The sequence below is a fragment of the Bos taurus genome, chromosome 17 (genome assembly GCF_002263795.3).
Source record: "Bos taurus isolate L1 Dominette 01449 registration number 42190680 breed Hereford chromosome 17, ARS-UCD2.0, whole genome shotgun sequence".
Lineage (NCBI taxonomy): Eukaryota > Metazoa > Chordata > Mammalia > Artiodactyla > Bovidae > Bos > Bos taurus.
The window spans coordinates 37,669,632-37,741,720 of NC_037344.1; positions in this window are offsets into that span (position 1 = coordinate 37,669,632).

Genomic DNA, 72,089 nt, shown 5'->3' on the forward strand with positions numbered 1-72,089 from the left:
TCTCCCCCCACCCCCCACCCGCCCAGTCACATAGTTATAAACCTCTACACTGGGCTTTTGCCATTCTGTGGAGTTTTCTTTTTTTTTTTTTTTTTTCCAGTTTTTTTTTTTTCTTCTTCTCTTTTTTCTTTGTTTAATTTTAATTTTTAAAAATCTATTTTATTGTTTCTACATTTATTCCTACTGTTCTTTTCCACTTGCAGTTCATCCTTAATGTATGTAAATCTTCTTTATCTACCTCTATCTAACTTTGCATATCAATTCTTTTTTTCCTTTCCTCTCAGCATATTTATTAGTTTTGCTTTCATTGCTTTATTCCTCACATGGCACCTTGCTTTAGTTTTGTTTTCATTTGTGCTTTAGTTAGTTTTGTTCTTAAATGGTAAATATAATTTTTGATTTCCTTTGTTTGACAGGTCAATTTACTCTACTTTATTTTTGTTGGACTGTTTTATTTTATATAAAATAAAATATATTTTGATTATTTTTTGCCTGATTTTTTAACTGCCATTTGTCTAGGGTTCAACTTTGGTTTTTCATTTTTGGGTATTTGTTTTAATCTCACTTAATGCCATAACACGGAGAAGGAACTGGCGACCCACTCCGATGTTCTTGCCTGGAAAATCCCATGGACGGAGGAGCCTGGTAGGCTGTGGTCCATAGGGTTGCTAGGGGTCGGACACGACTGAGCCACTTCACTTTCACTTTTCACTTTCATGCATTGGAGAAGGAAATGGCAACCCACTCCAGTGTTCTTGCCTTGAGAGTCCCAGGGATGGGGGAGCCTGGTGGGCGGCCGTCTATGGGGTCGCACAGAGTTGGACATGACTGAAGTGACTCAGCAGCAATGCCATAACAAACCACTTGTGGAATCTTCATTCCTCATCAGAGATCAAACCCTGAGCCTTTGGATTGGGAACACTGACTCCAAGACCTTAGACTACCAGAGAACTAACTCTAGGGAGTATCAAACAGTGAGAACTCACACAAAGAAATCCACTTGAATACAAGACCAGGAAACACCCAACTACCAGCAGCATCTTGTGCAGGACACCTCATCTAAACAACAAACAAAACAAAAGTACAAACCCAATCATTAGCAGACAGGATTACCATCTCATTCAGCCTTGCTCATCAGAGGAAAAACAAATACCACCACCACCAACAACAATAAACCAACTCAGAACAAATCTCGCCCTACACTAAGCTTATACAAACCACTGGACCAACCTTAGGAGGGCAGAAACCAAAAAAAAAAGAATTCAGCCTTGAAGCCTGGGAAAAGGAAACCTCAAACACAATAAGTTTAAAAAAAAAAAAAAATAATGAAAGGCCAAGAAATACTACACAAATGAAGGAACAAACTAGAAACTCAGGAGTCCAAATAAATGAAAAGGAAATAGGCAAACTACCTGAAAAATAATTCAGAATAATGATAGCAAATATGATCAAAAACCTTGAAAACAGAGTGGAGAAAATGCAAAAATCAATTAACAAAGACCTAGAAGAATTAAAGAAAAACATACAGAAACAAACAACACAATTACTGAAGTTAAAAATACTCTAGAAGGGACCAATAACAGAATATCTGAAGCAGAAGAATGAATCAGTGAACTGGAAGACAAAATGGTAGAAATAACTTCTGAAGAGCAAAATAAAGTAAAAAGAATGAAAAGAACTGAGGATAGTCTCAGAGACCTCTGCACCAACATTCGATTTATAGCAGTCCCAGAAGCAGAAGAGAAAAAGAAAGGGTATAAGAAAATTTTTTAAGAGACTATATTTGAAAATGTCACCAACATGGAAAAGGAAATAGTCAATCAAGCCCAAGAGACACAGAGAGTCCCATACAGGATAAATGCAAGGAGAAGCCAAGTATGCGAAGACACATACTAATCAAACTAACAAGATTAAACACAAAGAATATTAAAACCAGCAAGGGAAAGGCAACATGTAACATACAGGGTAAACCCCATACATTTAACAGTTGATCTTTCAGCAGAAACTCTGCAGGCCAGAAGGGAATGGCAAGATATATTTAACATACTGAAGGGGAAAAATCTACAACCAAGATTATTGTACCCAGCAAGGATCTCATTCAAAACTGATGGATAAATAAAAAGCTTTTCAAACAGGCAAAAGTTAAGAGAATTCAGTACCAACAAACCAACTTTACAACAAATGTTAAAGAGACTTATATAATCAAGAAATACAAGAGAAGAAAAAAAATCTACAAAATCAACCCCAAATAAGTAAGAAAATGGCAATAACAACATATATATCAATAATTACTTTAAATGTAAATGGATTAAATGTTCCAACCAAAAGACATAGACTGGCTGAATGGATAAAAAGAAAAAAGAAAAAAAGACCCACATATATGCTGTCTATGGAGGAGGAAATGATAACCCACTTCAGTATTCTTACCTGGAGAATCCCAGGGATGGAGGAGCCTGGTGGGCTGCCGTCTATGGGATCGCACAGAGTAGGACACAACTGAAGTGACTTAGCAGCAGCAGCATATATGCTGTCTACAATAAACATGCTTCAGACCTTTAGACACATATAGACTGAATGTGAAAGTGTGGAAAAATATATTCCATGCAAAGGGGAAGCAAAAGAAAGCTAGTATTGCAATCTTCATATCAGACAAAATAGACCTTAAAATAAAGAAGATTATAAGAGATAAAGAAGAACACTGCCTAATGATCAAGGGATCAATTCCAGAGGAAGATATAGCAATCAGAAATATCTATGCACTCAACATAGGAGCACAATACATAAGACAAACATTACCAGACATAAAAGGAGAAATTTACAGTAACACAATATTAGTAGGAGACATTAACCCTGCAGTCACACCAATGGACAAATCATGAAACCAGAAAATTAATAAGGAAACACAAGTCCTAAACAATAATTAGATGCGATGGATCTCATTGATATCTTCAATGAGATAATTTGGACATTCCATCCAAATGCAGAAGAATACACCTTCTCCTCAAGTGCACATGGAACATTCTCCAGGACAGACCATGTCTTGGGTCACAAATCAAACCTCAGTAAACTTAAGAAAATTTAAAATTGTATCAAGCATCTTCTCTGACCAAAACATTATGAGACTATATATCAATTACAAGAAAAAAAAAAAAAACTGTAAGTTCACAAACTCCACAAACACACTGAGATTAAACAAAACATTTTTAATAATGGAGAAGTTAAGAAATTAAAGGGTAAATTAAATTAAAAGGGAATTAAAATTAAAAAGAAATTAAAAGGGAAATCAAAATATTTCTAGAAAAAAATGGCAATGAAAACACGACAACTCAAAACCTATGGTATGTAGCAAAAGCAGTTCTAAGACGAAAGTTTATAGCAATACAATCCTACTTCAAGAAACAAGAAAAAAAAAGATAGACAACCCAACTTTACACCTAAAACAACTGAAAAATGAAGAAGAAGAAGAACAAAAATTAGTAGAAGGAAAGAAATCATAAAGATCTGAACAGAAATAACTGAAAAAGAAATGAAAGCAACAATAGTAAATATTAATAAAACTAAAAGCTGATTCTTTGACAAGATAAACAAAATTGACAAACCTTTAGACAGACTCAACGAGAAAAAAAGAGAAAAATCAAATCAACAAAACTAGAAATGAAAAAGGATAGGTTACAACAGACAATTAAGACATACAAGATTATAAGCGACTATTATGAACAACTATATGGCAATAAAATGGATAGCCTGGAAGAAAAGGACAGTCTCTTAGAAAAGTTTAGTCTTGGAAGACTAGAAATTAAGAAATAGAAATTAAGTGCAAACCAATTACAAACACTGAAATTGAAGCTGTGATTAAAAAAATCTTCTAAAAAAAGAACAAAAGCCCCAAGACCAGATGGCTTCACAGGAGAATTCTAAAGAACATTTAGGGAAGAGCTAATGCCTATCCTAAAACTCTTTCAAGAAATTGCAGAGGAAGGAACACTTCCAAACTCATTCTGCGAGTCCACTGTCACTCTGATACAAAAACCAGAAAAAGACAACGCACAAAAAAAGGAAACTACAGGCAATATCACTGATGAACATAGATGCAAAAATCCTCAACACAATTTTAGCAAACAGAATTCAGCAACATGTGAAAAAGCTCATACACCATGATCAAGTTGGGTTTATTCCAGGGATGCAAGGATTCTTCAGTATATACAAATCAATCAATGTGATATACTATATCAACAAACTGATAGATAAAAACCATATGATAATCTCAATAGATGCAGAAGAAGCCTTTGACAAAATTCAGCACTCGTTTATCATTAAAACATTTCAAAAAATGGGCATGGGAGGAACCTACTCAACATAGTAAAGACTATGTATGATAAGCCTACAACAAACATTACTCTCAATGGTGAAAAACTGAAAGCATTCCCCCTAAGATGAGGAACGAGACAAGGGTGTCCATTTTCACCACTCTTATTCAACATAGTTCTGGAAGTCCTATCTACATCAATCAGAGAAGAAAAAGAAATAAAAGGAATCCATATTGGAAAAGAAGAAGTAAACTCTCACTGTGTGCAGATGACATGATATTGTACATAGAAAACCCTGAAGATAGTATCAGAAAATTACTAGAGCTAATCAGTGAATTTGGCAAAGTTGAAGGATACAAAATTAATACACAGAAATCTCCTGCATTTCTAGATACTAAAAATGGAAAATCAGAAATAGAAATTAAGGATTCAATCCCATTCACCATTGCAACAAAAAGAATTAAATATCTAGGAATAAATTTACCTAAGGAGACAAAAGAACTGTACACAGAAAATTATCACACTAACAAACCAAAAAGATAACATTAGCAGATGGAGAGATATTCCATGTTCCTGGGTAGGAAGAATCGATATTGTGAAAATAACTATACTACCAAACACAATCTACAGTTTCAATGCAACCCCTATAAATTACCAATGGCATTTTTCACAAAACAAGAACAAAAAATTTCACAACTCGTATAGAAACAAGAAAGACTCCAAATAGCCAAAGCACTCTTAAGAACAAATAATGGAGCTGGAGGAATCAATCTTCCTGACTTCAGATTACAATACAGTTATCAGTTATAACTGATAATTATAATCTGTATTCAGATTGTAATACAATTATAATACAGTTATCAGGACAGTATGGTACTGGCACAAACAGAAATATAGACCAATGGAACAAGATAGAAAGCCCAGAAATAAACCCATATGCCTAAGGTTACCTTATTTTTGACAAAGGAGGCAAGAATATAAAATTGGGCAAAGACAGCCTCTACAATAAATGGTGCTGGGAAAATAGGACACCTTCAAGTAAAAGAATGAAATTAAAACACTTCCTAACACCATACACAAAAATAAACTCAAAATTAATTAAAGACCTAAGTGTAAGATCAGAAATTATAAAACTCTTAGAGGAAAACATAGGCAGAACACTCGATGACATAAATCAAAGATAATCTATGACCCACCTCCTAGAATAACAGAAATAAAAATGAAAGTAAACAAATGGGACCTGATTAAACTTAAAAGCTTTTTCATGGCAAAGGAAACTATAAGCAAGGTGAAAAGACAACCTTCAGAATGGGAAAAAATAATAGCAAAGGAAACTGACAAAGGATTAATTTCCAAAATATACAAGCAGCTCATACAACTCAATACCAGAAAAACAACCCAAACAAAAAGCAGGAAAAAGACCTAAACAGACATTTCTCCAAAGAAGACATACAGAAGGCAAACAAACACATGAAAAGATGCTCAACATCGTTCACTATTAGAGAAATGCAAATCAAAACTACACTGAGATATCACATCACACCAGTCAGAATGGCCATCATCAAAAAGTCTACAGACAATAAATGCTGGAGAGAGTGTGGAGAAAATGGAAAGTTCTTGCACTGTTGGTGGGAATGTAAGTTGATTCAGCCACTACAGAAGAGGGTATGGAAATACCATACAAAATTAAGAATAAAACCACCATATGACCCAGCAATCCCATTCCTAGGCATATACTGTGAGGAAACCAAAATTAAGAAAGATGCATGTATCCCATTTTTCACTGCAGCACTATTTACACATGGAAACAACCTAGATGTCCACCAACAGATGAATCTATAAAGAACATCTAGTATATATACATGATGGAATATTCAGTTCAGTTCAGTTGCTCAGTCGTGTCCGACTCTTTGCGACCCCATGAATCCCAGCACACCAGGCCTCCCTGTCCATCATCAACTCCTGGAGTTCACTCAGACTCACGTCCATCGAGTCAGTGATGCCATCCACCCATCTCATCCTCCGTCATCCCCTTCTCCTCCTGCCCCCAATCCCTCCCAGCATCAGAGTCTTTTCCAATGAGTCAACTCTTCACATGAGGTGGCCAAAGTACTGGACACTCAGCTTTAGCATCATTCCTTCCAAAGATATCCCAGGGCTGATCTCCTTCAGAATGGACTGGTTGGATCTCTTTGCAGTCCAAGGGACTCTCAAGAGTCTTCTCCAACACCACAGTTCGAAAGCATCAATTCTTCGTTGCTCAGCTTTCTTCACAGTCCAACTCTCACATCCATACATGACAACAGGGGAAAACATAGCCTTGACTAGATGGACCTTTTTCGGCAAAGTAATGTCTCTGCTTTTCAATATGCTATCTGGGTTGGTCATAACTTTCCTTCCAAGGAGTAAGTGTCTTTTTATTTCATGGCTGCAGTCACTATCAGCAGTGATTTTGGAGCCCCTAAAAATACAGTCTGACACTGTTTCCACTATTTCCGAACTATTTCCCATGAAATGATGGGACCAGATGCCATGATCTTCGTTTTCTGAATGTTGAGCTTTAAGCCAAATTTTTCACTCTCCACTTTCACTTTCATCAAGAGGCTTTTTATTCCTCTTCACTTTCTGCCGTAAGGGTGGTGTCATCTGCATATCTGAGATTATTGAGATTTCTCCCAGCAATCTTAATTCCAGCTTGTGCTTCTTCCAGTCCAGCGTTTCTCATGATGTAATCTGCATATAAGTTAAATAAGCAGGGTGACAATATACAGCCTTGACGTACTCCTTTTCCTATTTGGAACCAGTCTGTTGTTCCATGTCCAGTTCTAACTGTTGCTTCCTGACCTGCATAGAGGTTTCCAAGAGACAGGTCAGGTGGTCTATTATTCCCATATCTTTCAGAATTTTCCACAGTTTATTGTGATCCACACAGTCAAAGGCTTTGGCATAGTCAATAAAGCAGAAATAGATGCTTTTCTGGTACTCTCTTGCTTTTTCCATGATCCAGAGGATGTTGGCAATTTGATCTCTGGTTCCTCTGCCTTTTCTAAAACCAGCTTGAACATCTGAAAGTTCACAATTCATGTAGTGCTGAAGCCTGGCTTGGAGAATTTTGAGAATTACTTGACTAGCATGTGAGATGAGTGCAATTGTGCAGCAGTTTGAGCATTCTTTGGCATTGCCTTTCTCTGGGATTGGAATGAAAACTGACCTTTTCCAGTCCTGTGGCCACTGCTGAGTTTTCCAAATGTGCTGGCATATTGAGTGCAGCACTTTCACAGCATCATCTTTCAGGATTTGAAATAGCTCAAATGGAATGCCATCACCTCCACTAGCTTTGTTTGTAGTGATGCTTTCTAAGGCCCACGTGACTTTACATTCCAGGATGTCTGGCTCTAGGTGATTGATCATACCATTGGGATTATCTTGGTCGTGAAGATCTTTTTTGTACAGTTCTTCTGTGTATCCTTGCCACCTCTTCTTAATATCTTCTGCTTCTGTTAGGTCCATACCATTCCCGCCCTTTATCGAGCCCATCTTTGCATGAAATGTCCCCTTGGTATCTCTAATTCTCTTAAAGAGATCTCTAGTTTTTCCCATTCTGTTATTTTCCTCTATTTCCTTGCATTGATCGCTGAGGAAGGCTTTCTTATCTCTTCTTGCTATTCTTTGGAACTCTGCGTTCAGATGCTTATATCCTTCCTTTTCTCCTTTGCTTTTGGCTTCTCTTCTTTTCACAGCTATTTGTAAGGCCTCCTCAGACAACCATTTTGCTTTTTTGCATTTTTTTTCCATGGGGATATTCTTGATCCCTGTCTCCTATACAATGTCATGAACCTCAGTCCATAGTTCATCAGGCACTCTATCTATCAGATCTAGTCCCTTAAATATATTTCTCACTTCCACTGTATAATCATAAGGGATTTGATTGAAGTCATACCTGAATCGTCTAGTGGTTTTCCCTACTTTCTTCAATTTAAGTCTGAATTTGGCAATTAGGAGTTCATGATCTGAGCCACAGTCAGCTCCTGGTCTTGTTTTTGCTGACTGTATACAGCTTCTCCATCTTTTGCTGCAAAGAATATAATAATCAATCTGATTTCAATGTTGACCATCTGGTGATGTCCATGTGTAGAGTCTTCTCTTGTATTGTTGGAAGAGGGTGTTTGCTATGACCAATGCGTTTTCTTGGCAAAACTCTATTAGCCTCTGCCCTGCTTCATTCCATATTATAAGCCACATTTGTCTGTTACTCCAGGTGTTTCTTGACTTCCTACTTTTTCATTTCAGCCCCCTATAATGCAAAGGACATCTTTTTTGGGTGTTAGTTCTAAAAGGTCTTGTAGGTCTTCATAGAACGGTTCAACTTCAACTTCTTCAGAATTGCTGGTTGGGGCATAAACTTGGATTACTGTGATATTGAATGGTTTTCCTTGGAAACAGAGATCATTCTTTCATTTTTGAGATTGCATCCAAGTACTGCATTTTGGACTCTTTTGTTGACCATGATGGCTACTCCATTTCTTTTAATGGATTCCTGTCCACAGTAGTAGATATAATTGTCATCTGAGTTAAATTCACCCATTCCAGTCCATTTTCGTTTGCTGATTCCTAGAATGTCGACGTTCATTCTTGCCATCTTCTGTTTTACCACTTCCAATTTGCTTAAATTCATGGACCTAACATTCCAGGTTTCTATGCAATATTTGCTTCTATCACCAGTCACATCCACAGCTGGGTATTGTTTTTGCTTTGGCTCCATCCCTTCATTCTTTCTGTACTTATTTCTGCACTGATCTCCAGTAGCATCTTGGGTACCTACCGACCTGGGGAGTTCCCCTTTCTGTATCCTATCATTTTGCCTTTTCATACTGCCATGGGGTTCTCAAGGCAAGAATACTGAAGTGGTTTGACTTTCCTTTCTTCAGTGGACCACATTCTGTCAGACCTCTCCACCATGACCTTCCCATCTTGGGTGGCCCATACGGCATGGATTAGTTTCACTGAGTTAGACAAGACTGTGGTCCATGTGATCAGATTGGCTAGTTTTCTGTGATTATGGTTTCAGTGTGTCTGTCCTCTGATGTCCTCTCACAACACCTACCATCTTACTTGGGTCCCTCTTACCTTGAACGTGGGGTATCTCTTCATGGCTGCTCCAGCAAAGCGCAGCCACTGCCCCTTACCTCACATGAGGGGTATCTCCTCAAGGCCACCCCTCCTGACCCTGAAGGTGGAGTAGCTCCTCTCGGTTCTCCTGAGCCTGCACAACTGCAGAAACATTCCAGGAAAGTAAAAATATCATTCCCCTCTCTGGAATGCAATTTACTCTCTTATGCTCCAGAGTAAAGATAAGCTTCTCTATCCCCGCCACCCCCCACCCCCCGCATATATAAAAAAAAAAACAAAAAAAACAGCAGTCCTATATAAAACTAGGGGGAGTCCTACTGTGGGGGGTCCTCATTTAAGTGCGTCCCATGGCATGTGTGGTGGCATCTAGACCTCACAAAGTTACACTTGTGAGAACTGATATGCGAGAAATTAATGTAGAATATTACTATGAAAAAGTGAAAGTCAAAGTGTTAGTCAGTCAGTCGTGTCTGACTCTGTGTCTTGATAGACTGTAGCCCACCAGGTTCCTCTGTTCATTGGATTTCCCACGCAAGAACATGGAAGTGAGTAGCCATTTCTTTCTCCCAGGGATCTTCCCAACCCAATGATTGAACGTGGGAAAGCTGAGCGCCGAAGAATTGATGCTTTTGAACTGTGGTGTTGGAGAAGACTCTTGAGAGTCCCTTGGACTGCAAGGAGATCCAACCAGTCCATTCTAAAGGAGATCAGTCCTGGGTGTTCTTTGGAAGGAATGATGCTAAAGCTGAAACTCCAGTACTTTGCCCACCTCATGCAAAGAATTGACTCATTGGAAAAGATTCTGATGCTGGGAGGGATTGGGGACAGGAGGAGAAGGGGATGACAGGATGAGATGGCTGGATGGCATCACAGACTCAATGGACCTGAGTTTGAGTGAACTCCGGGAGTTGGTGATGGACAGGGAGGCCTGGTATGCTGCAATTCATGGGGTCGCAAAGAGTCGGACACGACTGAGTGACTGAATTGAACTGAACTCATGCACTGCAGGCAGATTCTTTGCCATATAAGCTACTATGAGAAACCCAGATGGCTCAGCAGGTAAAGAATCAGCCTGCAGTGTAGAAGACACAAGAGACCTGTGTTTGATTCCTGGGTGGTGAAGATTCCCTGGAGGAGGAAATGGCAACCTACTCCAGTATTCTTGCCTGAAAAAGTGCCATGGACAGAGGAGCCTGACAGGCTACAGTCCAAAGAGTCAGAGAGTCTGACACAATTGAGCAACTATAGGCTTTCCCTGGTGGCTCTGGTGGCTCAGATGGTAAAGGACCTGCCTGCAGTGCAGGAGACCTGGGTTTGATCTCTGGGTTTGGAAGATCCTTTGGAGAAGGAAATGGTTACCTACTCCCGTATTCTTGCCTGGGGAATTCCATGGACAGAGGGGCCTGGCAGGCTACAGTCCATGGGGTCGCAAAGAGTCAGAAATGACTGAGTGACAAACACTTTCACTATCACTTTCACATATATACAATTGAATATTACTCCAGCCATAAAAATGAACAAAATACTGTCATTTGAAGCAACATGGGTGGATCTAGAGACTGTCATACAGAGTGAAGTAACTCAAACTGAAAAAGAAAAATATCATATAATATTTGTTATTTGTAGAATCTAGAAAAAATTTACAGATGAGCTTATTGGCAAAGCAGAAATAGAGTTACAAATGTAAAGAATAAACTTGTGGTTACAATGAAGGGTGGGGGTATTGGATGAATTAGGAGGTTGGGATTGACATATATACACTACTATATTAAAGTAGATAATGAGAACCTACTGTTTAGCACTGGAAACTCTACTCAGTGATCTGTGATGACTAAATGGGAAGGAAATCTAAAAAAAAGTGGATATATGTGTACATATAACTGATTCACCTTACTGTACAACAGAAACTAACACAACATTGTAAAGCAACTATATGCTCCAATATTTTTTTAGTGAAAAAAAGGTAAATAAAATTATATATGGTCTATTATCTATTGTATCCAGTGTTTTACAAATTTAAAATAATTTAAAGCTTGGATAAATTCTCTAGTATTTGAAAGACTAGAGCTACTGAAAGACATTAGCAGAAATTTTTATTTAGTTGCTAAGTCGTGTACTACTCTTTTGCCATCCCCATGGACTGTAGTCTGCCTGTCTCCTCTGTCCATGAGATTTCCTAGGCAAGAATACTGGAGTGGGTTGCCATTTCTTTCTCCATGGGATCTTCCCAACTCAGAGACTGAACCCATGTCTCCTGCATTGGCAGGCAGATTCTTCACCATCGAACCACCTGGGAAGCTCTAATAGAACTTCAGTCAGTCAGTCAGTTCAGTCACTCAGTCGTGTCCGACTCTTTGCAACCCCATGATTTGTAGCACACCAGGCCTCCCTGTCCATCACCAACTCCCAGAGTTCACTCAAACTCAGGTACATCGAGTCGGTGATGCCATCCAGCCATCTCATCCTCTGTCATCCCCTTCTCCTCCTGTCCCCAATCCCAGCATCAGTCTTTTTCAATGAGTCAATTCTTTGCATGAGGTAGGCAAAGTACTGGAGTTTCAGCTTTAGCATCATTCCTTCCAAAGAACACCCAGGACTGATCTCCTTTAGAATGGACTGGTTGGATCTCCTTGAAGTCCAAGGGACTCACAAGAGTCTTCTCCAACACCACAGTTCAAAAGCATCAATTCTTTGGTGCTCAGCTTTCTTCACAGTCCAACTCTCATGTCCATACATGACTACCAGAAAAACCATAACCTTGACTAGATGGACCTTTGTTGGCAAAGTAATGTTTCTGCTTTTGAATACGGTATCTAGGTTGGTCATAACTTTCCTTCCAAGGAGTAAGCATCTTTTAATTTCATGGCTGCAGTCACCATCTGCAGTGATTTTGGAGCCCCCCAAAATAAAGTTCAACACTGTTTCCACTGTTTCCCCATCTATTTCCCATGAAGTGATGGGACCAGATGCCATGATCTTAGTTTTCTGAATGTTGAGCTTCAAGCTAACATTTTCACTCTCCTCTTTCATTTTCATCAAGAGGCTTTTTAGTTCCTCTTCACTGTCTGCCATAAGGGTGATGTCATCTGCATATCTGAGGTTATTGATATTTCTCCCAGCAATCTTGATTCTAGCTTGTGCTTCTTCCAGTCCAACATTTCTCATGAGGTACTCTAAATATAAGTTAAATAAGCAGGGTGACAATATACAGCCTTGATGTACTCCTTTTCCTATTTGGAACCAGTCTGTTGTTAATAGAACTTAGGCACCCTTAATTTACAGAGTCTAATATCCAGCAACTATAAATATATATATATATATATATATATATATATATATATATATATATATGTATATGTATATATATGTATATGTATATATATATATATATTTGATGCCTATAGCCATCAAAATGTAAAATAATTTTGTTAATAATTTATTTTTGAAATAATTCTGTAAAGATGAACTCATTAACTCATCTAACCCTAACCCTAACCCTAATTTGCTATTGGCAATGAATTATATGATGGATGAGGAATGTTGCCTGTGATTCCAGTAAACAACAAATTCTGTCCACCAGCAGGCCATCAGCCACTGTAACTTCCCCCTGACACTGCCCCTGAGGGAAATCAGGGATGGAAACAGCACATGAAGTATTATGTTTTTCAAATAATAACTGCATACAATTAAGGTTCATATGTAAGGAATAATTTCAGTGAGCCCAAACACTTGCTTCTTCCCATATATAGAAAGGCAGTAAAATCATTAACTTGAAATGTCTGGATTGTGTGTGTGTGTGTGTGTGTGTGTGTGTGTGTGTGATTAGTAGTAATCTTTGATGCTGGACTTCATGGGTTTCCTTGTTGTTTTATTATTTTCTTTTCCCCCCAAATTCTCATATTTTCTGGTTCCTTCATTACCTCCTCAGAGCAGTTCCTTCAAACTGAGAGGCTGCCTCTGGGGCTATAGTCCTCAGCAAGATTCCCCCAACTCCCACCAAAAAAAAAAAAAACTTGCAGCTTTTGGGTTGTGGCTTTTTCTTCAGTCCTGCATAATTTCCACAGTAATTATGATGGAATGTCAGAACTGGAGAAGTTTTGCAAAGTGAGAAAATGGGAACAAAGTTATTTTAAAATGCAATATATTTTATAAAAGTATTTTTCTGAATAGAAGACTTAGTTTGATACAATGTCATTGCATTTTGTATCATTTCAGTGAATATGCATTACCCAGTAAATTCCAGGCTTTTGTTAATATATTTGTAGAGTGGAAACCCTGACAGCTGTCCATGTTTTTGTATTTTTCTTTACTGTAATGCAGGTGCCTGACTGCAGTTTCAGTTTCTGTGGCATCCACTTCAAAGACTGCTATCTCAAACACATTGTCACCTACAGAACAGATAAAGAGCCAGGCCACTTTCTCCCACTGAGATTACTTTCTTTTAGTGATATTTGTTGATTTAAAAAACCTCCACGTTAGACTACCTATTTTCTTTTTCTCCTCTCTCAATACTTTAAATTGCCATGCTTATGTCTTAAATTCACCAATAAGAAAAGACCATTAAATTCTGCCCTCACTTTATCTAAATAAAAGCAGAATCCACTTTGTGTTATCTTGCTCTCTCACCATACCAGTTACCTCACTACTTGACCCAGATGTGCTGTATAGTTTCTAGATCAAAAAGTAATAAGCTTGTTTTATTATTATTTTTTCCTTCAAAGTTTCCTAGTAGTTATTGCTGAAGGGGGTCTTGCAATGATAATAATAACCACAAGGGTTGGTCTAACCATAGTTGTGGTTAGCTCAGTTCATTTTAGTCGCTCAGTCGTATCCAACTCTTTGCTACCCCATGGACCACAGCGTACCAGGCTTCCCTGCCCATCACCAAATCCCAGAGTTTACCAAAACTCATATCCACTGAGTCTGTGATGCCATCCAACCATCTCATCCTCTGTCATTGCCTTCTCTGCCTCTTTCAGTCTTTCCCAGCATCAGAGTCTTTTCAAATGAGTCAGCTCTTCTCATCAGTGGCCAAAGTATTGGAGTTTCAGCTTCAACACCAGTCCTTCCAATGAACACCCAGGACTGATCTCCTTTCGGATGGACTGGTTGGACCTCCTTGCAGCCCAAGGGACTCTCAAGAGACTTCTCCAACACAGTTCAAAAGCATCAATTCTTTGGTGCTCAGCTTTCTTTATAGTCCAACTCACATCCATACATGACTACTGGAAAAAAACCTAGCCTTGACTAGGTGGACCTTTGTTGGCAAAGTAATGTGTCTGCTTTTTAATATGCTCTATAGGTTGGTCATAACTTTCCTTCCAAGGTGTATGCGTCTTTTAACTTCATGGCTGCAATCATCATCTACAGTGATTTTGGAGCCCCCAAAATACAGTCTGACACTGTTTCCACTGTTTCCCCATCTATTTCCCATGAAGTGATGGGGCCAGATGCCATGATCTTCGTTTTCTGAATGTTGAGCTTTAAGCCAACTTTTTCACTCTCCACTTTCACTTTCATCAAGAGGCTCTTCAGTTCTTCACTTTCTGCCATAAGGGTGGTGTCATCTGCATATCTGAGGTTGTTGATATTTCTCCCGTCAATCTTGATTCCAGCTTGTGCTTCTTCCAGCCCAGCGTTTCTCATGATGTATTCTGAAAACAAGTTAAATAAGCAGGGTGACAATATACAACCTTGATGTACTCCTTTCCCGATTTGGAACCAGTCTGTTGGTTCGTGTTCAGTTATAACTGTTGCTTCCTGACCTGCATACAGATTTCTCAAGAGGCAGGTCAGGTGGTCTGGTATTCCCATCTTTTTCAGAATTTTCCACAATTTATTGTGATCCACACAGTCAAAGGCTTTAGCATAGTCAATAATGCACAAATAGATTTTTTTTCTGGAACTCTCTTATTTTTTCAATGATCCAGCTGATGTTGGCAATTTGATCTCTGGTTCCTCTGCCTTTCTAAAACCAGCTTGAATATCTCGAAATTCATGCTTCACTTATTGCTGAAACCTGGCTTGGATAATTTTGAACATTACTTTACTAGCATGTGAGATGAGTGCAATTGTGCCTGAGTTTGAGCATTCTTTGGCATTGCCTTTCTTTGGGATTGGAATGAAAACTGACCTTTTCCAGTACTGTGGCCATGGCTGTTTTACAAATTTGCTGGCATGTTGAGTGTAGCACTTTGACAGCATCATCTTTTAGGATTTGAAATAGCTCAACTGGAATTCCAGCACCTCCACTAGCTTTGTTCGTAGTGATGCTTCCTAAGGCCCACTTGACTTCGCATTCCTGGATGTCTTGCTCTAGGTGAGTGATCACACCATTGTGATTATCTGGATTCTGAAAATCTTTTTTTGTACAGTTCTTCTTTGTATTCTTGCCACCTCTTCTTTGCTTCTGTTAGGTCCATAACATTTCTATCCTTTATTGCGCCCATCTTTGCATGAAATGTTCCCTTGGTATCTTTAATTTTCTTGAAGAGAACTCTAGTCTTTCCCATTCTATTATTTTCCTGTATTTCTTTGCACTGATCACTGAGGAAGGCTTTCTTATCTCTCCTTGCTAATCTTGGGAACTCTGCATTCAAATGGGTATATCTTTCCTTTTCTCCCTTGCTTTTGGTGTCTCTTCTTTTCACAGATATTTGTAAGGCCTCCTCAGACAGCCATTTTGCTTTTTTGCATTTCTTTTTCCTGGGGATCATCTTGATTCCTGTCTCCTGTACAATATCACAAACCTCTATCCACAGCTCATCAGGCACTCTGTCTATCAAATCTTCTCCCTCAAATCTATTTCTCACTTCACTGTATAATCATAAGGGATTTGATTTAGGTCATACCTGAATGGTCTAGTGGTTTTCTGCACTTTCTTTAAGTCTGAATTTGGCAATAAGGAGTTCATGATCTGAGCAACAGTCAGATCCGTCTTGTTTTTTGCTGACTCTATAGAGCTTCTCCACCTTTTGCTGCAAAGAATATAATTAATCTAATATTTGTGTTGGCTGTCTGGTGAAGTCCATGTGTAGAGTCTTCTCTTGTGTTGGGAGAGGGTGTTTGCTATTACCAGTGCATTCTGTTGGCAAAACTCTATAAGCTTTTGCCCTGCTTCATTCTGTACTTCAAGGTCAAATTTGCCTATTACTCCAGGTATTTCCTGACTTCCTACTTTTGTATTCCAGTCCCCTCTAATGAATAGAACATCTTTCTTAGATTTGAGTTCTAAAAGATCTTGTAGTTTTTCATAAAATCGTTCAGGTTCTTCAGTGTTACTGATCAGGGCATAGACTTAGATTACCGTGATATTGAATGGTTTGCCTTGGAAAGGAACAGAGATCATTCTGTCGTTTTTGAGATTGAATCCAAGTACTGCATTTTGGACTCTTTTGTTAATTATGAAGGGTACTCCATTTCTTCTATGGGATTCCTGCCCACAGAAGTAGATATAATGGTCATCTGAGTTAAGTTCACCCATTCCAGTCCATTTTAGTTCGCTGAATCCTAGAATGTTGATATTCACTCTTACTATCTCCTATTTGACCACTTCCAATTTGCCTTGATTCATGCACCTAACATTCCAGGTTCCTTGCAATACTGCTCTTTACAACATCATACCTTGCTTCTATTAGTTGTTACTAATAAGGTCATCACAAAACAACTCAAGGTAGTATATTATATGCATGTATATATGTGTGTGTGTATATATATATGTATATATATATATATATATATATATATTTGAGTGGATGTTTAGGTTTAGTACATTCTCTTTGTCTTTGTAAGCACTAAATCCATTTTGTCTAATTAATTAAAAGTAAACGCACACACAAACAAAAAACTGTTGCTGCTAAGTCACTTCAGTCTTGTCCGACTCTGTGCAACCCCATAGATGGCAGCCCGCCAGGCTCCGCCATACCTGGGATTCTCTAGGCAAGAACACTGGAGTGGGTTGCCATTTCCTTTTTCAATGCATGAAAATGAAAGTCGTGTCTGACTCTTAGCGACCTCATGGACTGCAGCCTGCGAGGCTCCTCTTTTATTTTCTTTAATATTGCATTTTTGAAAATTCAACCTCTACTCTAGATTTTTAATCTTCACTTTTTGGTATTTGTTATCAATCTTGTACCTTTAAGAACCCAATCTTCAGTACCCATTTTTACTTGGGAGCAAGATTACTGGCTTGACTGCTCTCTCCCCCTTTGGAGTCTCCTTTTTCTCCACCAGGTCGCCTCTATCTCCTCTGCCCCCCTTCTCTTCTCTACCCAACTCTGTGAATCTCTTTGTGTGTTCCAGACGGTAGAGAACACTTAGAGAACTGATTACTGGCTGGATCTGTCCCTTTTTGATTCCTGCCTTTATCCTCCTGGCCATCTCTGTCTCCTTCCTCCCTCTTCTCTTCTCTGTATAGCTCTGTGAACATCTCTGAGTGGTCCGGACTGTGGAGCACACATAAGGAAGTGACTACTGGCTAGCTTGCTCTCTCCTCTTTTGATTCCACCTCATCTCATCCTGGTCACCTCTAACTCCCCCCTCCCTCTTCTCTTCTCCATGTAACTCTGTGAACCTCTCTGGGTGTCCCTCACTGTGGAGAAACTTTTCATCTTTAACCTAGATGTTGTATCAATGGTGCTGTATAGATGGGGAAGTCTTGAGGCTACTGTAAAAATAAGACTGAAAACCAGAAGCAGGAGGATTAAGTCCAAATCCTGAGAACACCAGAGAACTCTTGACTCCAAGGAACACTAATTGACAGGAGCTCATCAAATGCCTCCATACATACACTGAAACCAAGCACCACCAAAGGGTCAACAAGTTCCAGAGCAAGACATACCATGCAAATTCTCCAGCAACACAGGAACACAGACCAGAGCTTCAATATACAGGCTGCCCAAAGTCACTCCAAATCCATTGACATCTCATAACTCATTACTGGACACTTCATTGCACTCCAGAGAGAAGAAATCCAGCTCCACCCACCAGAACACCAACACAAGCTTCCCGAACTAGGAAACCTTGAGTTATATTTAGAAGAAAATATTTATTTGGAAACAATTTTAGAATTATCAAAAGATAAGTATTAACTATAGATTCTCTGGCATTACTTTGATTCCTCTTCTTTTTCTTTTATTAAGGAAGTTTGATATTAAATGAAAGTCCTTACATAAATGTTTGGATACTGCACTTATTACTACTATTGTTACATTGAAATTATTTAATAATATGCAAAAAGATTCAAGTACACCTCCTTTTATTGTGCTTGCTTTACTGAGCTTTGCAGAAACTACAGTTTTACAAATTGAAGGTTTGTGGCAATTCTGTATCAAGCAAGTCTATCAGTGACAATTTTCCAACAGCATTTGCTCACTTCATATTTCTATGTCACATCTTGGTAATTTTCATAATATTTCAAGCAATTTTATTATTATTATTATATTTGTTATGTGATCTGTGATCAATGATCTTTGATGTCACTATTATAACTTTTTGAAAACTGAGATTATAGCTTTTTTAGCAATATTTTTAAATTAAAAGATGCACTCTTTTCTGACATAATGTTATTGATTATTATAAAAATTACTGAACAGAACTCTAGCAAAATAGAATCAGGATACCAGAATGGAGAGCTCACATGTCCTGTGAGGATAGTGGAGCCCAACAGGAAGAAGACTCCTCTTCTTTCCTAGCTAGGACTTCGTCAATAGAAAGCCATGGACTCTTTGTTCACTAGGGCCCTCCCAATTTATTTTCCCTCCTTATTAAAAGCATTCTCCTTCCCTTGCCTTGAGGGGACTTGCATGTGGCTTAATATGATGGTAGACTCACCAGTCTTAGATCAGTATTTTGGTGGCCTTCACAGGGACCAGAGAAGACATTCAGTCGCTTCAGGGCAGGTAGGCAAACAAATGTGGTACCAGCAATTGGTCCCATTGTTCTCATTACATTCTTGCTGCCCTGGAGTTGGTAGATATATCTGTTGCCTGGATCTGAGTTCTTATTCTCTTGCATTTGAAGCTCTCCGGACTTAATTGAGAATCTATTCAAAGGTTTTGTCTTTCTAGTTAAGGCCTTGTTCTGTATATGAGTACTGTTTTGTCATTTTTTTCTGATCTTGAGATCAGACAGTTTCAATGAAAGCTGAGTGGAATTGCCCTTGCCCCAGTTCCCTTGGAGAGAGACTCCTTAAAATAAATCTGCTAGGTTTTGAGCTTTTGGCCCAATTCCTTTGGAAGGAAGAGTCTTCTCTGAAGACTGACTTCAGAAATCCCTTCAGCCTGAGAAAGCTGTCTTCTTAGAGCAGGCTGGAATTGACTTGCAAGCTGTTTGAACTGAGCCTTTGCCCTCTAAGCTCTTTGAGCTGTTTGAAAATTCTTATTTATTTTAGAGGATGGGATCCAGGTGATCTAAGTATTTTGAGGGTATCCCCTTCCTATATGGACTTCCATAGTTTTATGTTTAAAATTATGCTCTTTTTTCATAATCATTTCTAACTAAATGGACCAATCTGACCAACAACAATTTAGAATTTCAATGACCATTAAGGGGAACTTTTGAAATCCCAAAACTTAATTTCCTTAATATTGTATTGGACTAATAGCAAAGCTTTCTAGAGAAACACAGTAATCAGCCTAGGAAAAGGAAAAACAAAATCAATAACTGTTGATTTAATAAAAAGCAGAAAGCTCTGGTTGGGATCAAATAACAACCCAATCCTATTGCTGCTGCTGCTGCTAAGTCGCTTCAGTCATGTCTGACTCAGTGCGACCCCACAGACAGCTGCCCACCAGGCTCCCCCATCCCTGGGATTCTCCAGGCGAGAACACTGGAGTGGGTTGCCATTTCCTTCTCCAATGCATCAAAGTGAAAAGTGAAAGGGAAGTCACTCAGTTGTGTCCAATCTTTAGTGGCCCCATGGACTGCAGCCTACCAGGCTCCTCCATCCATGAGATTTTCCAGGAAAGAGTACTGGAGAAGGGTGCCATTGCCTTCTCTGAATCCTATTGCAGACTCTAAATATCCAACTCCTCATCACTATCTGTGCTTTGAACTGTTGGTATACTGATAAAATTGTAGCCTTGATGAATCAGTATTGGTGGGGAAACATTGACAAGGCTGCAAAAGTGACTACCTTTTTGTTCCATTTGTCCAAAGTACAAAATGGGAAGCCTATTCATACTGCTCTTGGACATTTTAAACTATCTAATGAACCATTTGAGGTCTGGAAATGGATTTTGTGTAACTTTCACATTTTTGTTGTTGTCGTTGTTCAGTTGCTCAGTCGTGTCCCACTCTTTGCAATCCCATAGACTGCAGCATGCCAGGCTTCTCTGTTCTTCACCATCTCCTGGAGCTTGCTCAAACACATGTCCATTGAGTCAGTGATGCCATCCAACCCTCATCCTCTGTCACTCCCTTCTCCTCTTGTGTTTAATCTTTTCCAGCATAAGAATCTTTTCTAATGAGTTGGCTTTTTGCATGAAGTGGCCAAAGTACTAAAGTTTCACTTTCAGTATCAGTCCTTCCAATAAGTATTAAGAATTGATTTCCTTTAGGATTAACTGATTTGATCTCTTTACAGTCAATAGAACTCTCAAGAGTCCTCTCCAATACCACAGCTCAAAAGCATCAGTTCCTCAGCGCTCAGCCTTTTTTATGGTCTCTCACATCCATATATGACTGGAAAAACCATAGCTTTGAGTTATAGAACTTGTTGGCAAAATAATGTTTTTCTTTTTTAATATACTGTTTAGGTTTGCCATTGCTTTTCTTCCAAGGAGCAAGTTTCTCTTAATTTCATGGCTATAGTCACCATCTGCAGTGATTTTGGAGCCCAAGAAAATAAAGTTACTGTTACTGTTTCCATTGTTTCCCCACCTATTTGCCATGAAATGATGGGACTGGATGCCTTGATCTTAGTTTTCTTTTTTAAAAAATCAATTCATTTATTTTAATTGGAGGATAATTACTTTACAATATTGTGGTGATTTTTGCCTTACATTGACATAATCAGCCATGAATGCACATGTGTCCCCCCATCCTGAACCCCCTCCCACCGCCCTCCCCACCCTATCCCTCTGGGTTGTCCCAGAGCATCGGCTTTGAGTGCCCTGCTTCCTGCATCAAACTTATACTGGTCATCCAGTTTACATATGGTAATATACATGTTTCAATACTATTCTCTCATATCATCCCACCTTTGTCTTCTCCCATATTGTCCAATACTTTGTTCTTTACATCTGTGTCTCTTTTGCTTCCTTGGATATAGGGTCATAATTACCATCTTTCTAAATTCCATATATATGTGTTAATACACTGTATTGATATTTCTCTTTCTGACTTACTTCACTCTGTACAATAGGCTCCAGTTTCATCCACCTCATTAAAACTGGCTCAAATATGTTCTTTTTTATGGCTGAGTAATATTCCATTGTGTATATTTACCACACTTCCTTATCCATTCATCTGTTGATGGACATCTAGATTGCTTCCATGTCCTAGCTATTGTAAATAGTGCTGCAATAGACATTGGGGTACATGTGTCTCTTGCAATTCAGGTTTTCTCAGTGTGTATGCCCAGCTTTGAGATTGCTGGGTCATATGGCAGTTCTATTTCCAGTTTTTTAAGGAATCTCCACACTGTTCTCCATTGCAGCTCTGCTGCTGCTGCTGCTGCTGCTAAGTTGTTTCAGTCATGTCTGACTCTATGCGACCCCATAGATGGCAGCCCACCAGGCTCCCCCGTCCCTGGGATTCTCCAGGCAAGAACACTGGAGTGGGTTGCCATTTCCTTCTCCAATGCATCAAAGTGAAAAGTGAAAGTGAAGTTGCTCAGTCGTGTCTGACTCTTCTCGACCCCATGGACTGCAGCCTACCAGGCTCCTCTGTCCATGTGATTTTCCAGGCAAGAGTACTGGAATGGGGTGCCATTGCCTTCTTCGATTGTAGCTCTATCAGTTTTCATTCTATTGAACTTAGTTTTCTGTACATTGAGTTTAAAGCCAGCTTTTTAACTCTCCTCTTTCATTTTCATCAAGATGCTCTTTAGTTCCTGTTCACTTTCTGCCATAAAAGTGGTGTCATCTGCATATCTGAGGTTATTGATATTTTTCCTGGGAATCTTGATTCCAGCTTGTGCTTCATCAAGCCTGGTATTTCTCATGATATACTCTACATATTAGTTAAATAGCCAGGGTGACAATAAACAGTCTTGATGTACTCCTTTCCCAATTTGGAACCAGTCCATTGTTCCATGTCAGGTTCTGTTGCTTCTTGACCTGTGTACAGGTTTTTCAGGAAGCAGGTAAAGTGGTCTGGTATTTTCATCTCTTTAAGAATTTTTCACGGTGGGTTTTGGATGGGGGACACATTTACACCCATGGCTGATTCATATCAATGTACAGCAAAAACCACCACAATATTGTAATTAGCCTCCAATTAAAACATAAATTAATTTAAAAAAGTTTTTTTTTCACAGTTTGTTATGATCCACACAAAAATCAAAGGTTTTAGCCCACACATTATGGATATATATTTTAGTCATGGGAATTATGTTTTCACACTGCACTGAAGCCTTCTTTTGCAGACAGACTGCCTATTTTGTGGCTAACATCCTTTTAGAAAAGATTATCCTTATTGGAAAACTCCTCTCTTGCTTCATGGTTATTATTGTCATTCAGTTGTTAAGTCATGTCTGACTTTGTCAACCCATGGACTACACTGTAGTGTAGTAGTAGGACAGTAGTAGTGTAGTCCAACTCTGTCCTTCACTGTGTCCCAGAGCTTGCTAAAACTCACATCCTTTGAGTCAGTGATGCCATCCAACCGTTTCATCCTATGTTGCCCCATTCTGCTCATGCCCTCAATTTTTCACATCATCAGGGTTTTTTCCAGTGGGTTGGCTCTTCATATTAGGTGGCCGAAGGATTGGTGCTTCAGTATCAGTCCTTTCAGTGAATATTCAGGGTTGATTTCCTTTAGAATTGACTAATTTTACAACTTTGCTTCCAAGGGCCTCTCAAATCTCCAGCACTACAATTCAAAAGCATGTTTTTCAGTGCTCAGCCTTCTTTTATGGTCCAAGACTCACATCTGTACATAACTACTGGAAAAAACATAGATTTGACTATATGGATTTGTCAGCAAAATGTTACCTCTGCTTTTTAATACACTGTCTAGGCTTATCATAGCTTTTCTTCCAAGGAGAAAGCGTATTTTAATTTCATGGCTTCAGTCACCATCCACAGTGATTTTGGAGGCCAAGAAAATAAAATGTGTCATTCTTTTCACATTTACTTGCCATGAAGTAATGGGACTGGATACAATGGCCTTAGTTTTCTGAATGCTGAGTTTTAAGCCAGCTTTTTCACTCTCCTCTTTCACCCTCAGCAAGAGTCTCTAGTTCCTTCTCACTTTCTGCCATTAGAATGGTATAATTTGCATGTTTGAATGTTGCATTCAAACAACATGTTGCATGTTTTTGCTATTTCTTCTGGTATTCTTGATTCCCAATTGTGATTTATCCAGCCCAGCATATTGTATGATGTAATCTACATATAAGTTAAAGATGCAGGGTGACAATATACAACCTTAAGGTACTCCTTTTCCCAATTTTGAACCAGTGCATTTTTCCATGTCCAGTTCTGTTGTTTCTTGATCTGCATATAGGTTTCTCAGGACACAGATAAGGTGTTCTGGCATTCCCATCTTGTAGAATTTTTCTATTTTCCACAGTTTGTTGTGATTCACACAGTCAAAGCAGCCAGTGAAGCAGAAGCAGTTTTTTTTTTTTTTTCTGGAATTCTCTTGCTTTTTCTATGAGTCAATGAATGTTTCAATTTGATCTCTGGTTCTTCTGCTTTTTCTAAATCCAACTTGTAAATCTGAAAGTTCTCAGTTTACGTTCTGTTGAAGCCTGGCTTGAAGGATTTTGAGACTTACGTTGCTAGCATGTGAACTGCACACAGTTGTATGGTACTTTGCACATTCTTTGGCACTGCCCTTTTTGGGACTGGTATGAAAACGGACATTTTCCAGTCCTGTGGTCACTGCTGCATTAGGGGGCTTCACTGGTGGCTCAGATGGTAAAGAATCTGCCTGCAATGCAGGAGATGTAGGCTCAATCTCTGGGTCGGGAAGATAGCCCGAAGAAGGTTATGGCTACCCACTCCAGTATTCTCGCCTGGAGAATTCATGGATAGAGGAGTCTGGCAGACTGCAGTCCATGGGATCACAAAGAGTCAGACAAGACTGAGCTACTGACACTTCACTTCATATATTTATAATTCATTCCATTGTTAGATTCTAAATTGTAATTCTCTGGTGATCTCTAATGAATCCATCTTTTCTGGAGAACTATCTATTAATCTGTTACTTTAAGATCAATAGGAGTTCATAGAATAATGTAAACATAACTTTTATATATGGTAGAAAACCAATAAATTGTTTACCTTGCTTTATTACAATATTCACTTTATTGCAGTTGTCTGTAACTGAATCCACAGCATCTTCATGGTATGGTTATAACTAGCATTTATGTTAAACTTGGTGATTTCAAGGATTGTTCATCACAGATATTATTTGATGATTACACCAACTTGAATTAGGCAGCCATTGTTCTCTCTCTCTCTTTTTTTTTTTTAAATGAGGGAAGTTGGTAAAATCTTTCCTAAACTGCAGCAAATATTTTTACTATGTAGTTTTATGCCTCTTTACTGAATTCCAATTTACATAAGATAAAATTAAAATATTCTAAGTATATTTTTGAATCTACATAATTGTTCATGTTTACTATTGAGTATAAAATAGTTTCATCACCACCAAAATTATTTTTAAGATGCAGACTGAACTATCCAATAGTGTGTATCTTACAGAGGTGTTCACAGTAATTTGCTTCCAAGCAAAATATTCATGGTTCTATGGCATTCTCTTTCTTTATTTATTTCAGAAGTTTATTTCAATTACTCAAAGATTGAAAATCAAAGAACCTTCTGTAAGGTTTTGTATATACTCTTAAATTTTTCTTTAAGGAACATTTTGAGTGTGGAGAAATATTTCTGTGCTCCTACAGAACCCAGAATTCTTACAAGTATTTTGCTAAGAACTGCAGATTCTGGGCTAAGCAAAAACTTGGGAATTTCATTTACATCTATAAAATTTGTTGTTGTTGCTGTTTAGTTGCTAAGTCATGTTCAACTCTTTTGCGGGCATGGACTATGGCCTGCAAGGCTCCTCTGTCCAAATAGGATTTCACAGGCAAGAATACTGAAGTGGGTTGCCATTTCATTCTCCAGGGTATCTTTACGACCCAAGAACTGAACACCTGTCTCCTACATTGACAGGCAAATTCTTGACCACTGAGTTGCTAGGGAAGCCCATAGAGAGTTTTATGTAACTCCAAAAGTATGTGCATGCATTGCCAGGAAAAATGAAGACCAGTACCAGAAAGATATCAGTGAAAGTGAAAGTGAAAATCACTCAGTCGTGTCCAACTCTTTGAGACCCCATGGACTGTAGTCTATCAGGCTTCTCCATCCATGGGATTTTCCAGGCAAGAATGCCGGAGTGGATTGCCATTTCCTTCTCCAAAAGATACCAGTAGGTTGCAAATTTCAGACACCAAGTCTTATGCAGTCCTTGGAGCATTTATTTACAGGCCAAAATGTGTGTGTATGAATACAGAATCCTTTCTGTTTAGTCTCCAAATAGCAGTCTTTTCATTCTCTAGATGAAAACAACAACAACAACGTCAGTGTTGTTCTACTGTATATAAACTGAGAAAATAAATGTATTTTTATTCTTTGCTTATGATGCAGACCTATAATTTTGTGTGTGAGACATTTAGGGTTTCATTGCACTGCCCAGTTGTAGGACTTGTGAATCCCAAGCTTATTATTATTCAATTTTATGGTAACAATAATATCTTTCCATAATTCCAATCTTATGTATATTTGAGTGCTATTTAAATATTATTTAAATAAATTGTTTATGTATTATTTAAATCATTTAGATGGCTATTAAAAAACCTCAATATATTAAAATTCAAAAGTTCCCTTGCAGGAAAAGACACATGCAATTCTCTGCCATCAAATGTATGAATCATTTCCTATTTTCATATAATTTTGTAGGAAATTATACAATTAAAATATGTTTGAATACATTTGTTTTGTCTAGTGATGAAAAATAATTGACATCAGACTACTCTTAATTCTCTAAAAACCATAAATCTAGACAAAATAAATGAGACAAAAATATGAGATAAATGTTTTCCAGCATTTGATAATACAAACTGCAGTTACAGAAAGTAAGAATGATCATAGTGAATATCTCCTCACAGATCACTCCAGCTCTCTGTCCATGTTCTGTTTCTGAACTGGCAGAATAAGCTCTAGTCCTAGGAGACTGTGGTGGACCCTCTGAGCTCAGGAGGTGAAGATCAGAATTCCAGGGCAAATGAAATGGCTGAACTTAGCCAAATAGAGTACTCAAAAGGAGGATGCTTCTCAGACAGAAACCTCAGAATTCTGTGTAGAAATTCCTTGAAATCCCTTGGCGAAGAACAGGGTAGTACATGCTCAGAGCAACATCATATGAGGCAAGAAGGAAGTTGCATGATGTTGAAAATATAACAGAGACACTAGATGTCAAGTGGTGCTGTGGAAATACTGGATTTCCAGAGAAGTCATAATGTATACAATGTTACTCTTAGCATTCACATATGACAATAGAAAGACTACACTTAACAACAAAGACTGTGTCTCAGATCTTTTAAATGGATTATTATCTCAAGAACATCTAAAAGAAAGCCCTGCAAAAGCCACAGGGAAGACAAAATTGAAGACTGAGTCCTACTGTAACCCAGGAGGTCTCTATGGAGCCTTCCTGGAACAGATAGCCCCATTCCATGTCTTCTACCTGCTCTTTTTCTGTAGAGAACTTTTAGCTTCCTAGGACTTCAAGTTCCAAAGAGTAAACTTAATCAAAGTGAGGAAATGTAGAAAGAAAGGAAATTAATCAAGCAAGACAAAATAACAGTAATTTAGCCTTTAAACAAAGTCAAGAACATTCAGTTCCTCCTCAAGGACTATATATAACATTCTGAGTCATGCCATTTGAGCTGTTGTGCAGATAGTGAAACATCCGCCAGGTGAAAGAAGTCACTTGTTTGCTAACCACAAGGACACAGGCTTGAGAGTGGTTGGAATCAGAAGTTTGATGATGTTTACTTCCAGTCACCTCACCGCCGATGGGTCAGAAGAATGTTCATGAGTGGACCACGCATGCCATAGCCCTCTCCCTCCCTCTGTCTTTACCTCTTTTTCCTGAAAGCAATCAAGGATAAGATTCTGGAACTTTTGAGTACCAAGTCCCTGGACTCCTTACTTGGTGCCTGCAATATAGGCAGTAGATTTGCTTTACTGGCCACAGACAAATGGGCTCAGTTTGACTTGGTAACACCACTGGGTTAGAGGAATTTGGAAAACCCTTTGGATTTTTCAGAGTTGTATGAGTAGAACCTAACAGCAAGTTGCCTAAGTTCAAGTGCTCAGTTTGTAATTAAATATGGTTTTGAAAAATCAACACTATTTAGAAAAATATGATTCTGGTCATCTTTAATGTACCATCAATAACATCATTTCCAAAATAAAAGTTATGCAACATGAGAAAGAGCAGGAAAATGTGACAAACAACCAAAACACCTGGCCAAATGATTATGTTGTTGAATGTAGGAGACAGACTTAAAATAATTAATTTTAAATGTTTTAAAATTACTATTGGAACATGTGACTGGAGAGAAAGGTAAAGTAAAAAAGAAGAGAAAGATAAAGGAAGCCATGAATAACTGACACATGAGCCAACATTGATAGTTCTGAAAAATATCATATTGAGGAAAACAGTATGCAATTATACATAGAGTATTATTTCATTATATAAAACTATAGAATTGGTCATACTAACCTATTGTATAAATCATATATTTATACTTATGGCTGAATCACATTGCTATATGGTAGAAACAACACAAAATTAACGTCCATTTAAAAATAAATAACAAAAAAATCACATCACTGGTTGCCTGGTACCAAGGTGGGAAGGAATGATGGCATAAGGGAATCAGGAAGCTGGGTGAGGTGATTGAGGCAAATATTCTGCATCTCTACTGAGGAGGTTAGAACTGGACATGTAACAACAGACTGGTTTCAAATAGGAAAAGGAAAACGTCAAGGCTGTATATTGTCACCCTGCTTATTTAACTTATATGCAGAGTACATTATGAGAAATGCTGGGCTGGATGAAGCACAAGCTGGAATCAAGATTGCTGGGAGAAAGATCAATACCTCAGATATGCAGATGACACCACCCTTATGGCAGAAAGCAAAGAAGAACTAAAGAGCCTCTTGATGAAAGTGAAAGAGGAGAGTGAAAACGTTGGCCTAAATCTCAATATTCAGAAAACTAAGATCATGGCATCTGGTCCCATCATTTCATGGCAAATAGATGGGGAAACAATGGAAATGGTAACAGGATTTATTTTGGGGGTTCCAAAATCACTGCAGATGGTGACTGCAGCCAAGAAATTAAAACACACTTGCTCCTTGGAAGGAAATTTATGATGAACCTAGACAGCATATTAAAAAGCAGAGACATTCCTTTGCCAACAAATGTTTGTCTAGTCAAAGCTATGGTTTTTCCAGTAGTCATGTATGGTGTGAGAATTGGGCTATAAAGAAAGCTGAACGCTGAAGAATTTATACTTTTGAACTCTGGTTTTGGTGAAGACTACAAGGAGATCCAACCAGTCCATGCTAAAGGAGATCACCTGAGTGTTCATTGGAAAGACTGATGTTGAAGCTGAAACTCCAATACTTGGTCCACCTGGTGGGAAGAGCTGATTCATTGAAAAGACCCTGATGCTGGGAAAGATTGAAGGTGGGAAGAAAGGGGACAACAGAGAATGAGATGGTTGGATAGCATCACCAACTCAAAGAACATGAGTTTGGGTAAACTCCAGGGGTTGATGATGGACAGGGAAGCCTGGCATGTTGCAGTCCATGGGGTCACAAAGAGTCAGACATAACTGAGTGACTGAACTGAACTGAATTGAAGGGCTGGTTACATCAGTATAGGTATTTCTCAAAAGTCACTGAAATGTGAACTTAAAATATGAATATTTTAATTTATTAAATAAATTACAAGATGTTTTCTCCTTGGAAGGAAAGCTGTGATGAACCTAGACAGCACATTAAATCAGAGACATACCTTTGCTGACAAAGGTCTATATAGTTAAAGCTATGATTTTTCCAGTAGTCATGTACAGATGTGAGAGCTGGACCAGAAAGGAGGCTGAACACCAGAGTTGATGCTTTTGAATTGTGGTGCTTGAGAAGACTCTTGAGAGTCCCTTGAACTGCAAGGAAATCAAACCAGTCGATCCTAAAGGAAATCAACCCTGAATATTCATTGGAAGGACTGCTGTTGAAGCTGAAGCTCTAGTAATTTGGCCAACTGAGTCAGCTCACTGAAAAGACCCCGATGCTGGAAAAGATTGAAGGCAAAAAGAGAAAGGGGTAACAGAGAATGAGATAGGTAGTATCACTGACTCGATGGATATAAATATGAGCAAACTCCAGGAGATAGTACAGGACAGAAGAACATCGTATGCTGGAGTCCATGGGGTCACAAAGAGTAGGATATGACTTAGCAACTGAACAACAACAATGCCTCAGTAAAATGGAGAAACTGTATTTAATCAATAATCTCAAATTATATTTTGGAAAATATCCTTCCTGGGGAAATGCTTTATACTTTTAACTATTAATGTCTATTAATAAAATGATATAATAAGGTACATTTCTTATTAATATATTATCAGTTCAGAAAGTGTGGTACAATTACAAATAAAAACAGTACTACTTGGTTTGAAATCATTCTTGAAGACTGTTGGCAATTTCTAGTAAAGTTAATCTTGTACTTACCAAAAAAGGAAAAAAAAAAAAAACAAACAGTACTGAGTCCCCAAAACAAATCTTATATCACAGCAGGTTTCAGAAAGCAGTCATATTTTGCTGAGATCATTATTTTAAAATGCTCTTGGGTATGTTCAGAATTATAGAAGATGTTAGTTCAACTATAGCAAAATATGATTATATTAGCACTTAGAAAGTGCTTTTAATCAATAATAAACATCTCATATAGACTTTTACCTGTTTGCCTTAAAATTAAAGCAAAATATCTCATCTATAGATAATCATCCTTCAAAATAGACCACAGGTTTCCACATGAACTTAACGCTTTCTGGAAATAATTCAAAATAATATTATTATTTTTGTTTTAACAATACTTGTAATTTTTATTTTAATGATTAAGTAATCAAAATAAATAAAATATGAGTGAAAAAGTCAATATGAAATCCTAATTGAAAGAGGATTTTTAAGTCTCCTGCTCACTCTGCAAGTTCATGTTTGTATTCTTTCTCAGTTTATTTTTCCACTACATTAAATCATTTGGTGTTTTTCCACATGTTCTCTTCAAAAATTTTCCCCCTACCTCAAAAAATAAAACACTTTCATATTGATTTCCTCCTAAGAACTTAATGGAACTAACTTCATGACAGAAAGCAATTAAAATTTGGTAATAATACAAATAAGAATTTTGTATTATGATTGTTCAGGTGGTTATTATGTTTTCTCTGAACAAAGTATGGTAATGTAGCTTTTAAAAAAATTCATACTAGAAATTTACATTTTTAGATAATATAGCCTGGTTAATATATTTGCTTAGATAAAATAGCATACTTCTGGAGAGTAGAACTTTCTCTTAGAACCCACAATAAAAATAAAAGTAATAATAATGTTAACATGTTAACTTGTTAACTTAGTTAACTAAGCTGATATACAGAGCTTAGTCCAGTCTTTTTTGGATGTCTCTTTTCAGCAATGTCTCTTTCTCCAGCAGTGTCACTGTTCCCTGCTGTCAGTGACAAGCATTAAACCCTGTAGGAATCCCTTTCCTGCCAAGGCTTTCAACAGCTATACCAGACAAGCACCAGGCTACAGGACTCTGGGATCTACAATGAAACAGAGCCAGCCTCCCACTTCTCTACCTATAAAGGGACTACCAAGGAAGTGATTGACAATTTTTATAGTTTCGAGCTTAAGAATTCTAAAAATGCTGTCACATACTTAAAATTGACATATCATTCAGGCTTTTATTACACTTGACGAATTTGAATTCTCTTTCACTGAATCACATAAAATATCAAATATTCATATGTATTATTTGTATATAGACTAGCTAATATATACAAAGGACTAATAGTATATTGGCCCCAGGGATAATCCCTTGATTTCAAATATGGACAATCACAGTACCACTTCATTGAGCACCACGACAAATGAATCCAACCTATGTCTTTTCTGTTATGATCTCATCTCTCTCTTCTGAATGGGGAGATTTTTGCCTATTCTTTGGCCCTTACTAAGGCCTTACTATTCTGTTACCTTACTAAGCACATAGCACAGTGAAGTAAAATTAAGAGAAAGAAGAAACAAAATAGCACCTGTATTGAGTGTTTGGATTTAGTCATACCTAACAGGCTTCATCCTGTGGACATCAGCCAACATATGACAATATCTCCTCTCCTCCTCCCCTCTTCATTCTTTAATAGTCTTTCTGACATTCTCAAGGGAAATTTTATTGCTAAAATGTCTTAAATACTTTAAGTATAAAACATAGAAATAGAGTATCAGATATAGCTTAAATAATACTTTTTTAAAAATTTTATTTTATTTAACTTTACAATATTGTATTGGTTTTGCCATATATCGAAATGAATCTGCCACAGGTATACATGTGTTCCCCATCCTGAACCCTCCTCCCTTCTCCCTCCCCATACCATCCCTCTGGATCGTCCCAATGCACCAGCCCCAAGCATCCAGTATCATGCATTGAACCTGGACTGGCGACTCATTTCATATATGATATTATACATATTTCAATGCCATTTTTCCAAATCTTCCCACCCTCTCCTTCTCCCACAGAGTCCAAAAGACTGTTCTATACATCAGTGTCTCTTTTGCTATCTCGTACACAGGGTTATTGTTACCATCTTTCTAAATTCCATATATAGGCAACCTAGATGTCCATCATGGAGAAGGCAATGGCAACCCACTCCAGTACTCTTGCCTGGAAAATCCCATGGATGGAGGGGCCTGGTAGGCTGCAGTCCATGGGGTCACTAGGAGTTGGACATGACTGAGCGACTTCATTTTCACTTTTCACTTTCATGCATTGGAGAAGGAAATGACAACCCACTCCAGTGTTCTTGCCTGGAGAATCCCAGGGACGGGGAGCCTGGTGGACTGCCGTCTATGGGGTCGCACAGAGTCGGATACGACTGAAGCGACTTAGCAGCAGCAGATGTCCATCAGTAGATGAATGGATAAGAAAGCTGTGGTACATATACACAATGGAGTATTACTCAGCCATTAAAAAGAATGCATTTGAATAAGTTCTAATGAGGTGGATGAAACTGGAGCCTATTAAATAATACTTTTAATATGATATTTTAATTTTGTTTGTAATTGAAAAAACAATTCATTAATTTTTTCATCCATTTAGTCCATATTTATTGAATGTTGTTATATGCATGACACATGTTAGATTCTGTAATTGCAGCAATAAACAAGGTAAAACAACTTCAAACTCCTTCAAAAGTATAAAAATTCAGTCTTATATAATGTAATGTGGAGCAAAATGAAGACTGCTATTGATTGAAGTCAACTTTTTTAGATTTTGGATATAAATACAAAGTTCTCTAGAGTAAGGTGTCACTTGACAACCACTCTAAAATTTTTTGTTTCAAGTTGTAAGATCAAGGTGTGTGTGTAGCTATAGAAGAAATAAAGATTATTTAACCAGTGGTCCAGTTCTAAAGTTCAAAGAGATGAAAATGTGCAGAGGAAATATGAGAAACAGATAAATATGTGGCTTTTATTTTCTACAAACAAGTCTCTTGATGAGAATGAGGCCATCAAATGGAGGAATGATCACCAAATCATGGACCAAGAAATTGTGCCTTAAAGTGCTTCATTTTGAATCAAACTCTTCCCTAAAAGAGAAAACCTAATTAAAAAGTGCCTCTGAAAACAGAATATAGTAAGGTTGCTTTAGAAGTTATTTCAGATAAGTAACCCAATTTGAAGTCTGTGTTTACTCCAATTCAACCCCATGTCCTATATAGTATTGAGATTACCTGTTAATGTTGAGCTTCTTGGCACCACCGAACTTTAAAAGAACAAAAACTGTGGTAGGTATTAGAAGAGAAAGAGAAAACAGAGAGAGAGAGGAAGAATATATGATATAAAACACACACATGAAAAGACAGTAGAGAAAGAGATAAGAGTTCTCCATGACTCTCCAGAAGAACCAAAACAAAATAAAACAAAACCAGATCTGGCAATATTCACACACACACACACACACACACACTTGCTGTTAGACATTCAGATTCCATAATTAAAATGAATAACACATAGTATATTTGATTAAAAAAACACAACCAGAATAAGATCGAACAAGCTCTTCTGTTAAGTAATCTCTCTTTACAAAAATAATAAATAGCACACATTGTAATTCATAATCTTTCAAGACGTCCTATTTTCTTTCTAGAGAAGCTAACCAAAAACACAAATGAAAATTGTTCTCATATCTCTCATATTGTTTCATTTTTTATGAAGTCTCATTTGTTTTCTGTCAACACCTTAAGATGCCTTACTTACATTTGACTTCTTGACACAAAGTGTTTTCAGCTCCGTGTGACAGGCATCTTGACTTAAAATCTCTGTCTCCTTTGGCCAGGAGAATGTCTAAAATTCTTACAGAAGGTACTCAAAAAATAGTAATTGCATTGAAAACACAAATATTACTTTAATTAATGACTGGCACAATTCAGTTCAGTTCAGTTCAGTTCAGTCTGTCAGTCGTGTCCGACTCTTTATGACCCCATGAACCACAGCATGCCAGGCTTCCCTGTCCATCACCAACTTCTGGAGTCCACCCAAACCCATGTCCATTGAGTCGGTGATGTCATCCAACCATCTCATCCTCTGTCATCCCCTTCTTCTCCTGCCCTCAATCTTTCCCAGAATCAGGGTCTTTTCAAATGAGTCAGCTCTTCGCATGAGACTGGCACAATTAGGTATGCATTTTTCTCTTACTTCCTGGGAAGATTACAGAAATATTTTCGCTATTTTTAGCAAGAAGTTTGTAAAATCTCAGAACTGGTCATACGTTATTTTGGCTAAATGAAAATTAATAATTAAGGAAAAACTCTCACTAAACCTTGTCAAGCAAAACTACTTTTATCCTTAATTTCATACCTAAAGATCTGTGAAATTTCCATTTATATATCTCTATTATTTGATCTGACCATAGCAATTGATGCAATTATTTAATTATTTATCAATAATTTATTTTCGACTAGGAAAGAAAGACATATAATAAGTATATGTAAAATTATTCCATATGAATTTACCTATTGTGGTCTTGAAAGTGTGTCCTTGTGTAGGAGCATCCTTATTCAGGCTGCATGTGCCTAGTAGCTTTGGTGGAAGAACTGGATCTTATATGAACACAAGTTATATCTATCACAAGGGTTCAGTTCAGTTCAGTTGTGTCTGATTATTTGCGATCCCATGGACGGCAGCACACCAGGCTTCCCTGTCCATGACCAACTATCACCAGGGTTACTGGCACCTATCACATAGATAGGAGGTGGGGTTGGAGACTGAGGGGCTAGAGCCAGAGCTAGATGTGATCTGGGGCTTCACTGCTCAAGGACCATCACACCCCAGTGGGGAAAGAGGCAGGTGTCCAGTTTCTGGAGCAGAAGCCCTGAGATTCATGCACAAGTTGGGTCCACTCCTTTTAAGCATGTGCTTTCTTCCCTCCCAGCACAAACACCTCCACTCCAGAGGGGAGTGCTGATGGAGCAAGAGAGGCTGCTGTGCACTTCAGTTTCCCTGGTACAGAGACCCAGACCACATCTGATACACTGCCTTGCAAGTGATAGTGATGGCTAGTCCCACCTGCTCTAGTGCCACTTCAGCCTCCTTTGCTTCTTAAGGCTGTGCTCTCCCATCAGCTGTTGTGGCGCTTGCCCTTTGTGAGGAGCCATGCCCCAGAGCAGTGGGACTGGTGCAGGTGCTTGGCATTGTTTGGGACATGGGTTGTGGTGGTCTAGCTGCAGTCAGAACCCAGGACTGCTTCTTATGCCCTGCCTTTGTAAGCATCAGAAATAGCTGCCCTCTCCCCACTCATATGCCCCTCCAGGTCTGAGCCTCATAGCTGAGCTCTCCTTTTGGCCACAGAAGCCCTGCCCCAGGGTGGAGCTGAGCTGTGAAGCAAGGTGGGGCTGGAGTGGGCAGCAGGCTCAGGCCATGGTGACCTAGGAAACTGGCCAGCATTCTGGAAAATTTCAACCTGTCCTCTCTGCCCCTTTTGGGGAGAAAGTGTGTATGTGCCCTTCTCAACAGTGGGATCCAGGCTTCCCACAGTTATCCTACTATCCCTACTGGCCCCACAGCCAGCCCAGGGGACTCATCTTCCTGGTGTCAGATCCCAGGTGTGTGGCACCTGCTCACTCCTCAGGGAGGATCTTTGCTTTTGAAATCCCCCTCCTCTTCTGAGTCTCCTCCCAGGGGCACAGGTCTCAACATAATCACTTCCCTTTCCTTCCTACTCAGTTATGGTTCATCAGCCTTGGTTGTTCAGGAGTCCTTCTGCCAGTTTCAGGTTAATTTTCAGCCAGAATTTTTCCACATGTAGATGTATTTTTGGTGTGTTTTGGAGGGAAGGTTAGTTCCACCTTCTTCTCTGCCATCTTGACCTCTTTCTCTTTTTATTTTATAATTACATTCCCCTGTGTTCTACTTTCTATAAATATATATATATATATATCTTGGAATCTCTTACACAATCTTAATCTCATTTTTATAGTATACTGTTGCAATTTTCTTGAAAGTGATACTGTCTCTCATTTACCTTTCTTAGGATATCAGTTGTCTGATTTTTGTAATTTTCTTTTTGTTGTTGTTTTTTTCCTCTGCCACGTATATTATTTCACACTTTATTTTGGCTAGGCTTTTTGAAATTTTATATTCTGCAGTTAAATTGCATTGTTATCTAAAGGGAATTTTATTAATATTAGTCTAAGTTATCTGGACATATTCAAATGATTCTCAGAGTTAGGCATTAAGAAAAATGTGTCATTTGTTTGTTTATTGATTTTTAAGTCTATTCAATTTTGTTAGCATCACAATTTGGTGTCAGGGAATCAATTCTGATTACTGATTTTAATAATTGAAACTAAGGCAAGCTAACAGCTAAAACTTTTGTATTCACTCACAAACTCATATGCTCTCATATTTCAATAGGGTGACTAAATGCCTTCTTTATGTATTTTCAGTATTTCAGAATTGTTTTTTATTCCTTGTCATTAATGAATATAACACATGAGAAAGCTATTTAACAAACTCTGAACTAGATATTGTATAAAATTGTGTTTTATAAAGGGTACAATTTGACTTTCTGTTCATTTTATTATTCTAATTGACTTTTATTTGATGATACAAATCAACCATTATGTTCTCATCCTTGATAAAACATGTCTCTATTTGATTTTTTTTTTTTTTTTTTACTGCTTTAACAAGAGGCTGGTGTGTTGGTTAAAGGCAAGAGAAATGAGAAAGGGGATTTAAAACATAAAATTCAGTGATGAAATCAGTTTACCAACAGAATTTTTGCACAATGAAAGTGGTCAAATTGAGGAGTTGCTAAGAGAATTAGATACATATTCTCTTGTTTAAAGGAGAACAATAATTTAACAATGATATATTTTAAACCCTGTCTTTGCAAAATTTTCAATTTTATCCAATTTTAAATAAAGTTTTGGGAATTTTGTATTAATCAAGACAATTTTCTGCTCCAAAACATGCAAAAGATTCATGAGTTTTGTAAAGCAATACAATAAACAATTCTATGCTAGATATACTAACACAGAAAATATATATTTATTGCAAATTAGGTTCAAACATAATCAATTCTTGAGAGACTTTTTAGCTATTTCTTAGAATTCAAAATTATAATAAATTGCATTAAACTTTAAAAGGAATAATATCAATAAATAGGCAATTCCATTGCTTTTGTTTCAGAAATCATTAAAAGAAAGTGATTAACGTAACTTACAAAGAGAATTATAAATATATCTTTCTTCTGTGGAAAAACTCATTTATTTATATTTTAGTATCTGTGTTATTTCAAAGCATCATTGAATACTAGTTAAGAGAAAGGAATATTAATTTTTCACATTATTCAGTTTGCATATTCTTATTAATTAAGCTGCTCCTTATACTAAAACCAATTGCCAAATTGTTCCTTCTGAATACATGTTCAATGCATATGGCTCTTTAAAAATATATGCTTATATGATACAGGGGAAATCTTCAATAATACTTGGATAATAAATATTAGTTATTAATTATATAAACTTATTATGAAATGCAATGAATGAGTGAGCATTGAAAAAACTGTGTTATTTGGGTGTTATTCATGGTAGTAGTTTATGATAAAATTAAAGAGAAATTAACATCTCATTTCCTGATACAACTTTATTTTATTTTTATTTTTGTTGAATTATAATTGCTTTACATACTGTTCATGGGGCTCTAGAGAAAAGAATATTTAAAACTCAACATTTTTGGCTTAAAACTCAACATTGAAAAAATGAAGTTACGGCATCTGCTCCCATCACTTCATGGCAAATAGATGAGGAAAAAGTGAAAATAGTGAAAGATTTTGTTTTCTTGGGCTTCAAAATCGCTGTGGACAGTGATTATAGTCATGAAATTAAAAGATGCTTGCTCCCTGGAAGAAAAGCTGACAGACCTAGGCAGCATATTGTAAAGCAGAGACATAATTTTGCCAACAAAGGTTCATATAGTCAAAGCTATGGTTTTTCCAGTAGTCATGTACAGATGTGAGAGTTGGACCATAAAGAACACTGAGCACTGAAGAACTGATGCTTTCAAATTGTGGTGCTGGAGGACTCTTGAGAGTCCCTTGGATAGAAAGGAGATCAAACCAGTCAATCTTAAAGTAAATCAACTCTAAATATTCATTGGAAGGACTGATGCTGAAGTTGAAACTCTAATACTTTGGCCACCGGATGCAAAGTGTTGCGTCGCTGGAAAAGACCGCAATGTTGGGAAAGATAGAGGGCTGGAAGAAAAGGGTGTGATAGAGGGTGAGATGATTGGATGGCATCACTGATTCAATGGACATGAATTTTACAACTCCAGGAGATAGTGAAGGACAGGGAAGCCTGGTGTGCTGCAGTTCATGGGGTCACAGAGTCTGATACAACATAGCAACTAAACAACAAATTGCTTTACAACGTTGAGTTAGTTTCTGCTGGACAATGAAGTGAATCAGCTACATGTACACATATGTTTCCTCCCTCTTGGATCTCCCTCTTACACCCCCATCCTACCCACCTAAGTCATGTGTTGATACAACTTTATATTGAAGAAAATGAAATTCATATAGGACTCATCTTACTCTCTTAGCTATGATTAAACAGTTCCTCTTACATGTGATTATTTTATTAATATATTTCCCTCCTTTGTGGTCATGCTATCATGCTCTTTCTTTGTTTACAATGTTGACTTGTATATATTTTGATTGATATCTGCACAATTGGCCATTATATGCATGGTACATGGTCGGTATACAACTCAAATCATGAAAAAAGAAGAAACTTAGAAAATCTGCTTTGTGTTATACTTTTGACATTTTTATATTCTTTAAATAATAATAATGAAAATAAGAGTAATAATAAGGATACAGAATAGGGTATTAGAAGGACAGGTGTTTATGTGGTTGGTTCTGTGCTCATAACCAATATTCATCTCTCTCCTGCATAATCCATTCTTTCTCTGACCTCCTATCAGCATTTCTGCTGGTATAATTTGCACACCTAGTGGAGTAATTTAGGATTTCAAACCTGAAGCTTATAAATACCTGGCTACTGTGCCCTTGTCCAGAAATTTTTGCTGCAACTGCTCTTCTATAGCTGTCAGAGACTATGTCAGCAGTAAGAGTCACTTCAAAAATCCCTTGAAATCTTTACATGTGTCTTAATAATTTAGTAGGAATTATGGCAAGGGTGACTTTCTTTCCAACTAGTAGTTTACTGTTATAAGTCAAGATGGCAAGACCACTGCTATAGCTTTTGGTTTGTTAGAAACTTGATCATAACCTTTGCTACCAGTATTCTTGCATGGTAACTGTTGTTCTAGCCCAGTAAGTACAAAATATTTTGTAAACTGAGGAAGCACTTATTTCCCAAGGGGAGGGGGCTATTGCACAATCTTTGCTTTTCAGATCTATGATTTTAGTTATGAGGTATACAGAACCTGCAAAACACGCCTTGGTTCTTTTTTGATACATGGCGTATCTTGAAAGAGAGCATCTAAACTTATAGAATGTCACTCATAGGTTTGCATCCTAATTGCACCTGCCAGGGTCATTCTAGTGTTCTAAGAAACCAGCAACATAGGGAGTAAAGATAGATTATGTTCCCTCTAGGGAATAAGGAGTCAAATAATTAATCTGTCCTCAAGTGACTGAATTATCTCTCTTATAGCTTTTAATAAAATGCAGTGAAGACATGGCATTAGCCCTGGCTGCTCACTGATTGGGCCATCACCGATGGGCACTGATGGAAAGAGATGCAGAATAAGGGATAGCCCAGAGATGAGCTCACATACACTTTCCATCTCTGCCACAATGGCTGACCTTTGCAAAGTGTCATTGCACAAATAGGAATGACCCAGTGACAGGAGCTGATGACCTCTATGAAAAAATCATTTGTCTATATTACTGTTCAGTAGCAGACACTTTTCTGAGAACTGGCAAAAGATAAACATATATATATATTTTTGTCTAGAGATTAATTGGCCAATTTCCCTGGATCATAAAGCAAGAGAATTCCAGAAAAATATCTACCTCTGTTCCACTGACTACACTAAAGCCTTTGCATATATGGATCATAACAAACTGTGGTATTCTCATACAGAGATGGGGATACCAGGCCATCTTTCCTGTCTCCTGAGAAACCTGTATGTGGGTCAAGAAGCAATAGTTAGAGACTTGTATGGAACAAATAACTGGTTCAGGATTGAGAAAGGAGTATGACAAGGCTGCTTATTGTCACCATGTTTATTTAACTTACACACAAAGCATATCATGTGAAAGGCCAGGATGGATGAGTTACGAGCTGGAATTAAGATAATGAGAGAAACATCAACAATCTCAGACATGTGGATGATACCTCTCTAATGGCAGAAAGCTAAGAAGAACTAAAGAACCTCTTGATAAGGGTGAAGGAAGAGTGTGAAATAGCTAGCTTAAAACTCGATATTAAAAAACAAAACAAAACAAAAAATAAGATTATGGTGTCCAGTCCTATCACTTCACGGCAAATAGAAAGGAAAAAGGTGGAAGTAGTAGTGACAGATTTCCTCTTCTAGTCTCTAAAATCACTGCAGATAGTGACTGCAGCCATTAAGTTAGAAGACAATTACTTCTTGGCAGGAAAGGTGTGACAAAAGTAAGCAGTGTGTTAAAAAGCAAAGAAATCACTTTGCTGACAAAGGTCCACATTGTCAAGGCTACGGACCTTCCAGTAGTCATGCATGAATGTGAACACTGGACCATAAAGAAGGAAAAGTGCAAAAGAACTGATGCTTTTGAACTGTGGGGCTGGAGAAGACTCTTGAGAGTCTTTTGGACAAAAGGAGATAAAATCAGTCAATCTTAAAAGAAATCAGTCCTGAACACTCTTTAGAAGGACTGATGCTGAAGCTGAATCTCCAATATTTTGGCCACCTGATGCTAAGAGCTGACTCAATGGAAAAGACCCTGATGCTGGAAAATGTTGAAGGCAGAAGGAGAAGTGGGTGGCAGAGGAAGAGGTGGTTCAATAGCATTACCGATTCAATGGACATGAACTTGGGCAAACTCTGAGAGACGGTGAGGGACAGGGAAGTCTGGCCTCATAGTCCATGAGGCCATGAAGAATCAGACACAACTTGGCAACTGAACAACAAAAACAAGTCTGCACATTTTGCTTTTGTTTTTGATCTTCCAGTCACACTCCTTCCTGGTCTCTAAGGCTAAACATTTGCCATCATTACACTATAAACATGAAATATCAATGTGATATTGATATCAATAACACATAATCTATGTTATGATGGTTAGAGTGTGAAAATATTCATGTATATGTTGGAGGGAAAGTGTATCATAGAGCTAAATCTTAATATATCATGATATTCAACAGTTAAGACCTTTGAAAAGTAGAAAGTGAATGCGTTGTTAAAATGAATTTTAGGTTTTAAAAAAATATAAAATATTGAAAGAAGTTACCTCAAGGATGTCAGAAATAAGGAAGAAAACTTTTTTTATTGCAATGTGATTAATTTGCTTTAATCACATTGCAATAAAAAAAGTTTTCTTCCTTATTTCTGACATCCTTTAAAAATTACCTATGTAAGAGGCAAAACTATATGCTATAGTATAGAATTTTTTCCAAGACACTAGAAAACATAGATGTGAGGAAAATATATACTATATACATATTAAAATATGTAGAGATACAGCATATATTAAGATATGTAAATATATTTATAGTATTATTTTATATTAAATATATGTATATAATGAGTGTTTATTGGCTTTGCAATCTCTTTGTGTATGTACAATACAGACATTAATATGATAATGTTCTTTCTGTCTTGAGGACATTTTTCAAAGTGAAGAATATATTTTATTCAATTAATATTCTTTTATATTTTGTGGTATTCAAAATCAATATGAATCACTTTTGTAATTAAATGATAAAAGTATACATATTTCAAAATCTGGCACATATGTTCTAGCATTGAAATATTCTAGTTTTTCAAGAATACCCAAAATGGAGTTCACACAGGCAAATGTACACATGAACTAGATAAGAAAAATAAATGTTGAAGTAAATGGTGTTATTATTTGAACACCTATGTAAAATGGTGTATTATGCAAATATTGTTTCATCTCCTGGTAAATAATCATTAGATGGTCTTTAAGGAGAGATGACTTATTTATTGACTATCTTAATAGGTCTGGGTATTGATAATGGGAAACTAGGATTTCTTGTTTGTATCTTTTATCTTGAGTATAAGAGAGGAAAATTTGACCATATTAAATTCTTATAAACTTTTGAGCTCTTCAAATAAATAACTTTGCTCCAAGATTTTCCCTAGCTTCCTGGCAAGCATGAAGGATTTTCTTTCATCTTTCCTCCCATTACATTATGCATTGTTTGTATGAGCATACAGTTTCTATTTCATGATGGTTGAAAATACTTATATTACATATACTCAACAATTTATTCATCTACCATTGGCTCCTAAATACTATATGCAATGCCATTTCTGATGGACCCTACTTGAAGCTGTAGATTAGAACTTTTATTAGCAATTTTGTACAAGACTTAGTGGTTCTGAATGGTAGCTTTTGTGATAACCTTGTTGATAAATAATGGAAAGAGTACTTTGAACTAAACACAAGCCATAGTTTCTCCCACATTTTTTTATTTTAACATTTGGTAAAGTAGTTTCTGAGTGCAGCACTATATATCATTGAACTGAGAAAATCAGTGGCCTGAAAGATTAAATGGACAAAGAAGCTGTTAACTGCTCTTGACATCCTGATGATACTTAAATATTACTTAAAGCATCATCTTAGGTGTTTGAAAGGAAATGTTTACATAATTACATCTATATTAGTTATCTATTGCTGCATAACTATTCATCAGTGAATGATATGACTTGAAATATTGCATGTACAGTAAATCTCCTACATACAAACCTTCAAGTTGTAAACTTTCAAAGATGTGAATGTGCATTCCATCAACATTAGATGTGAGTGACATTGCAGCTTGTCCTCTGTCTCCTGTTGCTGAAGATGTGATCCTTCAACTCTACCATCTCCCATCTTCTCTCCTTTCTCCAGTCAGTAACTCTTCTTTCCTGTTCACTCAATGCCAGCTGTTGTATTGCACTACTGTACATTTCAAAGTACTATACTTATAAGATTAAAAATGTCTCCTTTATTTTCTGTGTTTCTTTTTTGTATTTGTATGAAAAGTATTACAAACCTATTACAGTACAGTACTATATGGCTGGTTGTGTTAGTTGGGTACCTAGGTTAGCTTCGGAGAAAAAAAAAATATTCAAAGGATGACAGTTCAGTTCAGTTCAGTTGCTCAGTTATGTCCGACTCTTTATGACCCCATGAATCACAGCACGCCAGGCCTCCCTGTCCATCACCAACTTCCGGAGTTCACTCAAACTCATGCCCATTGAGTCAGTGATGCCATCCAGCCATCTCATCCTCTATCATCCTCTTCTCCTCCTGCCCCCAATCCCTCCCAGCATCAGAGTCTTTTCCAATGAGTCAACTCTTCGCATGAGGTGGCCAAAGTACTGGAGTTTCAGCTTTAGCATCAGTTCTTCCAAAGAAACACCAGGGCTGATCTCCTTCAGAATGGACTGGTTGGATCTCGTTGCAGTCCAAGGGACTCTCAAGAGTCTTCTCCAACACCACAGTTCAAAAGCATCAATTCTTTGGTGCTCAGCTTTCTTCACAGTCCAACTCTCACATCAATACATGACCACTAGGCGGACCTTTGTTGGCAAAGTAATGTCATTAATTGTAGTTAAAATAATAATTTTCTCAGAAGTTAATGAATGTATGAAATCTATTGATATAAATAGGATAATTTAAAGGTTAAAATCAACATTTAAGTTTAAACTTTATTTTCTAGCCTTTAATAAAAATGTACATTTAAATATTTATAAAATTATTTTCCTTATACTCCAATTTACTAAAAATATCAAATAGCATGTTGTTTTTCAGTTTTTTGTTTTAATCTGCAGAATTTCTTTATGTTCCTCTTTAAATCTCAGATCTAGATGTTTTTACTGTCAGATCTGTTCACTTGTTATTTTCCTAACCTCTGTCAGAGGATTGTTTGTGCCCCACAATTTATTACACAAGTTTCTGTAGGGCAGGGACAAATTCTGTATCACTATCTTATGGTCTCCAGCTGGGCCTACAAATTAAAATGACACAAAACAGATTAAGAAGATAAAAACAATTTGTGAAATTTTAACATGTGCCTGAGAGCCTTTATAAGAGAATGAAGTCTCAAAGAAGTGACCAGAGCAGAGAGCTTTTAAATCTTTTAGAAAAAGAAATAAAATATTTGTGAAGAATTAATAAAACAAAAGAATTTTGGATTGGGGTATTGAATGGCTAAGTAATAACTAGGAGATAAGAGTTTGTTTAACAAGGTTGTTTGTAAGCTTTCTCAAACCCCAATTCCTCATCTATGCTGATAAGAATGTTTTCCTTCTTCCCAGTTTAGGAAGAGTACATTTTATATGCAAGTTTTATCTCTTGCTTTCAGGAAGAAAAAGGAGGGTCAGAGTGTCCTTCCTGAACTTGATGTTTCTTAAATGCCTTTAACTAAAAATAATCAATATGTTAGACACACAGTGTGAGGTGACATATCTGGTTTCCTTCACTCTCTTTGCAAGTTGGCTCTTATCTGAGCTTGAGCAATGCTTGAAACCATTAGAGGGACAAGGGAGAAGGAGAAGACTGCATTTTTTATTCTCTTTCCCTGTTGCTAGCACTTTATCCAGGACTTGCCATATCTTACTCTATATGCCTCATATTCCACCCAATATATTTACCATTGTTTTACCTGTCACCAAGTAACCCACAGGCTAAGTATAATAATAGTACAACTGACCTTTTTTATTTGACCTGTTTTAAATACTTGGAGTGGATTTTGTTTAGCAGGATTAAACTAATGGATGCACTTCTTGTTACTCTGAGTGGTCCCAGAAAACAGAGCACAACACAGGATTTTGAGAGTAGGTCAATCAGCTCTGAGTCTGAGCATTGTATTGCTCTCCAAAAATATGACACAAAGGACTCAAACATTAGATAGCTATTATTTATTGTTGCATAAGTGGTGTAGCAGTTGAAGTCAAAGATTAAAAATACTGAATAATTACAATTTATCAACTGACAGAGCACAAATTGTGAGTACAAATATTGTAGAATGGGCTGGCTGCTTCTGAATGATAAGCTTAGAACTTTGATATCTGAACTAGAAGAATAGATAGAGATACAGAGGATTATACAGAGACAGAATTGAAAGAGACACATGTTCATCGCAGCACTGTTTATAATAGCCAGGACATGGAACCAACCTAGATGTCCATCAACAGATGAATGGATAAGAAAGCTGTGGCACATATACACAATGGAGTATTACTCAGCCATTAAAAAGAATACATTTGAATCAGTTCTAATGAGGTGGGTGAAACTGGAGCATATTATACAGAGTGAAGTAAGCCAGAAAGAAAAACACCAATACAGTATATTAACACATATATATGGAATTTAGAAAGATGGTAATGACAACCCTGTATGCGAGACAGCAAAAGAAACACAGATGTATAGAACAGTCTTTTGGACTCTGTGAGAGAGGGAGTGGGGGGTGATTTGGGAGAATGGCATTAAAACATGTATAATATTGCATAAGAAATGAATTGCCAGTCCAGGTTCGATGCAGGATACAGGAAGCTTGGGGCTGGTGCACTGGGATGACCCAGAGGGATGGTATGGGGAGGGAGGTGGGAGGGGGGTTCAGAATGGGGAACACATACACCTGTGGTGGATGCATGTTGATGTGTGGCAGAGCTGATACAATGTTGTAAAGTAAAAAAATAATAATAATAAAAATTAAAAAAAATAAAATAATATATTACTGTCTGTAAGTTAAAGACACATAGATCTGCTATAGGCTGAATATGTGTGTCTTTGAAAATTCATCTTTGAAATCCTAGTGCCTGGCCCTGGGACATGGTTAGGGTAGAGTGCTCATGAATTGCTCTTATGAAAAAGGAGATATCTGTTGCCATTTCCACCACATGAGAACAAAACCAAAAGTCTGTGACCTGGTGCACAGCCCTCACTGCATGTGCTAACCCCCTGATTTTGAACTTTAATCCTCAAGAACTGTGAGAAATAAATTTCTCTTGTTTATAAACACCCCATCTATGGTATTTTGTTGTAGAACCTGGAATTGACTAGGACAATACCTGAGCATCAAGCTCCAATTTGATCATCGCTGATGTTGAATTACAACAATTACAATATAAACTTGCCAAATTTCTTAAGTGAATTGTTATGGCCTTTGTACTGTAAGCTGGAGTACCTCAAAGATGTTGTATAGATAAATGAATTGAAGATCTTTATAAAACACAAATTATTTCTCTCTTAGACATATGTCTAAACCCAGGAGAACTGAAAATCTTGAGCATAAAGACGTGGTCTGTGTACCAAAGGAATTGCAATATCTTGCAAGTTCTCATGGCAAGAACCTTATGAATATGTATGGAAATGTGCTTTATAAGCATCACACTTATTTTGGTGATCATTTCAAAATGAAAACTGAATTATTATGATGTATGTTGGAAGGTAGTACGCTACTGTACATCAACTATACTAGAATTTAAAAAAATGAATATAAGGGTAGAGGACAAAGTTGAATTTGACTGAAATTATCTATATACAGATTTAGAATTTAAAAAGTCTCTGGTATCAATTCTAATTGTGTGTGTGTATGTGTGTGTGTGTGTGTGCTGGGGGCTTCCCATATCAACAAGCAATTCTGAAGACATCATATTAGAAACTTAGTCACTTAGGCAGCTAGCAAATAGCCCCAAGACTTTGCTTAGTTCAGTGCATGAAGCCTGGATTTAACAGTGTCATGTCTACATCAAATGATGTCAAGATGCCTGATCACCTGGTCTAATGTAGAGAACTAAATATGCAGGTGCTAATAATGTTTTGGGTTTATTATGCAAAATTCACTTACCTTCCACACATAGGTATTCATAGAAAGGACACTGAGGATACTCCTTTCTCCAAGGCATTGATAAATGTTTTAGTGATATGAACACCAGTGCTCATGGAAAACCTTTTTAGATTTGGGATTGAAAAGTCCCTGACATCACCAGATGGTCAACACCGAAATCAGATTGATTATATTCTTTGCAGCCAAAGATGGAGAAGCTCTATACAGTCAGCAAAAACAAGACCAGGAGCTGACTGTGGCTCAGACCATGAAATCCTTATTGCCAAATTCAGACTTAAATTGAAGAAAGTATGGAAAACCACTAGACCATTCAGATATGACCTAAATCAAATTCCTTATGATTATACAGTGGAAGTGAGAAATATATTTAAGGGCCTAGGTCTGATAGAGTGCCTGATGAACTATGCACTGAGGTTCGTGACATTGTACAGGAGACAGGGATCAAGACCATCCCCATGGAAAAGAAATGCAAAAAAGCAAAATGGCTGTCTGGGGAGGCCTTACAAATAGCTGTGAAAAGAAGAGAAGCAAAAAGCAAATGAGAAAAGGAAAGATATAAACATCTGAATGCAGAGTTCAAAGAATAGCAAGAAGAGATAAGAAAGCCTTCTTCAGCGATAAATGCAAAGAAATAGAGGAAAACAACAGAATGTGAAAGACTAGGGATCTCTTCAAGAAAATCAGAGATACCAAAGGAACATTTCATGCAAAGATGAGCTCGATAAAGGACAGAAATGATATGGACTTAACAGAAGCAGAAGATATTAAGAAGAGATGGCAAGAATACACAGAATAACTGTACAAAAAAGATCATGACCCAGATAATCATGATGGTGTGATCACTGACCTAGAGCCAGACATCCTGGAATGTGAAGTCAAGTGGGCCTTAGAAAGCATCACTACGAACAAAGCTGGTGGAGGTGACGGAATTCCAGTTGAGCTATTTCAAATCCTGAAAGATGATGCTGTGAAAGTGCTGCACTCAATATGCCAGCAAATTTGGAAAACTCAGCAGTGGCCACAGGACTGGAAAAGATCAGTTCATTCCAATCCCAAAGAAAGGCAATGCCAAAGAATGCTCAAACTACCACACAATTGCACTCATCTCACACGCTAGTAAAGTAATACTCAAAATTCTCCAAGCCAGGCTTCAGTAATATGTGAACCGTGAACTTCCTGATGTTCAAGCTGGTTTCAGAAAAGGCAGAGGAACCAGAGATCAAATTGACAACATCCGCTGGATCATGGAAAACGCAAGAGAGTTCCAGAAAAGCATCTATTTCTGCTTTATTGACTATGTCAAAGCCTTTGACTGTGTGGATCACAATAAACTGTGGAAAATTCTTCAAGAGATGGGAATACCAGACCACCTGACCTGCCTCTTGAGCAACCTGTATGCAGGTCAGGAAGCAACAGTTAGAACTGGACATGGAACAACAGACTGGTTCCAAATAGGAAAAGGAGTTCGTCAAGGCTGTATATTGTCACCCTGTTTATTTAACTTATATGCAGAGTACATCATGAGAAATGCTGGACTGGAAGAAACACAAACTGGAATCAAGATTGCCAGGAGAAATATCAATAACCTCAGATATGCAGATGACACCACCCTTATGGCAGAAAGTGAAGAGGAACTCAAAAACCTCTTGAAGAAAATGAAAGTGGAGAGTGAAAAAGTTGGCTAAAAGCTCAACATTCAGAAAACGAAGATCATGGCATCCGGTCCCACCACTTCATGGGAAATAGATGGGGAAACAGTGGAAACAGTGTCAGACTTTATTTTTCTAGGCTCCCAAATCACTGCAGATGGTGACTGCAGCCATGAAATTAAAAGATGCTTACTCCTTGGAAGGAAAGTTATGACCAACCTAGATAGCATATTGAAAAGCAGAGACATTACTTTGCCAACAAAGGTTCGTCTAGTCAAGGCTATGGTTTTTCCTGTGGTCATGTATGGATGTGAGAGTTGGACTGTGAAGAAGGCTGAGCACCGAAGAATTGATGCTTTTGAACTGTGGTGTTGGAGAAGACTCTTGAGAGTCCCTTGGACTGCAAGGAGATCCAACCAGTCCATTCTGAAGGAGATCAGCCCTGGGATCTCCTTTCTTTGGAAGGAATGATGCTAAAGCTGAAACTCCAGTATTTTGGCCACCTCATGCGAAGAGTTGACTCATTGGAAAAGACTCTGGTGCTGGGAGGGATTGAGGGCAGGAGGAGAAGTGGATGACAGAGGATGAGATGGCTGGATGGCATCACTGACTCGATGGACGTGAGTCTGTGTGAACTCCGGGAGTTGGTGATGGACAGGGAGGCCTGGCGTGCTGCGATTCATGGGGTCGCAAAGAGTCGGACATGACTGAGTGACTGATCTGATCTGAGTGGTAAAAAATTAGCCCAATGAAAATTCTGTTTCCTGTCTGATTACAGAAGTTTCTAGAGCTTCAGTGATTTTAAACATGCTGGGATAACTACTTTAAAATCAGAAGGGCTTGGCACTGCCTGACACTGAGAAAGTGGCAACATTCATCTTGTTTCTTTTCAGATTTTAGAGGCAATATGGACCACATTGGGCTTCATGTTCCAACACACATCAGTTAACTCATTAAAGCTATACATTTTCGAGTGGAGTCAAGAGAAAAAAATATGGGCTGTACAGAAATTTCAGATTGAAGAGGAAATCTACTGAAAACTAAGTCTCATAAACATGCAGATAAAATGTTTCTCACACTACCAATCATAAACAAAAGGTGCTTTATGGATCCTCTGGATGGCCCTACTATGGTAATGATAGCTCAGACTCTGAGGATTTTGCAGCAAAATAATAGCCTCTGCCAGTGATAACATTTCTCTTTTTGAAAGAGAGCTCTTGTCTTTTTACTAGGCCTTGATAGAGACTGAACATATAGCCATGTTACATCCCATGACTCTAAGCCCTGAATTGACATCAGTTCAGTCAGTCAGTTCAGTTGCTCAGTCGAGTCTGACTCTTTGCTACCCCATGAATCACAGCACGCCAGGCCTCCCTGTTCATCACCAACTCCTGGAGTTCACCCAAACTCATGTCCATCGAGTCGATGATGCCATCCAGCCATCTCATCCACTGTTGTCCCCTTCTCCTCCTGCCCTCAATCCCTCCCAGCATCAGAGACTTTTCCAATGAGTCAACTCTTCGCATGAGGTAACCAAAGTATTGGAGTTTCAATTTTAGCATCAGTCCTTCCAATGAACACCCAGGACTGATCTCCTTTTGGATGGACTGGTTGGATCTCCTTGCAGTCCAAGGGACTCTCAAGAGTCTTCTCCAACACCACAGTTCAAAAGCATCAATTCTTCGGTGCTCAGCTTTCTTCACAGTCCAACTCTCACATTCATACATGACCACTAGAAAAACCAACATACATTGAGTAAAACAACCCACTGAGCCATAAAAATTGTTTTCAGCATTAGTTTTCTGCTATAATATTAGAACAGGAACTAATACATTTGGAACTGTGTTATTCACTAGGATACCTCTTAGTACTTTCATGACCAAGATAATGGGAATATACAGCAGTTCAATGAATTGAGGACCACTGAGGACCCAGATTCTTCAAAATTAATGTTTGGATCACTTCATCAAGTAAAGAAACCTGGCAAGCTTAGGTGCTAGCTATGTGCAATTGGGGGATAAAATTTCATTAAATGTCAACTATAGCCTCATTGCCAGCAGAAGTATGAGAAACAGTAGCTAGGTGTACTTAGACTACAGCTGTACTAACTAAAATGAGTTGTGTTCTTTTCCTGAGTTGTGGTGCTTAACTATGCAATTTAGAATTTGGAAGAGAATTCGTACTTCAATCTGGTTTGGGTATGGTGCCTAGTAGGAGTTTAAGTTTAAAACTCAACATTCGAAAAACTAAAACCATTTCATCTGGTCCCATGACTTCATGGCAAATAAATGGGGAAAAAATGGAAACAGTGACAAACTTTATTTTCTTAGGCTCCAAAATCACTGCAGATGGTGACTGCAGCCATGAAATTCAAAGATGCTTGCTCCTTGGAAGAAAAGCTATGACAAAACTAGACAGCACATTAAAAAGCAGAGCCATCACTTTGCCAAAAATGTCTAAGTCAAAGCTATGGTTTTTCCAGTAGTCATGTTCAGATGTGACAGTTGGACCGTAAAGAAGGCTGAGCACAGAAGAACTGATGCTTTTGAACTTTGGTGCTGGAAAAGACTTTTTTTTTTACTTTACAATATTGTATTGGTTTTGCCATACATCAACATGAATCTGCCACAGATATACATATGTCCCCCATCCTGAACCCCCCTTTCTCCTCCCTCCCCGTACCATCCCTATGGGTCATCTCAGTGCACCAGCCCCAAGCATCCAGTATCATGCATTGAACCTGGACTGGCGATTCGTTTGATATATGATATTATACAGGTTTCAATGCCATTCAAGAGTCCTTTGGACTGCAAGGAGATCAAATCAGTAAATCCTTAAGGAAATCAACCCTGAATATACATTGTAGGGATTGAATCTGAAGCTGAAGCTCCAATACTTTGGCCACCTGATAAGAGCCAACCCATTAGAAAAGACCCTGATACTGGGAAAGATTGAGGGCAGGAGGAGAAGGGGCCAACAGAGGATGAGATGTTTGGATGGCATCATTGACTCAATGGACATGAGTTTTAGCAAACTCCAGGAGACAGTGAAGGACAGGGAAGCCTGGTGTTCTGCAGTCCATGAGGTCACAAAGAGTCAGATATGACTGATTGACTGAACAACAACAAGAGTTTAAGTAAGTTTATTAAAAGATGAGATCCTCATTTCACAATAGATGTTCACCTAAGGTTAATTGTAAGCATAAAAGATTAAATAAAAGTAATTTATGTAACAGAGTCATATAATCACTGAGTTTCATTCATTTTTGAGTGTCATAGTAGGTTAAGAGGTTTTTTTGAATAGCAGAGTAATATTTGTTGATTGCTAACAGTGAGTTTTCTGGGAATATAACTATCCTATTCACTAGTTTAGGTATCTCCTGCTGCTGCTGCTAGGTATCTCCATGTACTCCCAAATGATTTTAGATTTTTTTTTTTTAATAATAAACATCCCTTTATTTTCTGATACCATTAGAAAACTGATTACATTAGCAACAAAATGTGTTACTTGAGTTGAAGTCAGAGGCAGTTACTCCCCAAAATGTTAAGTAAAATGGTGTACAACATCAGGAATAAAACACTAAATTTTGCATTGTCTTTACCACGTTTGATCTTCTAAACAATTTTGTTGAGCAAGATAAAAGACTACAAGTATTTTATCTTTAGGAATGTAATGGTCTAATTATTTAAACAGATTATATTATAAATCTAAGTTGTGAAGTTTTTTACAGAGTTGGCTTTTTTTCTCTCTCTCTAAGTCGGTAGTCTAACAAGGATTAGAAACTCCTGATATGTTTTGGTCTATTTATTGTGAATATTTCTTAGTGTTTTCTAAATCATACATAAACATAATGAGTATGTTTTTTCATAAACATAATGAATACACAAAATTGTCAAAACCTATACAATATAGTAAAAAATTAGATATCGGGGATATTTTATTTGGGGCTTAAATAATTTTTAATTGCTAAATCCATGGAAAAATATTTTCAGCATAATAGATTATAAAAACTGACTCATTTAAAGTATAATATCAGTTAATATTAGGGTTTTTTCCTTTAAAAAGCTTTTTTCTTAAAGTAAAAATATGTTGATATAGCTGACAAGGAGATTTCCATAAGCTTTAAGTAACAGTCTTAACCTCTTTAAAGTTCATTAAAATCAATGAAGAAATTTATTCACAAATGGGTAGACTTGAGTTTTTATCATGCACAAGTAAACAAAGAATATGATGTAAAATTATCTGTGATATATTCAGAAAATGTTTCTCTCCTGTCTCCATGACATTTTGGTTCAAAATATCATACTACTCATTAATACTTACTATTTGTAAGCCACAGATTATGTTCAGAAATAAATGATGGCTATGATTCCCAATTCTATAAATGATTGTTAATCTTTGGTCTTACTTAGACTCAAAGAATGATCCAACAAATAGAGTGAGCATGACATTTAAATCATCCGAAGATAATTCTGACAATGTTTGGGTGAAAGATTGAAATTTCCCAACATAGGCTAGTGCACTTCTCAAATTTTTCTTTTCCTTTTTTAAGAAGTGAAAGGTTTCAGAGATCAAATCTGCTCCAGCATCCACAGAAGCCAATCTATTATCAACAAGAATGTCATCACTCAGAATCACTTTATGTCTCGTCACTTCTGACATTCTCTCTGAAGCTAACTGTGGCAACAAGCTGCAGAGCTGACATTTATGCTTTTGTATGACTGCTCATCATGAGCAGTCCTACTCAAGTCAGCTGCCAAAAATACCAAAAAAGGATCAAAACATCTTCATTCTAATGATTAAGAAAATCTAATAAATAAAATTTAATTACTGAAATCCATTGGGAAAAAATATCTATAATCATAAGAATAATGCAAGTGGAGAAACCAACCTGACTTTCCTGTCATACAGATAGAAAAATCATGCAAATAAATATTTTAAGTGTTAAAGAAGTTTAAAGAATATTTTCAGTCCCCTTGTTACAGTTGATTTTATTTATTTTTAAAACTATTGAAAGGGAGGTAAAGTGTATTGTTATCCAAAAAGTATTTACATTTAGTGCAGATTTTTCCTTCCTTTAAAATGAAAGTGTGTGTGTGTATCTGTATCTCTGACATTACTGAATATCTACCTTGTTAATTAGTGCCAAAATATGTTTTTTAATGTATGAATAAGTGACAAAATGATGTATGAAACAATATAAGAACATCTGCAGTTTACTTATTGAATTTCTCCAAATCTTTGATTTACTATATACTTTTTCCTATAACATTCTACACTCTTTTAAATCACTATCCACACCTTTCAGACATAATATTTTGGTGAATTTTTCCGAGGAAGAAAAGAAACATATTAGATAGTCAACTGTAAGTTTGTTTACATAAAATAAAAACATCACTAACACAATCTCATTATAAAAACAGTTACATATAAAATATATCTTCATGATTCAGAAGTACCTTTGCAGAGTGAAATCAAATTGCATATTATAATTTTGACTTAAATTTTGGGAAAGAATAATTTTTCCCCTGTATATGAATCCTTCCTTTTTATCCATATATTGAGCACATTTTAACTTACTAAAATTCTTATTGAAATAATTATAATTTACAATGGAGGCAACTATTTATTAACCTAAAATTGTACATCTCCAAAGGTAGAATTTTGGGGGATATCATGTCACCTGAGTGTAATTAAGCATTTGATTCTGGGGTTTCTCCTAAATAGCTATCTAGTCTTCATCTCACATAAACAGAATTCAACTTTTTAGACAGGTCTAGCCAGCTTTCTGTTTTCTGAAAAATTACAGAGCCTTTACAGAAAAGTGTTGTGAAAGTGCTGCACTCAATATGCCAGCAAATTTGAAAAATTCAGCAGTGGCACAGGACTGGAAAAGGTCAGTTTTCATTCCAGTCCCCAAAAAAGGCAATGCCAAAAAATGCTCAAACTACTGCACAATTGCACTCATTTCACATGCTAGTAAAGTAATGCTCAATATACTACAAGCCAGGCTTCAACAGTACGTGAACTGTGAACTTCCAGATGTTGAAGCTGGATTTAGAAAAGGCAGAGGAACCAAAGATCAAATTGCCAACATCCATTGGATCATCGAAAAAGCAAGAAAGTTCCAGAAAAATATCTATTTCTGATTTATTGACCTTTGACTGTGTGGATCACAATAAACTGTGGAAAATTCTGAAAGAGATGGGAATACCAGACCACCTGACCTGCCTCTTGAGAAATCTGTATGCAGGATCAGGAAGCAACAGTTAGAACTGGGCATGAAACAACAGACTGTTTCCAAATTGGGAAAGGAGTATGTCGAGGCTGTATGTTGTCACTCTGCTTATTTAACTTATATGCAGAGTACATCATGAGAAATGCTGGGCTGAATGAAGCACAAGCTGGAATCAAGTTTCCCATGGAGTCGCAAAGAGTCTGATATGACTGAGTGGCTGAACTGAACTTACAGATAACTCATATTATAAAATTATTAGTTTTGTTAAAGACAGAGTTTCTGTCAGAAAGAAAGAGAAGTCATTCTTTCTTCTTCATGAGTCATCCAGACAAGTGGTACTTCAAAAGATTGTTTTTATAATTTCACACCCCGTTTGGAATAATTCTTTGTCACTATAGTTATTAAGCTCTTCAATGCAAAGGAGCTAGAATATAAAGAATCTGTCATGCAGCCTTATGAACAAAATCATCCTCAGTATTGTTTTAAAGTGATTCATTACCCTAAGATTCATATTTAAGCATTCTATGTTATGACTGCAATCAAACTGGGTAATCTAATATGCTGAAAATGTCTACCATGCCATTTGATAGAATAACATTGTCAAGTGTTATCCTCCAAACAGCGTCTGGAATTGGGCTGCACAATAGAGAAAAATGATCAACATATGGTCATAATAAACCAGCTACTGTGATGGCATTATCCGTACACTGTGTCATTATTCATGAGGATCCTATTTGAGTTTTTTTTTTTTTTTTCTTTTATCATAAAGTTAGGGAAAAGAGCTTGGAGAGATTTAGTAAATTAGGAATGTGTACAATGGTGGCAGGCAATAACACTGATCCATCTGAATCCAACATTTCACATTTGTCAGTTTTGCTAGTGTGATAAATATTTATGCACACTACCTTGAAATACTCTAGCATGCCCTTTAGAATCTACTCACTTTCTGGTGTAGAAGATTTTGATGCACAATTGTGTATCAGAATTATATGCCTCAGTGGAACAGATAATAAGCCTAACTATCTTCATCCTGTGTGCAGTGCTGGAGCGAATTTGAGGAGATACCCAACGTCCAAGGGCAAAGGAAAAGCCCCAGCAAGATGGTAGGAGTGGCTAAATCACATTTAGAATAAAACCCCATACCTACCAGAGATGCTCAGAGGGCTCAAACATATGCTTGCTCCTTGGAAGAAAAGTTATGACCAACATAGACAGCATATTAAAAAGCAGAGACATTATTTTGCCAACAAAGGTCCATCTAATCAAGCTATGGTTTTTCCAGTAGTTATGTATGAATGTGAGAGTTGGAATATAAAGAAAACTGAGTGTTGAAGAACCGATGCTTTTGAACTGTGGTGTTGATAAAGACTCATGAGAGTCCCTTGGACAGCAAGGAGATCCAACCATTCCATCCTAAAGAGATCAGTCCTGAGTATTCATTGGAAGGACTGATGGTGAAGCTGAAACTCCAATACTTTGGCCACCTGATGTGATGAACTGACTCTTTGGAAAAGATCCTGATGATGGGAAAGATTGAAGGTGGGAGGAGAAAGGGATGACAGAGGATAAGATGGTTGGATGGTATCACCAACTCAATGGACATGAGTTTGAGTAAACCCCGCGAGTTGGTGATGAACAGGGAGGCATGGCTTACTGCAGTCCATGGGGTCACAAAGAGTCAGACACGACTGAGTGACTGAACTGAACTGATCTTCATACTACGTGTCATTGGTTACAGAGGGCATAAGACATCATGTTAGACAAAGTTTTATCATTTTCAAATTTATATGCATTCTTTCTCTGTCATTGCATTTGTTTGATTTGTTCTTGACTGAATTATTTATGTACATCATGAAATATCCAAAGTATATCTATGGAATGCCTTACCTGCAGAAATTTGGTCTCTTTGTATGTTAAATGACTTCTGAGAAAAAAATATGATGGATCACAATATTCTACTTATGTATTTTATTTATTACTCATTGCAAATAATCTAGAAAAGATGCAATATAGTTTTTCACATGCATTTTATAATCCTTGAGTCTCAAAGAACCCTATCAACCTTTGTATATCATCTCCAAGTTTACTCACTACACTCTTAAATCACTGCTATTCTTTCAAAGTCAAGAAAATTCTTTCATACTTAAGGGACCTTACGCACACTGCTTCTGCACCATACCACATTCTTTTTTTTTTTTTTTTCCTATATTTTTCATCACTATGTCACTTTCCCCAATAGTCATTCCATAGTCATCCTACATAAAGAATCTATTATAAGCACTCTTTTGTTTTCATCATTGCACTTCAACTTCTTTAATCAATATATAGGGTCGTTCAGATTTCTACTTCTTGAGTCAGTTTAAATATTGTCTGTTTAAAAGAATTTCTCAAAGGATGTTAGCCACTAGTAATTAACATAAATTTTTTATAGTGCTCCCTTTTCTTCTTTTTACTGCTTATTGACTCTGCTGTAAGATCTGCTTCATCTATAATTTCAATAATTTACATAATCTCCACTTTTTTCTTTTATTTTTTTAAATTAATTTTATTTTATTTTTAAACTTTACATAATTGTAAATATTTACCAAATTGTTGACATTTAAAAATGTGTTTTATTTGATTTTTCTTTATTTTTGTCTTTCTTATTATTTATCTTCCATTTAATTTTCTATGGTTTTTCTAATTTACTAAGGTGGAATCAGATAATTATTTTACGTATTCTTTTTCTAGTTTAACATTTAAAAATAATTTCCCCTTAAATGTTTCTTTATGTGCATCACAAATTTTAATATGCCATATTTTATCAGTCAATTCAAAATATTTTCTAATTTCACTTGTATTTTTTTCCTTGACCCACTGTCTATTTAAGAGTAGTATGCAAAATATGTGTAGTTTCCAATACTTTTTTTGTGATTGATTTTTAATATATTCTCTTTTGCTCAGTTGATAGTCTTGAATTATTTCAATAATTTTATATTTTATTTTCACCTGGTCTTTCCTAGTCAATTCAAATGTGCAATTGAAAAGAATGTTTATTCTACTTTCATATGGTAGAGTGAAGTGTATATGTCAATTAGGTCAAACTAATGTCTTTTATAGCTTTCTTATTTTATAAACACTTTTCAATTTCTAAGAGAAAGTTGTTGAAATCTTTAAATACATTTTGCACTTTTTTCTATTTCTTTTTCAGTTTCAGCTTCTTTCTGTATTTTCAACTTTTTCATCAGTAGCATATGAATTAAAATTTTTTTTGTTAATTAATTTATTTATTATGGGACATCCCTTTACACCATATAATATTGTTATTCTAAATTATAATTTAAATTATGTTTACAGAGCCAATCTTGACTTTGAATGATTGCTGTTTGCATGGAACTTTTTTTTTCATCCTTTCAATTTAGCATATTAAGTATAACTTGCTTATATAGCCTCACAGTTTCTTCATTCTAACTCATGTGTTTTACATATATATATTTAAATTCATATATGTGGGATGTTTAGATTCCTATTCACTATATTGGATTTTGCTGTCTTTCTTAAAAGAATTTTGACTCTTTTTTGGTAAGTTTTTTTTATTTTTATTTTTTAATATAAATTTATTTATTTTAATTGGAGGCTAATTACTTAATTTTGAAGTTGTTTTTTATTTATGGATCAGTTTGACTTTTTTGGGTTTTTCTAAGTGTTTTTTCTTTTATTTTTGACCAGATTAGAATATGCTTTATTCTATAGACTTGATTCTTACTTCAAAATATTTTACTTTTTCGGATTTCTACTAAATACCTACATGTTTGAATGAATCCTCTCTACTTTGGTGGAAACTCAGATGTTTCCAGCCCATAAATCTTTTCAGAAAATGTTCATTTTCTGGTTTTGAAGTAAATAAGAAAAGCAGGTAAAGTTAACCTTATGATTGATGTTTCCCTATCATAATGTACCTTTATTTCATACAACTATTAATTCATTTTTGTAACTCTACTGGGCACTAATATTGTATATGTCTTTTATGTTTTTTTTTTTTTTTTTTTTTTTGCTTTATATTCTTCTGTTGACTTGCAATTCTGGAAATTTTATGTTTTGACAGAAAGTTTACAAATCTCTCTAGAATCTAGATACATTTAAAGTGGAAATAGTAGATAAACATTGGATATATAATTGAATGAAAGAAGAAATGATTTGTAATGATTGCCAGAAAGGAAAAAGAGAAATATATAAAAATGAATAAGATGAGAAATGTATCTTCTGAAGATTAATGTACTAGAAATGCCAGGGCTGCTGTAATACAGTGGGTGGCTTCAACAACAGATATCTATTTTCTGACAGTTCTGGGAGCTGGTAGTCTGAGACCAATATATAAGCAGGATTGGATCCTTCTGAGAACTCTGAGTTAGAATCTGTTCCACATCTCCTCCAACTTCTGGTAGGACACTGGCAATCTTTGCAATTCCTCGGCTTGTAAAACAACCATTCCATTCACTGACTTCATCTTCATATGGTGTTCTTTCTGTATGTTTTCTGTGTCCAAATTTCCTCATTATATAATGACATTATTTATCTTGGAATATAGTCCAGCCTATGCACCTCATTGTTTTTTAAATCTTCAAATGATGAGGCTTTTAATTACCAAATATAAAAAATGAAAAAATAACTTGCACAGACTTCATATAACTCAGAACTATAAAAATAAAGACAATTTTCAAAAAGGCTCAGTATATCGTCTCAGAGACTTACAGGCCAACATTAAGCATCAGATCAGATCAGATCAGATCAGTCACTCAGTCGTGTCCGACTCTTTGTGACCCCATGAATCTCAGCACGCCAGGCCTCCCTGTCGATCACCAACTCCCAGAGTTCACACAGACTCACGTCCATCGAGTCAGTGATGCCATCCAGCCATCTCATCCTCTGTCGTCCTCTTCTCCTCCTGCCCCCAATCCCTCCCAGCATCAGAGTCTTTTCCAATGAGTCAATGCTTCGCATGAGGTGGCCAAAATACTGGAGTTTCAGCTTTAGCATCATTCCTTCCAAAGAAATCCCAGGGCTGATCTCCTTCAGAATGGACTGGTTGGATCTCCTTGCAGTCCAAGGGACTCTCAAGAGTCTTCTCCAACACCACAGTTCAAAAGCATCAATTCTTTGGCGCTCAGCCTTCTTCACAGTCCAACTCTCACATCCATACATGACCACAGGAAAAACCATAGCCTTGACTAGACGAACCTTTGTTGGCAAAGTAATGTCTCTGCTTTTCAATATGCTATCTAGGTTGGTCATAACTTTCCTTCTAAGGAGTAAGCATCTTTTAATTTCATGGCTGCAGTCACCATCTGTAGTGATTTTGGAACCCAGAAAAATAAAGTCTGACACTGTGTCCACTGTCTCCCCATCTATTTCCCATGAAGTGGTGTGACCGGATGCCATAATCTTCGTTTTCTGAATGTTGAGCTTTAAGCCAACTTTTTACTCTCCACTTTCACTTTCATCAAGAGGCTTTTGAGTTCCTCTTCACTTTCTGCCATAAGGGTGGTGTCATCTGCGTATCTGAGGTTATTGATATTTCTCCCAGCAATCTTGATTCCAGCTTGTGCTTCTTCCAGTCCAGCCTTTCTCATGATGGACTGTTCATATAAGTTAATTAAAAAGGGTGACATATACAGCCTTGACAAACTCCTTTTCTTATTTGGAACCAGTCTGTTGTTCCATGTCCAGTTCTAACTGTTGCTTCCTGACCTGCATACAGGTTGCTCAAGAGGCAGGTCAGGTGGTCTGGTATTCCCATCTCTTTTTGAATTTTCCACAGTTTGTTGTGATCCACACAGTCAAAGGCTTTGACATAGTCAATAAAGCAGAAATAGATGTTTTTCTGGAACTCTCTTGCATTTTCTATGATCCAGCGGATGTTGGCAATTTGATTTCTGGTTCCTCTGCCTTTCCTAAAACCAGCTTGAACATCTGGAAATTCACAATTCACATATTGCTGAAGCCTGCCTTGGAGAATTTTGAGCATTACTTTACTAGTGTGTGAGATGAGTGCAATTGTGCGGTAGTTTGAGCATTATTTGGCATTGCCTTTCTTTGGGATTGGAATGAAAACTGACCTTTTCCAGTCCTATGGCCACTGCTAAGTTTTCCAAATTTGCTGGCATATTGAGTGCAGCACTTTCACAGCATCATCTTTCAAGATTTGGAATAGCTCAACTGGAATTCCATCACCTCCACTAGCTTTGTTTGTAGTAATGTTTTCTAACCCCCATTTGACTTCACATACCAGGATGTCTGACTCTAGGTGAGTGATCACACCATCGTGATTATCTGGGTCATGAAGATCTTTTTTGTACAGTTCTTCTGTGTATTCTTGCCACCTCTTCTTAATATCTTCTGCTTCTGTTAGGTCCATACCATTTCTGTCCTTTATTGAACCCATCTTTGCATGAAATGTTTCTTTGGTGTCTCTGATTTTCTTGAAGAGATCCCTAGTCTTTCCCATTCTGTTGTTTTCCTCTATTTCTTTGCACTGATCGCTGAAGAAGGCTTTTTTATCTCTTCTTGCTATTCTTTGAACTCTGCATTCAGATATTTATATCTTTCCTTTTCTCCTTTGTTTTTCACTTCTCTTCTTTTCACAGCTATTTGTAAGGCCTCCCCAGACAGCCATTTTGCTTTTTTGCATTTTTTCTATTGGAATGGTCTTGATTCCTGTTTCCTGTACAATGTCACGAACCTCATTCCATAGTTCATCAGGCATTCTATCTATCAGATCTAGGCCCTTAAATCTATTTCTCACTTCCACTGTATAATAAGGGATTTGATTTAGGTCATACCTGAATGGTCTAGTGGTTTTCCCTACTTTCTTCAATATAAGTCTGAATTTGGCAATAAGGAGTTCATGGTCTGAGCCACAGTCAGCTCCTGGTCTTGTTTTTGCTGACTGTTTAGAGCTTCTCCATTTTTGGCTTCAAAGAATGTAATCAATCTGATTTCACTGTTGACCATCTGATGATGTCCAAGTGTAGAGTCTTCTCTTGTGTTGTTGGAAGAGGGTGTTTGTTATGGACAGTGCATTTTCTTGGCAAAACTCTATTAGTCTTTGCCCTGCGTCATTCCATATTCCAAGGCCAAATTTGCCTGTTACTCCACGTGTTTCTTGACTTCCTACTTTTGCAGTCCAGTCCCCTATAATGAAAAGGACATCTTTTTTGGGTGTTAGTTCTAAAAGGTCTTGTAGGTCTTCATAGAACCGTTCAACTTCAGCTTCTTCAGCATTACTGGTTGGGGCATAGACTTGGATTACTGTGATATTGAATGGTTTGCCTTGGAAACGAACAGAGATCATTCTGTCGTTTTTGAGATTGCATCCAAGTACTGCATTTTGGACTCTTTTGTTGACCATGATGGTGACTCCATTTCTTCTGAAGGATTCCTGCCTGCAGTAGTAGATATAATGGTCATCTGAGTTAAATTCACCCATTCCAGTCCATTTCAGTTCGCTGATTCCTCGAATGTTGACATTCACTCTTGCCATCTCTTGTTTGACCACTTCCAATTTGCCTTGATTCATGGACTTGACATTCCAGGTTCCTATGCAATATTGCTCTTTACAGCACCCGACCTTGCTTCTATCACCAGTCACATCCACAGCTGGGTATTCTTTTTGCTTTGGCTCCATCCCTTCATTCTTTCTGGAGTTATTTCTCCACTGATCTCCAGTAGCATATTGGGCACCTACTGACCTGGGGAGTTTCTCTTTCAGTATCCTATCATTTTGCCTTTTCATACTGTTTATGGGGTTCTCAAGGCAAGAATACTGAAGTGGTTTGCCATTCCCTTCTCCAGTGGACCACATTTTGTCAAATCTCTCCACCATGACCCACTCGTCTTGGGTTGCACCACGGGCATGGCTTAGTTTCATTGAGTTAGACAAGGCTGTGGTCCTAGTGTGACTAGATTGACTAGTTTTCTGTGAGTATGGTTTCAGTGTGCTTGCCCTCTGATGCCCTCTTGCAACACCTACCGTCTTACTTGGGTTTCTCTTACCTTGGGCGTGGGGTATCTCTTCACGGCTGCTCCAGCAAAGTGCAGCCATTGCTCCTTACCTTGGACGAGGGGTATCTCCTCACTGCTGCCCTTCCTGACCTTCAATGTGGGAGAGCTCCTCTAGGCCCTCCTGCGCCCGCGCAGCCACGGCTCTGGGTAACTCTTCTCGTCGCCGCCCCTGGCCTCGGGTGTGGGTTGCTCCTCCATAGCATTCAAATTATAGGGGTTCGAGATGAAGAAGACAAAATGAAAAGCCATGAGAAAATATTTCAGGACACATATTAATCAAACTAGCAAAACCTAAACACAAAGAACAAGTATTAAAAACAGCAAAGGTAGAGCAACAAATAACATACAATGTTTCTTATGCTTTAGTTCTGAAATTATAATTTTATTTTTATAAAATATCAAAAAATCCTTTGTTGTTGTTCACTTGCTAAGTCACATTCAACTCTTTGGATTGCAGCATGCCAGGCTTCCTTGTACTTCACTGTCTCCCAGAGTTTGCTCAAATTCATGTCCATTGAGTCAGTAATGCCATCCAACCATCTCATCCTCTGTCACCCTCTTCTCCTCCTGCCCTCAGTCTTTCACTGCATCAGAGTTTTTTCCAATGAGTTGGATTTTCATATTAGATGACAAAAGTATTGGACTTTAGCTTCAGCTTCAGTTCTGCCAATTAATATTCATGGTTAATTTTCTTTAGGATTGACTGGTTTGCTTTCCTTGCTATCCAAGGGACTCTCAAGAGTCTTCTCCAGCACCACAATTTGCATGCATCAATTCTTCTATGTTCAGCCTTCTTTATGGTCCAACACTCATATCTGTACATGACTATGGGGGAAACCATAGATTTGACTATGTAGACTTTTGTTGGTAAAGTGATGCATCGGCATTTTAATGTGTTGTCTATGCTTTTCATTATTTGTCAATAAAATAATAATTATTTTATCCTTTATGTTTTATAGTATTATAATGCAAAGTATTGTCCCTTGTGTGCATATAACAAAATTATGACTGAAAGATAATGCAGCACATTTCTTAGACTATTTCACAGAGTAGCTCCTTAAATATCTAAAACTTGTTTTAAATCTTATTTTATGGTTGACAGAATTTTACAAAGTAAAACGTCCTGCATTTTACAAAATAAAGCTTCTGTTCAAAAACTGTATTTCTAACTTATTTCCTGTGTGTATCCATTAGACAATGAGGATGGTAGAACCACCTTAAATTTATATTTCACTTTTTGTTAATTATATGTGATTTATGTAACTTAAAGATGTTATAAATTATATCTACATCCTCCATAAAGTTTTGTCACTTTTTTCCTATCAGTAGATATACGTTCAGTCATTCATTGTTGTTCAGTTGCCAACCTGTGTCAAACTCTTCGTGACACCATGGACTGCAGCACATCAGGCCTCCCTGTCCCTCACCATCTCCCGGAATTTGTAAGTTCCGGGACAAGTTCATGTCCATTGCATCGGTGATGTCATCCAACCATCTCATCCTCTGTCACCACCTTGTCCTTTTGCCTTCAATCTTTCCCATCATCAGAGTCTTTTCCAGTGAGTTAGCTGTTCACATCAGGTGGCCAAAGCACTGGATCTCAGCATCACGTGCCGTGATGTTAGTTTTTTAATACTGAGTTAAAATCTGACTTTTTACTCTTCTTTTTCACCCTCCCAAGAGGTTCTTTATTTACTCTTTGTTTTCTGCCATTAGAGTGGTATCATCTGCATATCTGAGCTTGTTGATATTTTTCCCAGCTATCTTGGTTCCAGTTTGCAATTCATTCAGCCTGGCATTTAGCATGATATGCTCTGTGTATAAGTTGAATAAACAGGGTGACAATAAGCATCCTTACCATTTTCTTTTCTCAGACCTGAACCAGTCAGTTTTTTCATACAAGGTTCTAACTTTTGCTTCTTGGCCTACATACAGATTGCTCAGGAGACAGGTAAGATGGTCTGGTATTCCCATCTCTTTAAGAGTTTCCCACAATTTGTTATGATCCAGCTTTTCTTGTCTGTAAAGCTTTGATTTCTCCTTCATATTTGAATGAGATACTTGCTGGATACAGTAATCTGGGCTGTAGGTTACTTTCTTTCGTCACTTTAAGTATGTCCTGCCATTCCCTCCTGGCCTGAAGAGTTTCTACTGAAAGACCGGCTATTATCCTTATGGGAATCCCCTTGTGTGTTATTTGTTGTTTTTCCCTTGCTGCTTTTAATACTTGTTCTTTGTGTTTGATCTTTGTTAAATTGATTAATATGTGTCTTGGGGTGTTTCACCTTGGGTTTATCCTGTTTGGGACTCTCTGGGTTTCTTGGACTTGGGTGATTATTTCCTTCCCCATTTTAGGGAAATTTTCAACTATTATCTCAAGTATTTTCTCATGGTCTTTCTTTTTGTCTTCTTTTGGGACTCCTGTGATTCGAATGTTGGGGCGTTTAACATTGCCCCAGAGGTCTCTGAGATTATCCTCATTTCTTTTAATTCATTTTTCTTTTTTTCTCTCTGTTTCATTTATTTCTACCATTCTATCTTCTACCTCACTTATCCTATCTCTTGCCTCCGTTATTCTACTGCTGGTTCCCTCCAGAGTGTTTTAGATCTCATTCATTGTATTATTCATTATATATTGACTCTTTTATTTCTTCTAGGTTTTTGTTAAACCTTTCTTGCATCTTCTCAATCCATGTCTCCAGGCTATTTATCTGTAACTCCAAAACAAACTATTTTGTTTTCAAGATTTTGGATCATTTTCACAAACAGTCAAATGTTTTAGCATAGTCAATAAAACAGAGGTGTATGTTTTTTTGGTATTCCCTTGCTTTCTCTATGATCCAGTGAATGTTGGCAATTTGATCCCTAGTTCCTCTGCCTTTTCTAAACCCAGTTAGAACTTCTAGAAATTCTCAGTTCATAGAATGCTGAAGACAATGCTTTAGACGATGAGAATGCTAGAATCACCTTAAATTTATATTTAATTTTTGTTAAATATATGTAGTTTTTCTAGCTTAATCAAATACTTTATTTTTAAAATTTATCTACTTTTTAATTGAAACATAATCACTGTACAGAATTTCATTGTTTTTTGGCAAACCTCAGCATAAATCATCCACAGGCACACATATGTCTTCTCCCTCTTGAATCTCCCTCCTATCACCCTCCCAGAGCCCCTGTTTGAGTCCTTGAGATATACAACAAATTCCAATTGGCTATCTACTTAATTTACTGTAATGGAATTTTCCATGTTGCTCTTTCCATAAGTCTCACCCTTTCCTCCCCTCTCCCCATGTCCATAAGTCTGTTCTCTATGTCTGTTTCTCCATTGCTACCCTGCAAATGCTACCCTTCTTTCTGCATTCCTAAAAAATGGTAATATTATTAGTACATACATAACAAGGTTATTATAAAAATTAGATGAGTTAATGTTTGTAAAGCTCTGAGAAAAGTGTCTGTCATAAATGGCTATGTAACTGTTTGCTAAATAAAAATATATAGGGTCCTTGAGAAGTTAACTTTCTCTTGTTTTTTGTCCTTTTGATTGCATGCTTTTTCTAGATACTTTTCTGAGTCTTTCTTTCAGTTAAACAGATTCACAGTTAAGGAATAAAAATAATCTAAAACTCTCCATGGTATAAAAAATATGGAAGGGCCACGCCTTTACCCTTTTAACATTTTCATGCAACTAATTACTATGAACCCATAATAAAGTTATATTCAGATAAAATCTATTGCCTTTTAGGAACTTATAGGAGGAAAGAACAAATAAGGATATAATGTTATAAACATTAAAAAGCAACAACAAAACTTGATCAGCCATGAAAATATGGTATTTGTGTCTGGAAAAATGTCAAGAACAGATTTATATTGAATATGGCATTTATCTAAATCTTAAATGATAAAGAGGACATTAAATGACAAGCACGAGATAATTCAATGTGACTAGAGGGTGTGTTATTTAGGAATGTGTAGAAATCAGAGAGCTGCAGTTAAATTGAATATTATTTAAATATGTAAATACTTCTAATGGAGTGCCTACCATGAACCATTAAATTACTATGTATAACAATAGAACCAGCTGCAAGTAATGAAAGTAAACTTTTGATGGACTAAACAGGTATATATTTTATATCTCACATTGTGTTATATCTAAGCTCTATATGGAAGCTGGCATTGGTAGCTGTAAAAGAAAAATCTTTGAAAAATAAGCTTATTTCTATCTCTTCCCTTTGTCAGTCTTAGAATATTAGCCTTATTCTTCATTCTTGTTGGCTTATGAATGTACTGAAGTCTGATAGATATATAGATTCTCAAATAAAGAAAAGACCCAAAAAAAAACACAAAACTTAAGAACAGTACCAGGTACATCAATAATCTTTTATAAAATATGATTCTCAGTATTCTTTTTGATTCTTCCCTGTCTTTGGCATAGAACAATCAGTAATGTTTCAATGCCAAGTTATCTTATAAATAATTTCCCAAAATTACTCAGCAGCATTCCACTCATTGTCTCATAAGTAAAACACAATAGCTGCCCTTAGCTGAAAGGAGGCTGACTAAATGATTATTTAGCTGGGCACATTTCTGTCCTAACAAAGTCAGGTAGAAAGGACAATGGGCATTAGATAGAATTGCCTTTCTGTGCTTCAATTTTTGCTAACAAATATATAAGCTTGCTAAAAATACCCAAAGTGATTTTCTCTCATAAATCATTTCCTTGTCTTTCAATAAATGCTTCCTTTCACTTCATGGCTCTTCTATCAATTATAGAATGAAGGAGTTTGCTTAATATGTGAAGCTCACTGCTCTGAAATTCAAAGGATTTGAGTCAAATCTCTTATCTTAGAAGATATTGAGGAATTGTCCATCCTTCAGTTCAATATGTATTTTAAATGACACACTCTAAATTTGGGACAAAAGACATGCAATTTCAATTAAGCCAATTAAAAACTCTTGCTGCTTAGTTTAGTCCCTAAGTCATGCCTGACTCTTTGCAACCTCATGGACTATGGCCTGCTAGGCTCCTCTGTCCATGGGACTTCCCAGGCAAGAATACAGGAGTAGGTTGAAATTTCCGTCTCTTGGCAGTGTCATAAATTTTCCATCATATATTTATATGTATTTTTCTAAATATATATATATATATATATATATATATGATATTTATTTGTTTAAAGCTTTCTTTCTCACAATGAAGATCATGGCTCAATCTTCACTGACTTTTTCATCAAATATCTTTGTGCTTCTTAACAAACTTGTACATTTAATGATAATAAGAATAATACTTTAAATGATCCTTCAAATTTTCATGTCACTCAATTATCAGTAAAATGTTTTCAACACTAGAAACATATGTGAAACCCTTGTACTACGCATTATCTGCCTGTGCTGTTATGGTAAGTGCCATGTGTTTTTTTTTTTTTTTAAAAGCAAGATATGAATAGAAATAATAAATTTTCCATACTAAGCTAATATCTGAATAACATATCTACAAATTTGTTGTTGTTTAGTCCCTAAGTCATGTCTGACTCTTTGTGACCTTATGGACTGTAGTCTGCCAGGCTTTTCTGTCCATGGGATTTCCTAGGCAAGAATACCAGAGTGGGTTGCCATTTCCATCTCCAGACTATCTTTCTGACCCAAACATCAAACCTGGGTCTCTGGCATTGGCAGGTGGATTCTTTACTGGTGAATCACCAGGGATGCCTATACACAAATAGTTTATAGCTAGTAAGAAAAATGGACTGCAAGATCAAACCAGTCAACCCTAAAGGAAATCAACCCTGAATATTCAATGGAAGGACTGATAGTGAAGCTGAAGCTCCAATAAATACTTTGGCCACCTGATGCGAAGATCTGACTCATTAGAGAAGACCCTGATGCTGGGAAAGATTGAAGGCAGGAGAAGGGGATGACAGAGGATGCATGGTTGGATGGCATCACAGACTCGATGTTCATGAGTTTGAGCAAGCTCTGGGAGTTGGTGATGGACAGGGAAGCCTGGTGTGCTGCAGTCCATGAGGTCACAAAGAGTCAGACACGACTGAGTGCCTGAACAAAACTGAATCAAGAAATACTCCCAACTTACTTCACTTAGTATAAGTTTTAGATCCATCCATGTTGCTGTAAATAGCATGATTTTGTTCATTTATATGACTAATATTCCACTGTAAATATGTACTATATCTTCTCGTCTGTCAATGGATATTTATGTTGCTTCCAAGTCTGGTTATTGTTAAGAATGTTGCAAAATCACTGATATGACGAATCATAAAAAATGATAGTTAAACTTATTTTCAAAATAGAAATTGACACTTAGGTACAGGAAATAAACTTATGCTTAGAAAAAGGAAAGGGTAAATTAGGAGTTCAGGATTAACTGATATAGTACTATATATAAAATATAATATCAACAAAAATTGTTATATAGCATAGGGAAATATGTTCAATATTTTGTGATAATCTTTAAGAGAAAAAAATCTGAAAAAACAGATATGTTTGTATGTAAATTTGAGTAAATTTTTCTTACTTTACAGTGGGTTGTCTTTTTCACCCCTGCCTGAGGGTACACAATCATATTTGGGGACCATCCTTCCAATTGGATATGTAGCTAAATTTTGATATTACTTATCTCATGTTCACTTTGTAACCTACTTGATATATTAACATGTTTATAGAAATGATTTGTATATACTGTTAGCTTCTCTACTGACAAAGCTTTCTCTAAGGTAAAATTTGACCAATTCAAACTACCTTTAAGTATATTTAGATTAATTTATTAAACTCTTAAACATATTAGATCATCCTTTATTCTTTATAAAAACATCCATATTTATCTCAAAAAATGATCATTGAGTCTTCACTGGCACCACTTTTTTTCTCTCCTTATAAATAATAGAAAAAGCTTTAGATTTTGTTCATTGCAATTTAATACATATAGTTTCTTACTTGGAAACATTAACTATTTTTTAAAAATAAAATATACACCTTTTATATAGCTCCATTATTTAGAGCCATATTCTTGAATGCCATTCCATTTGCTTTCTTTTTTTATTTCATAATGCCTTGAGTTATGGACAAGACAGAGAAAATTAAGAAATAAATGAGTAGCTTGAAAAAAATTAATTTCAATAGTGTAGTAAAGCAGAAACTAGAATGCAATGAGTTGGGAATTGTAAAGTAATTGATGGATAGTTGGGAGAATGTGAGGAATGACATTTTATGTGGTTTTACAATGAACTAAAAAGCTTCTTGATGAGAGTGAAAGTGGAGAGTCAAAAAGTTGGCTTAAAGCTCAACATTCAGAAAACAAAGATCATGGCATCCGGTCCCACCACTTCATGGGAAATAGATGGGGAAACAATGGAAACAGTGTCAGACTTCATTTTTTTGTGCTCCCAAATCACTGCAGATGGTGACTGCAGCCATGAAATTAAAAGACGCTTCCTCCTTGGAAGGAAAGTTATGACCAACCTAGATAGCATACTGAAAAGCAGAGACATTACTTTGCCAACAAAGATCTGTCTAGTCAAGGCTATGGTTTTTCCAGTGGTCATTTATGGATGTGAGAGTTGGACTGTGGAGAAAGCTGAGCACTGAAGAATTAATGCTTTTGAACTGTGGTGTTGGAGAAGACTCTTGAGAGTCCCTTGGACTGCAAGGAGATCCAACCAGTCCATTCTGAAGGAGATCAGCCCTAGGACTTCTTTGGAAGGAATGATACTAAAGCTGAAACTCCAGTACTCTGGCCACTTCATGCAAAGAGTTGACTCATTGGAAAAGACTCTGATGCTAGGAGGGATTGGGGGCAGGAGGAGAAGGGGATGACAGAGAATGAGATGGCTGGATGGCATCCCCGACTCGATGGACGTGAATTTTAGTGAACTCCAGAAGTTGGTGATGGACAAGGAGGCCTGGCGTGCTGTGATTCATGGGGTCGCAAAGAGTCGGACATGACTGAGAGACTGAACTGAACTGAACTGAGGAGAATCAGATATTTTCAGAGTGTAGCAGAGTAAAAGAAGTGGTTTTGGACTCTGATAAGCACAAATAATTGAAGTAAATGTTTTTTTAGGTAAAGTATAAGTATCAAGTACTAGGAAGGTGAAAAGAATAATATCTTTAAAAGCGGTAGTCATAGACTTGAATGTCTAATTAAGAGATCTTGGAAACAGAGTAATTTAAAGGATAAACAATCTATATAAAGTTTAATTCAACAAAAGACAGGCAAAGATTGTTACTGTTAAATGTGTTTCATTACTGGGAGGCTAGAATTAATAAAAGGATATATAGAAGGAGATTTATCAAAAAGATGGTAGAGGGTTATTTAGAGAGCATAATCCATAGTGCATATAAAAACACACCATAGTTGGCAAACTATTTTGGCTCTTTTCTAATGTTCTATTTCATGCTATTTACTACTTATTCATGTAAAGTTTTTGAAAAGGCTTTTATAAATCTGTGAAAGAAGAACTCATATGCACATATAAGACAAATGAATGACATGTTTCTTATAGCCGTCCTTACCTTAACACACTATTTTCAAAGTGTGAAAAAAAGTGTAACATTTCAATATGCTCATATTTTCAGAGTTGTCTTATCTCTTTTTCAAATTTTAATTATGAAAATGAGAACTAGCTTTAAAACTAACTGAAATAGCA